The sequence below is a fragment of the Carettochelys insculpta genome, chromosome 32, assembly GCF_033958435.1.
Source record: "Carettochelys insculpta isolate YL-2023 chromosome 32, ASM3395843v1, whole genome shotgun sequence".
Lineage (NCBI taxonomy): Eukaryota > Metazoa > Chordata > Testudines > Carettochelyidae > Carettochelys > Carettochelys insculpta.
In genome coordinates this window covers 10,745,179-10,815,679 of record NC_134168.1, presented here as the reverse complement: position 1 = coordinate 10,815,679, position 70,501 = coordinate 10,745,179, and the positions used below count along the sequence as shown (strand labels likewise).

The following is a 70,501-nucleotide window of genomic DNA, read 5'->3' as shown; positions in this document are numbered from 1 at the left end:
TCATAACTAACCAACAAAAAGAACTGACAAAATCTCTGTTAGGCTAGAAGGTGCCACAAGACTTCTTGCTGCACTGGAATGTGTTACCTAGAGAGTGTTTAAGTCCCAGCTTGACAAGTCCTGGCTGGGATGACTTAGTTGGGGATGATCCTACGTTGGGCAGGGGGCTGGACTCAATGACCTCCTGAGGTCCCTTCCAGCTCTGTGGCTCTCTGGGGAGAAGGGCTGAGGCCAGCTCCAGTCCCAGATACAACCCCAGGCCTGGTCCATGTCATAGCCCCAGCCAGCTGGAGGGCTGATCCCCAGCTTCCCAGTGCTCTGTGGGGGGATAGTTCGGAGCAGTTCCATGTCCCGGGGAGTAGGGAGAGCTGTGGGAGGAAGGGATGCCATGGGGGACACCCCAACTCACCTCTCAGCTGGGTTCGTGCCCCCCACACGTTGGCTGTTGCCAGGGTTTGCCCCCATTGCACCTCCTCTCCCCCACTAGAGCTGGAGCCAGGGCTAGTCAGCATCCTACCCCCTAACTTCACCACCACCCCAGGGCCAGACCCAGAGAGGTGCCCAGCCCAAGAGCCCACAGCACTCCTCCCACTCAGACCTGGGTTGAGCCCCAGTGGTTCCCCACCTGAAACTGTGGCCAGGCTTCCTGGAGCCAGAGCCCAGCCTGCCGCTCAGCAAAGGGCTGGGCCCAGCTCTATGGCCCAGCAATGGTCCCATGACCCCCCCCCCCCACCCATGGCAGAGCTGGGGCTGGGGCCAGCGCCGCTGAAACTGTGTCTCAGGTCATCCCAACCTCTGCAGCCTAGTGCAGGAGACGTCGCAGCTTGGGCTGAAAGCCAGCTGGTTCTCAGCTCAGGCTGCACAGGAGACTCCTTCTTTCTCTGTGTCACTGCTCTAAATGCAGCCTGACGTGGGACAATGCACCACATCCCCCGTTGTGTGGCTCCATCAGCATCCTGGGCAGGAGGGAGGAGCTGTAGCTGGTCTCCAAGAAGTAAAAGTTCATGAGTTACAAGCACATGTGAGTGTGACAGAGCAGATCAGCCACAAGCAGAACTGCACCGAGGCCAGTCCTGCCTGGGGTGACAATGTAGATCGTGGGAAACCAAAGAGGGGGAACAGCAGGTGGCTCCGGGAATTGTGCCTGCCTGGGATTTACCAAAAATACATAAAGCAAACTGGGCGAAGTGTTGAAGGCTGAGCCAAAGTTTCACTGCAGCAGCTTGTGATGGAGTGGGGGATACCTGTGTGTGTGTGAGTGGCTCACAGAGGGTGTGGGGCTCCTGCTGAGGGTAACCCTGACAACCAGGTAACACCTTTGTACTGTAGACAAAGGAGGAGGTGGAGCCTGAGGGGTTTGAATTGGAACTGGGAGTTGGAAGCAGTTAGTCTGGGCTGAGGGAGAGGGAGACTAAGGAGGGGGCCAGGCCCCAGCTCTGGGGGCCCCTCGGGGCCTCCTCTCCTCAACATGGATGGGACTGGCTGTCTCTGCCGGCTGCACTGACTCCTCTGTACGATGCTGTGTCCTGTCAGCTAATAAACCCGCTGTTTTCCTGCTGAGTGAGAGACTCTCCTGCCTGCGGACAGGGTGCAGAGCTTGGGGGACCCCAGAACCCCATCACACAGCTTTCCTCTCACGTGGGATTCCTTTCGGGTGCGGAGTCAGTTATGCACGTGTGGAAAGAATCAGTGGAAATGTTGTGTCTGCCTCCCAGGCTGTTGCCATCACACATGCGTGTTTGTGCTGTAACAGAGACACACGGTGCTGCGGCTTTGTTCTATCGTTTCACGTGTCACTTTTCAGAAACAATGAAGCTGGTTTTCGAATGCTACCAAGATATTTCCTGCCATCACATGTGACTAATGCACTCGTTTGGGCCCACTCCCCACCTGGAGTCAATGGCTGAGTCTCCATTGAAGCCAAAGGGCCAGATCTTCTACGGGTGTAAATTGGTGTGGGGCCAATTCATTGATTTACACCAGTTGCTGTTCTGAGCCTTTGTTTAATTCTCTTTGACTGGAAAACGAGCTGGCGAGCATGTGTTAACACTTCTTATTTTGTATATTACACCTGAATCTATTTTCTCAGGTTATTGACACAAGTCATCCAAAGTTGAGATTTTTAAAAATGCCAGAGGACTGAAGAGTTCAAACCCCAAGGCAGATCAGTGAGGTTTGAACATCATATGACCTGACTGTTAGGGACAAATCCAACCACGAATTTTAAAAAAAAACAAAAAGGAGAAAGTCACTGACCTGCACAGTATTGCCAACCTCACATGTCCTAAAATAATGATTTGGGCCTGTAAGTATTCAGGAGATTGTTTAAATATTATTAGTTAAAACATAGTGTGATCGTCTCCTTAAAATTCTCAGTTTGTTTCCAAAAGGAAGGGGCTCGTGTAGACCCAGCCATAAGGTCTCAATAAACTGGAACTGCAGCTGGCAAGGGATGTGAAGGGTAAGAAGAAGGGCTTTTACAGGCATGTTAAAATAAGAGGGTTATCAGGGAAGGTGTGGGGCTGTTAACAGGTGAAAGAGGTAACCTAGTGACAGATGATGTAAGAAAAGCTGAAGTACTCAAAGATTTTTTTTTTTTTGCCTCAGTCTTCATGGACAAGGACAGTTCCGACCATACAGTGCTCGACAATGCAGAATGGGAAGGTGGAGGGCAGCCATCGGTGGGGAAGGAATGAGTTAAGAGCTACCTAGAAAAACTAGATGTATAGAAAACCACAGGTCTGGATTTAATGCACCCAAGGGTACTGAGGGACTTGGTTGATGTCATTGCCGAGCTTTTGGCCATTATCTTTGAAGACTTGGAGACTGGGAGAGAAGCCAGATGACTGAAAAAAGTCAAATGCAATGTCCATCTTTAAAAAAAGGAAAGAAGGACAATCCAGGGAAGTATAGACTGGTCAGCTTGATCTCAATCCCTGAGAAAATAATGGAGGGGATCATCAAGGACTCCATTTTGGAGCACTTGGAAGAAGGGAAGTGATCAAGAGTAGTCAACACGGATTCACCAAGGGCAAGTCATGCCTGATCAATCTGGTTGATTTCTATGATGAGGTAACAGGCTCTATGGACATGGGAAAGTCAGTGAATGTGATATACCTGGACTTCAGGAAAGCTTTTACCACAGTCTCCCACAACATTCTTGCCCATAGTTAAGGAAGTATGGATTGCATCCATGGACTATCAGATGGATAGAAAGCTGGCTTGATGGTCTGGCCCCGCAGTTAGTGGTCAGTGGTTCAACATCTGGATGGCAGTCGGTTTCAAGAGGACTGCCCCAAGACTTCATTCTGGAACCGGTGTTGTTCAACATCTTTGTTAATGACCTGGATGAAGGACTGGATTGCACCCTCAGCAAGTCTGCAGGCAACACAAAGCTAGGGGAAGAGGTAGATAAGTTGGAGGGGAGAGACAGTATCCAGAGTGACCTGGAAAAATTGCAGGATTGGGCTAAAAGAAATCTGGTGTGATTCAAAAAGGAGAAGGTAGAGTCCTGCACTTGGGATGGAAGAATCCAAAGCACAGTTATAGGCTGGGGACTGACTGGCTAAGCAGCTGTACAGCGGAGAGGGACCTGGGGGCTATGGTGGATGAAAGGCTTCCTCATATCCAGCCTTCTCTCTCTCTCAACCTCTGCTGCACTTGAAATCCCACAGTTGGAAAAATATCTGGAAAAATATTGGAATTTTCATGGGGAATGTCTCTTACTGAGACATGTTTTTTATGAAGAAATGTGTGTAAAATGTATTGCAGATCAATTGTATTAAAGTAGCAGAGTAACAGAAAGAAAGAAAGAAAGAAAGAAAGAAAACGGGGTGAAGCTCTTATCAAGGATGCAAATGGTCCTTTTCCCTCTCAGGCAGAAATTCAAAAAAAAAATAGAAAAAGAAAATTCCAAAATATTGAAACAGCAAAAGAGAAAAAAGTGTCCCTTTAAAGTCCTGAACTCTGTGCTCCTCGTTCAAAACGATATCACCAGCACCGCCACCATGTCAAAACTGATCCCCACTCTGACACCCTGAGAGCAGAAGGTGGGGGCCCAAAACATTCCAGTAACGTACTGCGCTTCTCTAGCTTTCTGCTTAACAGCCCTCCAAGGTCAGAGATTCCCTGACCCTGGGAGGTACCTGCCACCCCCCAAGTGAGAAAAAGCCCATTTAAAAACCCAGGAAGACAAACTTGGGATGCCTCCCCTGGGATAACACCAAGCTCTGAACCCCCTAATTAAAAGAGAGCATCAAAAAATTCAGCTACAACCTCATAGGTGACCTTTCAGTCTTTGCCATAATTATATGCAGACTCTTCTAGTGGACACAGGGACCAAATCATTGCCTTAAAAATGGTAATTTATTAACAAAACAAAAGATGAAATATGCAAACAAAGTGATAACACACACACCTGCTAGTTGTTATAAAGCAGCTTTAAAAAAGTGGGGAGATAAACACAGAAAAAATCACTTCTGTGGGATTGTGTTGAAAAGTTACAACATATGGGAGGTCGCAACAACCCACCTGAGAAGTCCCACACCAAGGCCAAAGTGAGTGATAACCTGACTAAACATTTCCTTTCACCTTTCATATCCGTGTGCCCAGACCTCACTCTGGCCTGGATATTTACTGGGTTCATTAATCCCTGCTCAGGCTTAAACATCTCCACCTTCCTCTCCCGGCCACACACAAAAGAGGAGCCCCCACTGCAGGTAACTGCTTCAAATCAAAAGATCCCTCTCTCTTCCCATGGGGTCACCTGGCAGCTGGCCAACAGAGAACCCCCCTCCCTGGTTTTACCCCATTACAAACGTTCACTCATGACAACTGGTTTCTGAAAGCAGCCACTTTACGAATCCCTTTCCGCAGGGACTGTTGGACTTCCTTGTTCCTGAGGCAGTAGATGACAGGGTTGATCAAGGGAGTCAGGACTACGTAGAAGACAGAGAATGTTTTGTGAAGGGCCTTGGGCGTGTTGGCTGTTGGAACCACATAGACACTGATCACGCACACATAGAAAACGGTCAGCACAATGAGGTGAGAGGAGCAGGTGGAAAAGGCCTTTTGCCTCCCGGTGGTGGACGGGATTCTCAGGATGGCGGCGATGGTACAACTGTAGAACGTCAGAGTCAGCAGCAAGGGAACAAGTGACCCTATGGCAGCAACAACAGATGTCAGCAGTTCCACAGTGCGGATGTCCTCACAGGACAGCTTTATGATGGGTGCATAATCACAAAAGAAATGGTCAATTTCTTTGGAACCACAGAATGGCATTTCCCACAAGAAAGTGTTTGCTATTATGGTGAACCCAGGGCTGATTATCCAGGACCCTGCCACGAGCTGGCCACACACCCGGCCGTTCATCAGAGCAGGGTAACGCAGGGGATGGCAAATCGCTAAATACCGGTCGTAAGACATGACTGCCAGCAGCACAATTTCTACAGTGGACAAGCAACCAAAGAAACACAATTGCACAATACAAGCCTTTACAGGAATGGGTGTGTCCCGAGTCAGGAGACTGGCCAGCAGCCTGGGCAGGAAGGAGGAGGTGTAAATAATCTCCAGGAAGGACAAGTTCCCTATGAAATAGTACATGGGGGTGTGAAGGTGCTGATCACACACGACCAGCGCAATGATGAGGCCATTCCCAGCCACAGTTGCAATGTAGGTCACTAGAAACAGCAGGAAGAGAAGGGGCTGCAGCTCAGGGCCATTCCCAAATCCCAAGAGGATGAATTCCACGATGACTGTTTGAGTTCTTCCTTCTGCTTTCTCCATAGTGTGTATCTGCAAAAAGAAAACCATGAAGTACTGATGGAGCGCGCACGGTCAGGCTGTGCTGTCAGCTGTACTGGCAGAAACCTCACATCACAACTTCTCTCCACTGAAACAACGAAGTTGTCGAGAGTCGAAGGAAGACACGTGCTGAGCTTCCAATATGGTCAGAACAAGAGCACAGGAACCCATTGAATTACACCCATCTACCTTCACTCTCCCTCAACCCCTGCTGCACTTGAAATCCCACAGTGGGGCCGGGATTCCGACACATCTTTCTGGTATCTCTGCCGCAGTGAGACTTGGAGAAGACAAAACTCAGAAATTGTTGGCTTGCAAACGAGCTATTCCGAGTTCAAACACGGGCATTGGAAATAGCTTCAATGTGGTCCTGTCATCTCTCCAAATGGAGAAGACGTATGAAAATCCCCCACTGGGCAGTGGAAGCTATTTTGAGTTACCCACTGGCCCTGCAGCCGGGAGGTTAAGTTCCCAGCTTGGGCAGATGAGCAAACGAGGGGTTGACAATAGCAGCGGTGAGAACAGGGCAGCACAAGCGACAGTGTGGGACAGGCACTGTGTCCCTATCTGAACTCTCAGATCGGCTTGGGCTTGGGCACGTCGCCTGTGCTGCCAAGGCTACGCTGCTATTTTTAGCTCAGGTGCTCAGTCTGCCTTTGGGTCTACTGGAGCTGGGAATTTCATGGCCCAGGTGAAGTACAAGTCGAACCTCTATCATCCCAAACTCTCTCTGTTGGAAAAATCCATAACCCGGCATGATTTTATGAAGCTGGATGACCCCTTGTTATGGTTGTAGCCAGGTTTCCTGTGGTCCCATCCATTTCCTTCCAGCCACCAGTCCTGGCTCTCGGTGCTCTGTGCGGTTATTTAGCTGCAGTTTACCCCTACGTGTCTTCTAGGAGCCCCGGAAGCAGAGGAAGTGTTGGTAACATGCTAGACAACATTGACCTGCCGTGGTCTGGCAAATTCTTTCATTCTGCACCGGACAGTTCCCAAAGGTGCCGGACAAGAAAGATTCAACCTGTATAGACATCCCCCCCTATGACATACACCAAAAGACTCAACAGCCTGTGGTTTGCATGAAAGTCTATCCAGCTGTCCTCTGTCATGTATATACGTTTGTGTTAGTTTGTCTGTCTGTGAGGGTGTCTGTCTGCCTGTTTGTCTGTGCGTCTGTCTCAGCTTCTTGCTCCTCTCACTTACAGCAGGATAAGTTGCACGAGCCTCCTCTCATGTACGTGAGCACAAGTGATGTTGACATCTAACCACATACGAAGAAATAAAGTGTGATAAAAATGAAAATTCCTCAAGAGAGAAATAAAATGAAAATAGACCCAGAGAAAACAGGAGGGAGCAATAAAAGGAGATAAAATAGAGAGACAGAGAGTGAGCGAGTGCGTTTGTGTGAGAGAGAGGCTGTTATGTCTCCAAATGCTATGAACAAGAAAATAGATATATGTTTAAAGAGACGTTGCCGAGCCGTGATGTTAATTCAAAGGTATCAGAGCCTGTAAATCTACAGTCTCCTGCTGGTTTTTCCCCTGTATCACTTGTTGATAAGTCCTTATCGCCTGCTATAGTCACTGACTTACAATGCACCTGATCCAGTTATGGCTTCCCCATGAACGGAACAGGATCACTGAGAGAAGTGCAAATAGAAATCTAGAAAAAACACGCACACGCACACACACACACACAGAGAAGTAAAACCATGGTGTTGGTGGAACAATTCTACAAGCAATCAAACACGTGGTGAATAATGGAGTGCACACACAGATCGCAAATAAATTGGATTGATTCATGGAGAATGGCTGGGATGGAAATCATTCTTGCCCGGAGCTGGGAATGGGTGAGAGGAAATGGATCACTTGGGTTGTGTCTACATGACAAAAATAACTTCAAAGTTGCTTTCTTTGTAACTTTGTAAGCTACTTTGAAGTAGACCATCTACACACACCCTACTTTGAAGCTGGAATGGAGTAAAGACTTGAAAGTTGGGCTCCCTACTTCAAAGTTAACTTCGTGTTAACTTTGTGTTACCATTTACACAATGATACCTTAATACAACAACATCTAGTTACAGACCTCTAATTCTTTATCTGTGTACACCAAAAAGGAGACCTTAATGTGGGTGTATCTTACCCTACTTGCATCTCTCAATACCTGCGTAGCCAAGCCAGGATCGGTCACTCAATTCCACAGAAAGACGAATACGAGGTTGGGCGTCCCCAGTTGCGGACCTCGGGAGACAATCACCTGACCCGACCAGCAGGTAACTTTGAAGTCACGGAAAATGTGTGTAGACGCTCTGCTGGCTAGTTCAATGTAATCCCCAACTTCAAAGTTTACTTTGAAGTTAGTTCCTAGTGTAGATGAACCCTTGAAGATCACCTGTTCTATTCATTCCTTCTGGGGCACCGACCATTGGCCACTGTCAGAAGAAAGGACACTGGAGTATATGGAACTTGGGTCTGATCCTCTGTGTTCTAAACTGGAGATCCGTGTGTTCCTCCTTATTCTGCATGGTTTGCTATGAACTACTGAACTTTTTCTCCTTCCCCTGGGGTTGGACAAGCAGTGATGTTCTTTCAGACTTGGCACATGCTGGAGCAGGTCTTCATCTTTTCCAAATCTGATTACTTCATTGTCACTGTGCTGTGTTACCTTTTCCATCCATCATCTAGTGCCAGCTGCACCCTCGTCCTCACCCTTCCTTCAGATATTCTGAGCTACGATTATAACCTTTGCCATCTATTTTCCAGTTATTCCTCCCATTGCTAGTCCTCACTGACCACAGGAAATGGAGCCCTGCGCTCCTACTGCCTGGCTGGGCTTTATTGCTCATCTTGGGTGATGTTGTTGTCGTTCCCTTGCATGGAAAAGAACTGCTTCCACACTGAAAATAACAAGAGTCCAAAGAATTCCTGATCCCTAAGACGAAGCAATAGAAGAAAGGGAAAGTCTCATCTGAATGGAAATTAATGCAGAGGGACCTTTTGATCTCAAAGGAAATCGCTGTTCATGGGATAAGTATTGCAGAGGGAGCCGTGTTAGTCTGTAGCTTTGAGAAGAACAACAAGTCAGAGATTTTGGAGCAGAAGCTTTCGTGGGCAAAGACCCATTTCATTACATGCCACAGAACAGGTCTTAGCCCAGGAAAGCTCATGCTCCAAAATCTGTGTTAGTCTATAAGGTGCCACAAGACATCATGTTGCTGACGGAATGTATGAGCTGAGCAGAGCTCCTGGAACAACAGAAAACAAGGACCACTGGCAGGTCTATTTTACAAAAAGAGGAAAACTGAAATACTCACAAGGAGAAACCAATTGGGAGATAAATCTCCCAGTTCAGTCTGAATTCTTTGGTGCCAAACGGAGGCTAAGAAGACCCCTGAGCTGCCACAGGACCAAAATTCCAGTCCTCTTTTGTGTTCGCTCAGGCAGGGACACGCCCAGCTGCAGTTACACACAGAGTCTCTGAGCAGCTCTGGTGGTAACCAAGAAAGGAAAAGCTCCAGCTCCCTGCCTAGGAACTGCGACTGCCCTGCCCGGCCCTGCTCAAAGCACCGACCCAGAGGAGCTTGTAACCGGCTTTGCCTCTCCCTCTGCGTGCAGAGGATTAGCCCCAGGTGTGTGACCAGGCTGGGCTTCTGCCCTCGATATTCCATGTAGAGACACACGGCTTAGGTTAAACTACACCCACATTCATTTGCTACTGATGGTTGATTGTCTGGCCTAGCAAAGAGATTGAAGCAGGTTAACGGGCAAACCCACCAAGAGGCACAGTGAGCGTAAGGCCCCAGTTAGATGGATTACGGATTAGCAGGTTCTCACCCTGGCTGCTGATACCAGGAAACTGGCAGAATGGCCAGGCACGAGCTGCAGCTGATTTGCGGTTTGGGTTTCTCAGGTGCCCACAGACAGGCTGAGATCCCTTTAGTCGGGTTCAGCCCTTCCCCCCAGTTTAGCCTTATTTCTCAGCTCTTTCCAGGAGTTCTCTTGTGTGGGCCACGAAGAGGAAGTGAGGAGCTGAGTCCCTCCCTTTTATAGCTTCAGCGCAGGGCAGGAACGCTTTGTTTCCAGTCTTGGGTCTCAGACCAGCGGGTGGAAAAATACCGATTTCCTAACACGGCGCCCAGAGTTCTGGGATCTCATCACCTGCCCCTGTAGATTCACAGCTGCTGTTATTTACAGGCTCTGTGGGGAGTTGCCGGGAAGGCTCACCCGGGGGGTAGGAGCTTCTCCTAACGCCCATCGTGTTCCCTAAAGCTGTGGGGGCTGCCCCAGCATCTGAGTGTGGGTCTGTGGGGTCCAGGGCTGATCTGTACCACTGGGCCCAACATCACTGTGTCCTGAAGACCTCAGGGGACGGGTCAAGTCCCCATCTGGTCCCAGTCCCAATCCCAGAACCGGCTGTTAGGGGTAGAGGCTGGTGCTGGGCCGGCTCCCCACCACAGCCCCAGATACTGAGGGGGGCTTTGCCCCAGGAGCGATGCACTCAGGGACGGTGGGACTGGGCTCTGGGGAGGGGTGGATGGGTTGAGGCTGGTCCCCTACCAGTTCTGGGGCCATGGTACAATGGCCTGAGCCCCTGCTGTTGGGGGCTCTAGCTGCAGCCTGGCCTGTGGGTGTGGGAGGGGAACAGGATCCCTGTGCCTGGCCCAGGCACATGTGTCAAAGCTACCAAATTACTCTGCACTCTTTGCCAGCATTTAGATAGGGGGCAAAGACCCACTTTGTCAGATGTACATTGTGGAGATTCCAGAGGTCTAATTATACAGGTTCCTGGAAAAGAGGGAGTCTGGAGCTGATGAGGTGAATTCAGTTATAGGGAGGGTGTGGACCTCATCTTGAAGCTAATGTGGAGGTGTGAACATCAAGGGAGGAGAATCTGTTTTTGTGGTTGACCAGCCACTTCCCATCTCTCTTCAATTCTTTGTTCACGGTGTCAAATTTGCAGATGAATTGGAGCTCGGCAGTTGCTCTTTGGAGTCTGTTTTGAAGTTTTTTTGTTGTTGGACTGTGACTTCTAAATCTGTGACTGAGTGTTCAGGGAGACTGAAGTGTGCTCCGGCAGGTTTGTGTGTGCTACTCGTACTGACGTCTGATCTGTGTCCATTTATTCTTTTATGTTGAGACTGTCCAGTTTGGCCAATGGATATGGCAGAGGGGCATTGCTGGCACATAATGGCCTATATTACATGAGTAGATGCGCAGATGAATGAGCACCTGACGGTGTGGTTGATGTGTTGGGTCCTGTGATGGTGTCGGGGTTGGAGATATGGAGGCAGAGGTGGCAGTGAGGTTTGTTGCAGGGACTGGTTCCAGATTTAGAGTTACTGTGGTGTGGTCGATAGTTGCCGGTGAGGATTTGTTCCAGGTTGGCAGGCTGTCGGTAGGCAAGGACTGGCCTGCCACCCAAGCTCTGTGAGAGACAAGGATCATCACTGGTGATGCGCTGGAAAGGTTTTAGCTGGGGTCTGTATGTGATGGCCAGTGATATTCTGTTATTTTCCTCTGCAAAAAAATAAAATAAAATAACAAACCACAGGCAGCATCCTGAGTATGTGTGTGCTGAATTTTTTGTGCTGTCCCAGCCTTACCGTCTGGTCACTCAGTGGGTGGGCTTCCCATGGTCTTTTTGGGCAGGCAGTACCTTCCCTTGCCTATATTACCTAGTGCCCACTTCCACCCTGGTCCCTGTCACTCACTTATCTGTTGCACGAGTGATCCCTGTGTCTTGCCTCGGCCTAACATTTCTCAAAAGCTGTGCTCTGCTCTGTTCAGCCCTCGTGTAGACCATTCAGAAGCACAGCATGGGACATTTGTTCCTGTAAAGAGACAGAAAGCCCAGGCTATGACTTTGACTGACATGGACCAACTCTTCCACTCTGAAAGGGCCGTGAGTTGGGTTGAGAAGAACAGTAGAATAATATCAGAGAGGTCGCCGTGTTAGTCTGTAGCCTTGAGAACAACAGGAAGTCTTGTGGCACTGTATACACTAACCCCATATTTTGGAGCGTAAGCTTTCGTGAGCAAAGACCCGCTTCGTCAGATGCGGTAGAATATTCAGTAGAATAATACAGTCATAGATTCCTAGAGCTGCACGAGAAATCAGGATGTCATCAAGTCCAGCCCCATCCTCCAAGCAGGGCCAAACCTGACTGACAAAATTCTTGCGCGTAAGTTAAGGAAGTATGGATTGGATACAGGGACTGTGAGGCAGATAGAAAGTTGGCCAGGTAGTTGGGCCCAAAAGGTAGTGATCAATGGCTCAATGTCTGGTTGGTGGTCGGTTTCTAGTGGATGGCCCCATGGATCAGTTCAGGGGCTGATAGTTTTCAACATTTTTACTAATTATCTGGAAGAGGGGATGGATTGCACCCTCAGGAAATTTGCAGGTGACACTTAGCTCGGGGAAGAGGGCAGGGTGAGTCCACATCTGGAGTATTGCATCCAGTTCTGGGCCCCACAGTACGGAAAGGATGTGGATACATTGGATCAGGTCCCGCAGAGAGCAACCAAAATGATGAGGGGACTGGAAGATGTGACCTGTGAGGAGAGGCTGAGGAATCTGGGTTTATTTAAGTTGCAGAAGAGAAGAGTGAGGGGGGATTTGGCAGTAGCCTCCAACTTCCTGAAGGGGGCTTGAAAGAAGATGGAGAGAGGCTGTTATCAGTAGTGAGATGGCAGAACAAGGGGCAAGAGTGGGAGATGCATGTTAGACATTAGGAAAACTATTTCACCAGGAGGTGGGGAACCACTGTGATGTATTGCCTAGAAAGGTGTTGAAATCTCCGTCACTGGAGGTTTTTAAGTCCCAGCTTGACAAAGTCCTGGCTGGGATGATTTAATTTGGGTTGGTCCGAACAGGACTGGACTCGATGACCTCCTGATGTCCCTTACAGCCCTAGGAGTCTATGATTCTATGACTAAATCATCCCACCCAGGGCTTTGTCAGCCAGAACTTAAAGACCTGTAGGGATGGAGATTCTACCACCTCTCTTGGTAACGCATTCCAGGGCTTCACCAGCCTCCTAGGGAAATAGGTTGGTTTTTTTAGCTAATATTCAACCTAGGCCTCCAACATTGCAATTTGAGACCATAGCTTCATGTTCTGTCATCTGTCTCCACTGAAAACAGCCTCTCTCCATCCTCTTTATACTCCAACTTCAAGTATTTGAAGTGTGCTACCAATTCTCCCCTCAGTCTTCTCTTCTGGAGATTAAATAAGTCTAAATCCCACAGCATTGCCTCATAAATCATGTCTTCCAGCCCCATGATCATTTTGGTTGCCTTTTGCTGGACTCTCTGGAGTGTGTCCATATACGTTTTGTAAAGAGAGGGGACCCAGAATTAGACACAATATACTAGATGTGGCCTCACCAGTGCCAAATAAAGGGGAATAATCTGTTCCCTAGCTCTGCTGGCATTGTCCCTAATAAAGAGCCCAGTATGACATTAGCCTTCTTGTGTCTTTGTTTCTAAGCTCTCTCTGAAAGGAAGGTTCAGAATGTAAGGAACCCCCACATGAAGCCATCCCAAGTGCGTCTTCCTGGGTTAAGGAATTTTTTTTTTCCACTTAGGTGGTGGCAGCTACGGCCCAGGGACAGGAAATCTGGGACCTTGGTGTTTTTTTTTTAAAAGACCATTGCAGGAAAGTTATTCTGTAAGGTTTTGTGGGACCCCAATTTCTGCAATCGGAGTGTCAGAGTGGGGAGGCAGGCCTGACACATATACCAAAAAAGCTGCCCATGTCTAAGAAATGCATCCATTGTCTTGAAATGCTTTTGGAGCTAGCTGGCGTGCTATTCTGACATCCCTGAATACATTATTGCAGGAGGAGTACAGGGATGCCTTGACATAGGGCTTTATTTTGGCATGTGGCACCAGTCAGACAGAGCCACATGCCGATACAGCCTGTTTTCAGGTGAGGTTGTCATGTAGACACAGCCTGTGAGAATGAGCTTATCACCCATTTGGAAAAGAGCAGGAAGACAGGCAGAAGTGATGGACTCAGGCAGTATCAGGGTATTTTGCAGTGGCATTTGAGAAATTTTTACACCCAAAGCCTTTGACTTTCAAATGCATTTGGGAGCCACATTCACTTCTGATCCTTAAAACTCACACCCAATCGATATAATGGAACTTGTCCACTCTGAAAGGGCCGTGAGTTGGGTTTAGATGGACAGTTTGGTTAGGGACTTTTACACCCTTTCATAGTTACCTTTCAATATTAAGATTAAATATGGTGGCTCAGATAATATTTTCTCAGATCACTGAGGAATACAGTACACCATCTGCTCAGGATGCTCTCTACACAAGCACAAGAACAGATTTATACCAACACACCTCTAGAGCCCCGTCTGCGGCTATTCTACCTACTACCCAATATCCACAAACCTGGAAATCCTGGATGCGCCATCATCTCAGGCATTGGCACTCTCACTGAAGGACTGTCTGGTTATGTGGACTCTCTCCTCAGACCCTATGCGGCCAGCGCTCCCAGCTATCTCCGAGACACCACTGACTTCCTGAGAAAATTGCAATACATTGATGACCTACCAGAAAACACAATCCGAGCCACCATGGATGTAAAGGCTCTCTATACCAAAATCCCACACAAAGATGGAATAAATGCTGTCCGGAACAGTATCCCTGATGATGGTACAGCACATCTGATGGCTGAGGTCTGTCACTTTATCCTCACACACAACTATTTCAGATTTGGCGGCGATATATACCTTCAAATCAGCGGCACAGCTATGGGTACCCGCATGGCCCCTCAACATGCCAATATTTTCATGGCTGACCCGGAACAGCGCTTCCTTAGCTCTCGTCCACTAACACCCCGTCTCTACTTATGCTACATTGATGACGTCTTCATCATCTGGACCCATGGGAAGGAGACTCTGGAGGAATTCGACTGGGACTTCAACAACTTTCACCGCAATATCAACCTGAGCCTGGAACAGTCTACACAGGAGATCCACTTCCTGGACAACACGGTGCTCATACACGATGGCCACATCAATACCACCCTGTACCGTAAACCCACTGACCGCTACACCTACCGTCATTCCTCCAGCTTCCATCCCAGACACACCACACGATCCATTGTCCACAGCCAAGCACTAAGATATAACCGCATTTGCTCCAACCCCTCCGACAGAGACAAACACCTGCAGGATCTCTACCAAGCATTCTTGACACTGCAATACCCACCTGAGGAAGTGAAAAAACAGATCAACAGAGCCAGACGTGTGCCACGAAGCCTCTTACTACAGGACAAGCCCAAGAGAGAAGCCCAAGAGCATTTCTAACACACCTACAGAACCAATGTGTGTAACTTCTCAGACAACCACGGCACCGACACACAAGTCACGCACAGCTTCAGGGCATCTCCAGCTTTCATCAGACCCCTCACTTGGCCCCCCAGCCCCAGGTTGGTGCCGCTCTACACACCAGTGACAGAAATGGCTTCCACAGCCAGGGCACAGATCCAGTCCCGGCACAGAGGTGCCCCTGCCCGGGTCGGCTGACGTGGCCCTTCTCCCTCCAGCAGGCAGGATCAGCCCCTGCCTCAGACCCAGGGCGAGATCAGCCCCCGCCTGAGCACCAGGGCAAGATCAGGTCCCATCTCCGCCATCAGGACACCCCAGAGACTGCGGGATTCCCTGCTACAGGACAGGCTGGGTGGGGAGGGGGGGCAGTGGGGAGTAGGATGAGCTGGCTGGGGGGCACCTAATTTATCCCTCTTCCTTGCAGCTCTCTGCTTGAGACCCGCTCCCCTGGCCCCTGGGAGCTTTCTCTTTTCTGAGTGAAAGGAGCCCAGGTCTGGCCGGCTCCCCCACAGCTCATGTTCTCTGCACCTTCCACCAGCCTTGTGCTCTTCTCCGCACCTGCTCCCCCTTCTCCACAGCCTTCTGCAAATGTGGGGCCAGCCCTGGGCACAAGCCCCACGGAGGCTGCTCAGCGCAGAGCAGAGGGAAGGAATTGCTGCTCCTGGCTGGCTCCCAACACCCGGCAGTGCCGCCCACAAGCAGGTTGGCGCTTCTGGCAACAGTCTCACCCTGTTGACTCCTCTGGAGCTTGTGCTCCGCTCTGAGCCCAGATCCCTTTCTGCAGGACTCCTCCCTAGACAGCCACTTCCCCGGCTGGGTGTGACAGGGATTGGGCCTTCCTCAGGGGAGCACTTTGCACTTGGCCTTATTCAGCTTCACCCTATTGACCTCAGGCCGATTCTCCAGTGTGCCCAGATCATTCTGAGTTACGACCCTGTTCTCCCTCCCAGCTTGGTATCACCTACAGACGTAAGCAGCGCACTCTCCACGCCCAGATCCACATCGCCGGAGATACTGAACAGAGCCTGTCCCAAAACAGACCCCTGCAGAGCCCCCCTTGTTCTGCCCTTCCAGCAGGACTGTGACCCATCAGTAACGACTCTCTGAGAACGGCTGTACAGCCAGTTATGCACCCACTTTACAGCAGCCCCATCTTCATTGCATTTGCCGAGTATATTAACAAGAAGACATGCCAGAACATATGCGAGACCATATCAAATGCCTTCCTAGAATCTAGGTACATCACATCCTCCCCTTCTCCATTGTCCACAGCCTTGTTATCCTGTCACAGAGAGCTAACCGATTGGTTGGACATGACTTGCACTTTTCTAATCCATGCTGGCTGTTCCCCAGCCCCTTATTGTCTTTCAGATGTTTGCAGGTAAATTCCTGAATTACTTGCTCTGGTTTCTTTCTTGGCACAGTGTCACTTCCAGTGTTCTTGATGTTGTTCCTCCCTCCTCACTGAGCAATGGGCCTACCCTGTGCTTGGTCTTCCTCTTGCTTCTAATACATTGCCGGTGGATCTGCTCGGACAGTCAAGCCCTTTTTGCCTCCTTCTGCAGCACACGACCTCAGTATCGGGACGCCCTCACACCTCTGCCTGTCAGCATCCCACATGGTATCATCAGGAGCAAGGGGTAGGAAGGAAAAGATTTGCACAAAATCTGACCTGGGAAGGACGTGGCTGGCAGAGGTGTACCAGCTGTTCTGGTCTGGCTTTGGGCTGAAGAACTGGGTCTGTCCCATGAAACCTCACCTAGTAAATTATTTTGTAAGTCTTTAAAGTGCTGTTTGACGGCTTTTCTATTCCTTTGGGGATTTCATCCCCCAGTGAATTATAAATCTGGGGAAACTGTTCTGCCTTTCATCTTTTTTATATTTACATATACACACACACACACACACACACATATATATATAAAAAACATGAAAAGTCCTGTGGCACCTCTTAGTCTATTAGGTGCCACAGGATGTTCTGTTTAGGAAGGTACAGACTAAGATACAAAAAACGTAGAAATTAGAAATTTTGGGCTAATATTGCAACAAAAGTTTCTTTCCCATTTTCCCTAGAGGAAAAGAACAAAAATATTGAGAGTCGCTGTGAGAAATTCAATAAAATGTTTATGAATTTCCCTTCACCAGGACCCCCACCACCCAATTTTGACTAACTCAGCTTTTCGTTCCCTAATTTCTCCAGTGGTGAGAAAAGCTGCTCTTCTGTACAGTTTTTCTCAAGGCTCCTTTCACCTCTTTGTTCCTCAGAGTGTAAATGATGGGGTTCAACACTGGAGAGATGATTGTGTTCAATAGGGAAATCAATAGGTTACTCTCTGTAGTGGAGCCAAAGTTGGGTACCAGGTAGGTGATGAGGGATGTTCCATAGAACACAGTGACCACAGTGAGGTGGGAGGAGCAGGCAGAGAAGGCTTTACGCCTTCCCTCTACCGATGGCAGCTTGAGGATGGTGGAGATAATGCGGACGTAGGACAGGAGTATCAACAGGAAAGGGCACAGGATGAACACAACTGTCACCATGGGACCTACAGCCTTAATCTGCGATGTGTCGGCACATGCTATTTTCAACACTGGTAGGATGTCACAGAAGAAGTGAGGGATGCGGTTGGAGCCACAGAAGGGCAGGCTGAAGAGCCACGTGTTCAGAGGAACTTCCACCAAGATGCTAATAGCCCATGCAGCCCCCGCAAGCAGAGCACAGACCTGGCCGCTCATGATGGTTGTGTAGTGCAGGGGGTGACATATGGCCACATAACGGTCATAGGCCATGGCTGCGAGGAGGCAGCAGTCCGTGACGCCCATGATGGCGAAAACGTACACCCCCGCTGCACAAGCTGCAATGGAGATGGTCTTTTCCTCCACCAGGAGGTGAGCCAGCAGCTGAGGGACCACGCTGCTGGTGAAGCAGATTTCCGATGCAGACAGGTTCACCAGGAAGAAATACATGGGGGTGTGGAGGGAGGGGTTCAGCTTTATCAGTAGGATAACCAGCAAGTTCCCCATCAGGGTGAGCAGGTAGATGACCAGAAGCACCACAAACAGAAGGATTTGCAGCTCGTTAAGGTACGAGAACCCCACCAGGATGAACACATCAGAGATGGTCTGATTCCCTGCAGGGTCGCCCTCAGAAGAGGTCATCTGCAGGGGGACAAAGAGACCGGGTCTGAGACATATCAGAAATGTAACTGAAAATTAAAACATTTGTCCTGGTTTCCTTCCTGTTGGGACCCTTCTGACTATCACCTACTGAAATTTCTCTGTAAATAACAGCGACTGACCCGGCCTTGCTCAGGGCTTTAAGCAGAGTCAGGAACATTTGGTTCATGTGCTCAAGGGGTTGACTGTCTGGCTCTGGCTCTTTGAAGTCAGGTTTCTCTGGGCTCCTCACTGTCACTGGGTTGAGATGTTCACTGTCTTCTTCTGTCCATGTGAAGGTGAGTTTCCCAGAGTTCTTCATTTTCATCTGATGGAAGAGCCGCTTGTCTCTGTCTCTGGGTTTCCAGTCCACGTTGTCTGTTTCTTGCATTTCCAACAGCTCTCGATGGGGCCGTTCTGTGCGAATGGGATGGAGCTGGACCTGATGGGGGTCTAATTCCCTCAGTGAATGTGGCGCTGTGTAAGTTGTGTCACTTCCAGTGGGAAAGTGCATTTCCTGCTCTGCGACTCTGCTGTCTCGCTGGTCTGAAAGGCGTGGTGAGAAGGAACGGTGTGGTAGGTTGGGCTCATTGTTGTGGATCACCCTGGTGCAGCCCAGGTGTGAAGGTAACGGCTGTGTGTTCGAGGTACTCTTGCATGGCCACCACCAGCCCTTGGGGGGCTCCCCGTGGGCTGTGTGAGATATGTCAGTGTGGGGTGGAGGCGGGTGTCTGAAGGCAGTGGGGGAAGGAGTGTTGGGGCTTGAGACGCTGGAAGGGTTGGGGTGGGTGGTGGAGAACAGGGAGGAGGAGCTGGGAGGTTTTGGGACTATGGTAGGGGGCAGAGGGTGCTGCAGTGAGGGCAGGGGGCTGTGGGGGAGACCTCTAAAGAGGATGGAGAGAGGCTGTTCTCAGTAGTGATGGATGGGAGAACAAGGAGCAAGGGTCTTAAGTTACAGTGGGGGAAGTCTAGGTTGGATATAAGGAAAAATTATTTCACCAGGGGGTGGTGCAGCACTGGAACATTTTACCGAGAGAGGTGGTGGAACCTCCATGCCTGGACATTTTTATGTCGCGGCTTGACAAAGTCCTGGCTGGGATGATTTAGTTGGGGTTGATCCTGCTTCAGGCAGGGGGCTGGACTCAATGACTTCCTGGGTTCCCTTTTAGCCCTGGCATTCTACGATTTACTCACCACTGAGAATAAGGTCTGGGGAGATTCTTGTCATTGAAAGCTCAATGATAATTTCAGTGCTCTTCAGGTCACCCACACAGCCCCTTTAGAAACAGGAGACCATGCAATAAATTAACAAAGCACACATTGTGTAACGAAAGGGCTCAGATAAATTTAGCTATGAGAGACCACCTCTCAATTAGTGGGCTTCTGTGATGGAGTGGAGGGAGTGCATGTGAGACTCAGGCTGGATGTGTGTGTGTGACAGGCAGAGTAGCTCCCGGGGGCTAAGGATGACCCCCTGGGGCTGTAACCTAAGCTGGCAGGTAACACCTCTGACCTGAACAAAGAGCAGGGGGAAGAGCAACAGAGAGGGAGCTGTGCTGGTCCATATATTATCAAAACAAAAAAGCCGTCAAGTAGCACTTTAAAGACTAATAAAATAATGTATTAGATGAGCTTTCGTGGGACAGACACATGTCTGTTGGGGAGAAAACAGACAAAAAAACGCTCCAGATCCACAAACCGGTTAATCAACATTTTAATGGAGTGGGACATTCTGTTACTGAGTTTGCGTGTTACTGAAGAAAAATTTTTGCACCACTCTTGAAAGGGAGACAGCCAAGCTGTCTTTTACATTCAAATTCAGCACATTAACACGTGGTTTGAACCCGAATGGGAATTTTCTGAGTCACTATAGGGGCTGGTCTGCGTACTTGGCTTAATCTAATTCTTGACCTTCCCCTCCCACCCCCACCCCTCTACTCTCTGATTTGCTCACCTTGATCATTTTTTTCTGATTTGTCCTCCTTGATGACTGTTTTTCGGTCTTTGTGCCTGAAATATTGAGTCTGCTCTGGTCTGACTCTGGTCTGAAGAAGTGAGTCTGTCCCACGAAAGCTCACCTAATAAATTACTTTGTTAGACTTTAAAGTGCTGCTTGACTGCTTTTTTGTTTTTAAAGAGCAGGGAGGAGCCGAGCTGGGTTTGAATCGGAGGCAGCAGGTCGAAGCTGGGGGAGAGAGAGTTGGGAGGCAGCCAGCCTGGGTGAAGGGGGAGCTACTCCCCAGATGGGGCACCCTCGGGCTCCTCTCCCCAGGATGGGTTGGAATGACTGTCTCTGCCTGCTGTACTGACCCCTCTGTGCTGAGCTGGGCTCTGTCTCCTCATAAACTTCCTGTTCTACCTCCTTAGTGAGAGCAATTAAGGGTCCTGTGGCACCTTATAGACTAACAGAAAAGTTCTGAGCATGAGCTTTCATGAGCACAGACTCACTTCATCCGATGCTGGTGTGCATCTGATGAAGTGAGTCTGTGCTCACGAAAGCTCATGCTCAAAGCTTTTCTGTTAGTCTATAAAGTGCCATAGGACCCTTTGTTGCTGTTACACATCCAGACTAACACGGCTACCCCTCCGATACTTGACTCCTGAGTGAGAGTCACTCCTGCCTGCAGAGGGGATGCAGAGCTTGGGAACCCCTGAACACCATCACAGCTTCACCTCCAGAACATGTGCCAGGGTTATATTCAAAGTGGACATTCTCATGAGAAGAGATCAGATGGAGCCCACCCAGACAACTGTGCTCAAATTCATAAACAGCACACACCTTACGAAAGAACAGTTACACTCAGAGTCAGTTGATAATGATGATGAGAAGGAGGAGGAGGAGGAGGAAGGCTGGGGAGCAGAGTGGAGAAAAGACAAGAGATGTGAGAAGAAAAAATTCCAACAACACAACAACAAAAAGAATCAGGCGTGGGGGGGAGGGGGAGGTGTGGGGCTCATCTGTCACTCTGCTGGGCACTGTGGAATGAGGGGAGCAGAACTTCACGTAGTGCCAATGACCCCCACGCCCTGAAATCCTGCACTTGGCCTCACCCAAGAGAGCTACATTAGCTCAATTCTGAAGGAGAGATTCAGACAGACAGACACTCAGGTTCTCCACACACATATGGAAAATTCAGATGAAGGAACCAGTGAGGTGATTTGGCTCCCGTTGCAGAGTGGGGCACAACACTGAGGGTTGCAGTGGGAGGACGGCTGGGGGCTGAAGGCTCCTTTTCCCTACCTTGTTCAGGATGGGCAGTTCCCTCTCCCAGCTGCTGCTGGTGCTGGACGTGCTGAAGGAAACAGGTGTGTTTATTACATTCACTGGCTTCTGGGACCAAGTCCCTCAGGCCAAATTTCTTGCCGTATTCCCCAGAGGAAAACAACACTGCCTCAGGCTGCAACTAACAAAAGTCACTGAGAGAATCGGTTTGTAGGAAGTTGTATCATCGTCATCCTCATCTTCACCTGTATTTTCTAAATTAAAATCATTCTGAGATTTGCTCTCCTGGTAAATTATTTGACCTGCTTTGCCTACAAGGAGGGCTGATTTGTCCCAGGAAGACACCCCAGAGTCAGGACAGGGACAACCCCCAGGGCTCACGGCTGCAGGTTCCTGATGCTCAGACTCTTGTTTCACAGCCATGATGAGAGCTCAGGACCTGTGACTCCAACTCCCGCCTGCTCTAACCATTACACCCCACTATTCTGCCAGAGATGAGAACAGAACCAGGAGTCCTCACTCCCAGAGCCACTGCCCAGACCACAGGGTAAGATTCCCACTGACCCCAGAGGTAGCCATGGCCACCCCTGCTATGGCCCTGGCCTTGGACGGGGTAGAGCAATGGAGGCCCACGTCCCTCCTGCCACCAGACGCTGGAGAGAGAGGGAATCGGTGGCTTAAAGCCCCACTGTGCGCCCCTGAGTCTGGGGAGAGTGACTGAGGCAGAGATTGTCCAAGTGACCTAGGTGGTTTGGGCACCTGTTATTAACAGGAAATGGAAGCAGGTGCTCAAATCCCCTGGGCAGCTCTGAGCTGGCACCTGAGATGTGTGCGGAGCTGCTGCCGCTCTTGGGGCCGGGTGGGGATCTGGGCTCAGATTCTCCTGACTCCTGCGGCTCCATCCCGCGAGCTGGGCGGAAGGACTCAGACGGGGCAGCGAGTGGTCCGGTGGCACCTGAGAGACTGACAGCGACGAACTCAGTGGGCAGAACCCGTTTCCCAGCTGAGACGAGCCCCACGGGGGTTTTGCTCCAAAAGCTGCTCACGTGTGTGTGCGCAGGGCTGATTTCCTAGGGGCGGGGGCAGCGCTCATGCCCCAAACCACCCCCCACCAGAACTCACGCCCCAGACCACCCCCCCAATCCTTACCGGAACTCACGCCCCAAACTGTCCCTCCCGCTGCCCAAACCACACGCCTCTGTCCCCACCAGAACTCACACCCAAAACCCTCCACCCCACTCGCACATGGCTTCACTCCCCACAGCCCCACTCTAAATTAATGTGCCCCCAGTGTCTGTGTGTGTGTGTGTGTGTGTGTGCACGCACATGGGTATGTGTGCAAATGTTTGTGTCTTTATGTAGGTACATATGTGTTTATGTCTATATCTGTCTGTGTGTGTGTATGTTTCTATGTGTGTGTGTCTGTGTGTGTGTATGTATGTGTGTCTGTCTGTGTAAGTGTGTGTGTGTGTCTGTGTAAGTTTGTGTCTGTCTGTGTGTGTCTGTTTGTGAAAGTACGTGTGTGTGTCTGTGTAAGTACATGTCTGTCTGTCTGTGTGTGTCCGTCTGTGTAAGTAAGTGTGTGTGTCTGTGTGTGTGTGTGTGGCTGTCTGTGTGTGTACGTGTGTGTGTCTGTACAGTGCAGGCTCCGCCCCTCTCTGCCTCAGTCACTCTCCCCAGACTCAGGGGCGCACAGTGGGACTTAAAGCCACCGGTTCCCTCCGTCTCCGGTGTGTGGTGGTAGGGGGGACGTGGAGCTTCATTGCTCTACCCCGTCCAAGGCCAGGGCCGTAGCAGGGGTGGCCCTGGCTGCCCCTGGGGTCAGTGGGAATCTGGCCCTGTGTTCTGGGCAGTGGGTCGGAGCAGTGAGGACTCCTGGGGCCTGGAACTCGGTCCCAACCCCCCCACCCCCACCTGCTTTCACCGCCCCGCCCCCCGTAACTCCCGGAGCCGCCGGTTCATCCGAGGTCAAAGAGCTGCGCCAGGCTCCGGGGTGGGGTGGTCATGTGGGGGAGGGGGAGGGGCACTGGGTTTGGCTTTGCTCAGCCCCGCCCCCCACCGGGCCCCGCCCCCACAGCCGTGCTGGGAGCACAGGGGCGCGTGTGTGTGTGTGTGTGTCTGTGGGGGGGTGTGTCTGTGTGTCGGGGTGTGTGTGTGTGTCTCTGCATGTGTGTGTGGGTGTGTGTCTCTGTGTAGCGGTGTGTGTGTCTGTGTCTCTGCGTGTGTGCGTGGGTGTGTGTCTCTGTGTGTGTGTGTGTGTGTGTGTCTCTGCACACCGCAGGCTCCCCCAGGGGCAGACCCCTCCTGCTCGGGGAGGGCAGGGCAGGGCAGGGCAGAGCAGAGCGCTGGGTTCTCCTGCAGGCTCCCTGCCTCCCGGGGGCAGCGCCGCCTGGCGCCAGCTCCGCCGCTCGGCTGGTGCCGCCTGGTCCCTCCAGACTCCCTCTCCCAGCGCTGGGTTTCCCTCCCTGGGACGCAGGCGCAGGCGGCAGTTCTGCCCCCCACCTCCCAGCCCCACTGGCCGGGCTGGGCCGGGGCTGGGTCCTTCCCCCCGGCCAGGCTGCGCCCACCCGCCTGCTCCTTCCAGCCCCTCCGCGTCCGCAGGCGCCAGCTCCGCTCTGGGCCGCACCGGCCTGGGCTCCTCAGCGCTGGGGCAGGTTTCCCTGGGTGTGGGCACAGCCCCCCGCCCCGCCCCGCCCCAGCCCCTCGCTCACAGGGCCGGGGCACCTTGGCCAGGCAGAGCTGGAGTCTCTGCGTCTCGCGGCAGGGACACGCTCCGGCCGCCCCCGGCAGTGGGACCTGGCTCCGGCCGGCTCAGCCACATCCTCCCCAGTGGGGGGAACCCCCGGGGGGCGTCTGCTTGGCCGAGCGGAGGAGATTCTCCCTCTGGCCAGCCCAGCCCAGCCCAGCCCAGCCCAGCTGTGTTCAGCACACACGGGCCGGGGAGCTTGATGATGCCTTAAAGGTGCTGGGCCCCAGTCCCTGATCCCAGGACCTGCGGCTGCGGCTGGGCTCGACAGTGCTCCGGGGGTTTGTTCAGCCCATTGGCAGCACTGACTGGGAGCAGGGAGTGCGACCCCCTGGGCAGCTGGGCAGAGAGGCCGGGCGTGCGGGAGGGAAATACGGCGATGGACGGGCAGAGGGGTGTGTGGGCATTGCCAGACACACACGACAGCTGGGCAGAGAGGCCGGGCGTGCGAGAGGGAAATACGGCGATGGACGGGCAGAGGGGTGTGTGGGCATTGCCAGACACACACGACAGCTGGGCAGAGAGGCCGGGCGTGCGGGAGGGAAATACGGTGATGGACGGGCAGAGGGGTGTGTGGGCATTGCCAGACACACACGACAGCTGGGCAGAGAGGCCGGGCGTGCGGGAGGGAAATACGGGGATGGACGGGCAGAGGGGTGTGTGAGCATTGCCAGACACACACGACAGCTGGGCAGAGAGGCCGGGCGTGCGGGAGGGAAATACGGAGGTGGACGGGCAGAGGGGTGTGTGGGCATTGCCAGACACACACGACAGCTGGGCAGAGAGGCCGGGCGTGTGGGAGGGACATATGGCGATGGACGGGCAGAGGGGTGTGTGGGCATTGCCAGACACACACGACAGCTGGGCAGAGAGGCCGGGCGTGCGAGAGGGAAATACGGCGATGGACGGGCAGAGGGGTGTGTGGGCACTGCCAGACACACACGACAGCTGGGCAGAGAGACCGGGCGTGCGGGAGGGAAATACGGCGATGGACGGGCAGAGGGGTGTGTGGGCATTGCCAGACACACACGACAGCTGGGCAGAGAGGTTCTCTGTGCCTTACATATTGAGTCTGTTCTGGTCTGGCTATGGATGGGCTGAAGAAGTGGGTCTGTCCCACGAAAGCTCATCGCCTAATAAATTATTTTTTTCGTCTTTAAAGTGCTGCTGGGCTGCTGTTTGGTTTTGACCGTACATAGACGAGCACGGCTCTCTTTGTTACTAGAAAGGAAGTGGAGGGGAAAGTCCCTCCCATCCAGGTGGGTGACCGGACATGGGAGGAAGAGTTTGGGGGAGGCCGAGCAATACTGAGTGAGTGGCTCGTGCTGGGGCGGGGGGACTGCTGTCATCTGGGGGAAGCTGGTCTGAATTCAGGAGTCAGCTCAGACCCCAGCCTGATGGGCCGGCAGCCCAGCCACAGGGGAAGGGGCTGGCTATGGACAGGCGGGTGAGAAGTTCTGGGAGATGCTGCCCTGCTGCACCGGTGATGGGGCAAAACTTTCTATTCCTCTCTCCTGCTGTGGGAACGTCCCCAGGGCTCAGTGTGGCGTTCCCCAGGCAGCCCCCTCGTTAGTTTAATTGGAGAAGGGAGGAGGGTGAAGCTTGAATTAGATAACGACATTCGAGAGCTGACTATAAATGCAGGCACAGAGATGGGAGAGCTGCATCTCTGGGCAGAAGGACGGAGCTATGGAGCACATGCAGATCTCAGCTACAGGGGTGTAGAGACAGAACCAGACTGGGTAAGTGAGAGAGATTCATGTCGGGCTGGACAGATAACAAGAGTCAAAAGCAAATTCACTGCCCAGATTTGATCTAATCCTTCGTGAGGTAAATCTTCCATCTCCTCCACTGAGACTTTGCCTGACTGGCGGCTGAGTGAAAAGCAGAAATGGCCGGATCTGGGCTCAGGGCTGATCTGGCACATTCACAAAGGGGCGAGGGAAGTTTGTGCCTTTGCTCTGTCGGCGCGAAGGGGACGGCGCACTCCTGGGACTGTCAGCTCAGCAGACTGGTTTCTCAGTTCGGAGATCAGCGCAGGTCTACGCCCTCGGGAACTTTGTTTTTTGTTATTTTTCTGCCGTTTCTGCGCCTCCTTTTCCTGTGGCTCAACTTCTCTCCTTTCTGGTGGTTTTTAGGCCTGTCCTTCACATTTCCTTTCACACCAATCTCCCAACCCTGGGGCACAAAGTGAGCCTCACGCGGCTAGAAAAGTGCTCCCGAATCTCCTTCTCTGCAGGTAAAACCCTGCAGCACAAAGGGTGTTTGGGCCGCGCCCCAAGAGCCATGTTTGCTCATTCCCAGGTTCATCACTCAGCTGGGGGAGAGGGGAACACGTCGCTGTGTCCAGAGTGACTCAGACCCACTGCAGGGCTGGGCGAAAAGAAGCTGATGAGGGTCAAGAAGGATAAGTGCAGCGTACAGGAGAATCCCAAGTGCTGTTGCAGGCTGGGGAGTGACTGGCTCAATAAGAGAGCGGCAGAAAAAGACCTGGGGGTGATAGGAGCAGAGGAGGAGCCGTGTGAGTCTACACACTGTCAAAACAAAATACCGGTCAAGCAGCACTTTAAAGACTAACAAAATAATGTATTAGGTGATGAGCTTTCGTGGGACAGACCCACTCTGGGGGTTACAGTGGAGGAGAGGCTGGATGTGAGTCAAGTTCGTGCCCTTGCAGCCAAAAAGGCGAACGGCATCTTGGGGTGTGTCAGGAGGAGCATTTCCAGCAGATCCAGAGAAGTTATTTTGCCCCTCTGCTCGGCACTGGTGAGGCCACACCTGGAGTCTCGTGTCCATTTCTGGGCTCCCCAGCGTAGAAAGGACGTGGATGGGTTGGAGAGGGTCCAGCGAAGGGCAACTGAAAATGGCTGCGGGGCTGGAGCACATGAACCACGATGAGATGCTGAGGGATTTGGGCTTATTTAGTTTGCAGAAGAGAAGAGTGAGGGCGGATTTGACAGCAGCCTTCATCTTCCTCACGGGGGCTTTAAAAAAGATGGAGAGAGGCTGTTCTCGGCAGTGGCAGATGACAGAACAAGGAGCAACGATCTGAAGTTGCAGAGGGGGAGGTGAAGGTTGGCTATTACGAAAGCTATTTCACCCGGGCGGTGGTGAAGCATTGGGCTGTGTTACCTCGAGAGCTGGTGGAATCTCCATCCCTAGAGGTTTTTAACTCCCAGCTTGATGATGATGATGATTTAATTGGCTGGGATGATTTAGTTGGGTTTGGACATGCTTTGGGCAGAGGGCTGGACTCAATCACCTCCTGAGGTCTCTTCCAGTCCTAGGATTGTATGAGTGACTTGGCCGAGCTCTTCCTTAACCTGCGCCTTGTTGTAACAAAACCAAACAGCAGAAATGTGACACTTTAAAGACTAACAAAATGATTATCAGGTGATGAGATTTTTGTTGGACAGACCCACTGCTTGAGCTCTGCCTTGTTGTGAAATGGTGACTCAGCTTCCCCAAGCTGACATTGTCAAAGGGAATTTGCAGGTGAGCTGGTGAGGACCAGGAATGTCTGTGCTGTGGGACGTTGAGTTCTGAGAGTTCTGAGTTGGAAAAAAGGAAAATGAATTATCACCATTTCCCACACAAATAAAACTCCGGGGTAGCAGGGTTTTGGCCTCTACCTCAAAGCCCAGCTTCACTTCTCCTTCCTCACTCTGCAACAGAGGTCAGAACATCTGTCGCCCAACAGGATCTAGGAGCAGGCGTCACACTCCCTTCCCAGGGGACTTCTGCTCCGAAATCAGTCTGACCCCATTGACAGTCTCTCTGCCGGGTTTTGCATTCAGAAGGAAATGCCTCGGGTAAAGCTGATTCCCCTTTTCAATCAGTGGTATTGTATTTTAATCAACCTGCTTTTGGTAGGATGGGCGGACTGGTACGGTCGTGTGGTCTGACCCGAATGACAAATCAAAACAGCTCTAATAATAATGTGGAGGGAGGAAGGGAAGTTAAGGGCAATTTTCTACCCTGTGCTGTGCAGGAGGTCAGATTAGAGAGGTTCTAATCAATCTCTCTGGTGCGAAACCCAATGAAATGTTGTTATCTCTCTGGTTTCTTGTACTCTCCCATCGCTCTGTCTCCTCCATCGGTTGTCTCTAGTTGTACTCGGAAACTGTTCAGCCTTCAGGGAAGGCAGGGTCTCCCAGTTCTGTGTTTGTGCAGTGCCTAGTGCAGAGGAGGTCTGGTTGCTAGCGTTGATGTGTCCTGTGGCTGCTTGGCTCCACCACAATAACACCAAAGATAAATACGAGTAATAAACAGTACAGGTATTGTTATTGTATCAAAGGTTTGTAACCCAGAAATATTCACCAAAGCCAAAAGACACCGGTGTGACCCCTTAAAGAGAGCAAGGGACTCCTGTGTTGTAAGTCAAGCATTTGATTGAGGCGTCGTCAACCCTTGAAAGAAGGGTGACCATAGCTACATGGGTCAGAGGTGGGCAAAATCCACATCCCTGACTAAGAGAACTATGCTGCAGAGCCCCAAAGAGTGGCCATCCTTGTGCTGACGAAAGAATGGTTCCCTCGACACATCACCTCTCACTTGGGGAGGTCGTATTTCTACACTCACAGAGAACTTTCTCCTGGCGTAGCTGGTGCCGTGCTGCTCGGGCCATGGCCAGGAACCTGCCCACTGCAGTTTCCATCGTGTAGACGTAGAGTCAGGCTTTGCAAAAGGCGGGGGATAAGCAGCTTAGCACAACGTGATTTTTTAATCACGACAGATCATTTCAACGGGTGTTTTTAAACCTTTTCAATTGTTACCACCTGAAGTGTTCAGTTTTGGAATGACCCTAGACATTGAGATTGGGAATCAAAGCAGCGTGACTGGTAAAACACCAGCTGTGAACGCCCCGTCAGTCTATGTGAAGGAAATGGCCTGAACTCAAACGAGGAAGTTCCCAAGTAGCATTTGTCCTACTTCACCAAGCTGTAAGTTTCAGTTATCAGTGGAAATAGTTTTTCATCGTTGTGCACGCATGTGGTGAAATGTACATTTATCATGTGGTGGGATTTCCTAATAAAAACACAAATTCTTGTATGGGGAGAGGTGGCTCCGTTGGAAGGTGGGGGTAGGGTCCACAGTGACCTAAAAGATTTGGAAGACTGGGCCAAAAGAAACCTGATGAGGTTCAGCATGGAGAAGTGCAGAGCCCTGCCCTTGGGATGGAAGAATCCCAAGCATTGTTACAGGCTGGGGACCGACTGGCTAAGTAGCAGTGCAGCAGAAAAGGACGTGGGGATTACAGTGGAAGAGAGGCTGGATGGGAGTCAACAGTGTGTCCTTGTAGCCAAGAAGGCTAACGGCACATTGGGATGCATTAGGAGGAGCATTTCCATCAGATCTAGAGAAGTTATTATTCCCCTTCATTTGGCACTGGTGAGGTTTTAAGAGGAGGGCGAGAGGCTGCTCTCAGTAGTGACAGATGGCAGAACAAGGAGCAATGGTCCCAAGTTACAAGGACGTGGGGGGAAGGTGGAGGTTGGATATGAGGAAAAACTCTTTCCCTGGGTTCTGGTGAAGCACTGGAATGTGTTACCCAGAGAGGTGGTGGAATCTCCATCCCTCGAGGTTTAAAGTCCTGGCTTGACAAAGCCATGACTAGGGTGATTTAATTAGGGTTGATCCTGCCTTGGGCAGGGGGCTGGATTCGCTGAGCTCCTGAGGTCCCCTCCAGCCCTGGGATTCCGTGATTCTATGATTCTAACCCAGGGGTTCTTGAAATGGGTGTTTGGGAGCCGTCAGCCCCCACACAAGCCCTGCTTTGCCTCCAGTATTTATGGCTGGTTCGTTATCTAAAAATGCCGGTAGTGGAGACGGGGGGAGGCAGGAGGAGGTTTGCTGTGGGAAAGGGGCTGCGAGTACCAACGCTGGAGAACGGATGTTCTTAGCCTCACAGTAAAAACCCTTAAAAGTGCAATCACCCAGCACTTGGCTGGGACACTGGCAGGATGTGAAGCCAAACCCCAGAAAGTGGCTTTGTTCTTCCTCTTCTCCTGCTACTGCTACTGATTTCCTGTCCCCCAAGTGGATGAGAGAGTAGCAGGCAGTGAAGTGAACAGCAAAGGTTGATCTTCTTTTTAGGACACTCATTTCAGTTTGGGTTTGATGGAAAATTGATATTGTGACCAAATGAACGTTTTCAAGACAGGTGACTCGACTTCCCATGGAAATTGTACGTCGTTGACAAACGGAAACACCATTTTGGCTTAAAATTGAAAATTTTCAGTTTTGGGAGTTTCTGTTCCCATGAAAAGGGAAAGTGTGGTATGAACACACCCCCTGAATGCCCCCATTCATGTTCCTACACGACTGTTTTCTAGTGTGCCCAAGACCACAAATCCCCCTGAGATTTCATCCCTTGGGGTCCTCTGAAAGCGCTGCCCAGCTCTGTTTGAATGGCTCAGGGACAGCTGGGTGAAGAGTGGGATACTAGGTTTGATTATTCAGAGAATCACAGAGTCAGAGAACCCTAGAGCTGGAAGGACCCTCAGGTGGTCATCAAGTCCAGCCCACTGCCCAAAGCAGGACCAACCCCAAGTAAATCATCCCAGCCGGGGCTTTTATTGGGATGCATTGACACAGACCCAGCAGTGGCTCATTTCATAGATCCCAGCCCAGTGGGGGGCAAACTGCAGTTGTCCGGCTGCACCCGGCCCATCAGGGTCATTCCCTGGGGGCTGTAAGAGCTTTAGCTGAGGTTGACCGTCCACACGCCTGGCTCCCAGATCTTCCACTGGCTGTGGTTGTTAGTTCTCAGCCAATGGGGGCTGCAGGAAGTAGCAGCCAGCACGACCCCGAGGCCCGAGCTGCCTCCCACAGCTCCCACTGGCTCAGGACGGCGAATTGTAGTCAGTGGGAGCTGCGGGGCCAGGCCTGTGCACATTCAGCAGCAGCAAAAGGCCTTGTGGCCCACCTATGGGTGTCCCTGAGGGGCTGGGTGCAGCCTGCTGGCCACAGGTTGTCCACCGCTGGTTTAGCCTGAAGTCCTGCGTGACACTGGCCTTAGAACCTCACCAGACCAATCCAGGCTGGAACGAGAGCAGGTGTGTGAGGGGGAAAACTCAACCTGGCTTTAAAAACGGCAGGTGATGGAGAACCCCCTGAGCCTCACTGTGAAAGACGTCCCCATTGCTCCGGGTTGGAACTTCTCTCGCTTCAGAATTCAGCTGTTGGACGGTGTCAGACGGGTTGAAACTCTCTCGTCCAGCAACTTCCCGCATCCGGCAGGACCATGGATGCTGCTGGGCCAGGGATCTCCAGCTGTGTGGGTTGCAGCAGAGCCCTGCTGCTGGCAAGGAGCCCCTGCTGGAATCCTACTCTGGGGAGCGTGGGGGGCAGCCATGGGGCGGGCAGCCAGGTCAGGGAGACCCACTGCTGGGAGCCTGGCTGGGGTTGGGGAGCCTTACTGTGGGGAGCCCAGCCCCAGCTGGGAGCCCTGCCATCAGCCCTGCAGCCTGGGACCTCAGCCAGGGCAAGGAGAACCCAGCAGCCCTGTGGGGGAGCCCTACAGGAGTGTTCCCCCCTCCAGGCAGCCTGGGGGCCAGACCTCCCCTGACCTCCCCTCGTCCACTATATCTCCTCGTTCGGGTGCTGGACGAGGGCGTCAGGCTTTGTTGGCTAGATCACAGAGCCCATTATTAGAGACCTGTTTCTCATGTAGGTATTTAAACTCATTTCCCCCACAACACTGAGGCTTTCAACCTCCGTGGGATGCAATCTAATAATAAAGATATCAAAGTTGAGAGGTGTGGTAAAAAAGATCTCTTGCAATGGATGTCTGACTTCTGTCTTTCTTTCTTTCTTTCTTTCTTCGCAGACCCCCGGGCTCACGATGGAGCAGGAGAACCACACCCGAGTGCGGGAGTTCATCCTTGTGGGATTCCCAACCATCCTGGAGCTGCAGGTGCTGCTCTTTGTGGTGTTCCTCACCATGTACCTGCTGACCCTCCTGCAGAACATGGTAATCATCACCCTGATCTGGACCAACCTCCACCTCCACAAGCCCATGTACTTCTTCCTCAGTCACCTCTCCTTCCTGGAGGCTTGGTACATCTCGGTCACCGTCCCAAAGCTGCTGCTGAATTTCCTGGTGGTGAATAAGAGCATCTCCTTCCTGGGCTGCATGGTCCAGCTCTACTTCTTGCTTGCCCTGGCGGGCACTGAATGTGCCCTCTTAGCTGTCATGGCCTATGACCGCTATGTGGCCATCTGTAACCCTCTTCGATACCCAACCATCATGAGCCACCGGCTGTGCCTGCAGCTGGCGGTGGGCTCCTGGCTGACCGGCTTCCTCATGTCCACACTGAACATCTTCTTCATCGCCCAGCTGTCGTACTGTGGCCCCAACGTCATCAACCACTTCTTCTGCGACATCTCCCCATTGCTCAACCTCTCCTGCTCTGACATGACAGTGGTAGAGATGGTGGACTTTGTCTTTGCCTTGGTCGTCCTCCTCATCCCCCTCTCCATCACTGTCACCTCCTACATCTGCATCATCGGCACCATCCTGCGCATCCCCACCACCCAGGGCAGAAGGAAGGCCTTCTCCACCTGCGCCTCCCACCTCACTGTGGTCATCATCTTCTTCTCAGCCGCCTTCTTCATGTACGCCCGGCCCCAGAGGATCCAGTCTTTCGACCTCAACAAGCTCGTGTCCGTGGTGTACACCATTGCCACCCCCATGTTGAACCCCTTCATTTACTGCCTGAGGAACCAGGAGGTGAAGGGGGCATTAAGAAGGATGCTGGGTGTCAAGAGTGCTGACCCCAAGGTCTCCAGCAGTGACCACTAGGCTACTGTAGATTCGTCAGATCCAGCGAGCACATTATCTATAAGTCATTGGAAGGTGTCAAGGGCATTGCATAGCCTGAAAGGGGGAACCTGAAACTCGTGCAACCCACCATGTGCACTCAAGGCTGGACCTCTCCTTGGCTGACTCATCCAGAGGTACTTGCCATTATCTCTAGGTTAAATCTGAGATGGAAATGAACTGGGTGTGTCCCAGTTTCTCCGAAAGTTGATCCATGCTTGGAATTTGGATGAGTTACAGCATTTAACTCATGGTGGTCCACGCCAAAGCACATTTCTCCATTTGGTTTGAGAACTGGGCCCCCCACACAGGCCCGTGCACTTTCAGAGGGGTGAATTACAACCATCTCTAACGTGTCCTTGATTTCTACAGCAGCTTTGGCTGAAGGAGCCGTTCAGTGGGGTTGGGCTCTGACTGGGTGAGCATAACTTGTGTTATGGAAGTGTTAATGGCCAAGGCTCATGGAGAGGATACCTCTCCTGCTCTGCCCTGGCCTTTCCCCTTGTAGCAGGCTCCTTCAGGCCACTCAGCATCTTCCCATTGGGCAGTAAGCTGAAGAACCTTGAATTCTTGGGAATAAAAGGCCTTTAGAGAATTACACTGCTACACCTTCGGCTTAAGGTCAGAGTGTGGATGGCTATGAGGTAATTAACTGCACCTCGGCACTCTTGGAAGGTGAACGGTCTGTCCCAGGATGCTTCCATTGTATTGGCCTGTGTAGCCTCCAGGACCATGACTTGCTCATCTACGCTGAAGGACCATCCTCTGGAGTGTTTATCACACCAGGCCTTCTGCTCTGGCGGAGCGTGCTGCAAGTTCTGTTGCAGGAAGGTTAAAGAGGCTCTAAAGGTATTTTGCAGATTGTGTACAAAATCCAAAATATCGGCTCCTGGCAGAGCGGTTCCTCATTGCAAAGGCCCAAAACCTCACAGCCTCCCTCGCAAGTTGAAGTCCAACCCCTTCTCCCCCATGCGGTGGGGGGGGGCGGGAGCAGGGAACTGGCCATGGGACGCTGCCACCGAGTCCCTGCCACAACATGGGGCAACTTAACTGTAGACCCCAAATTAAAAAACATACTAAGAGACTGAAAAAAGAGCCACCAGGGATTAACGCTCATGTAAAACAAGCCGTGAGGGATAAAAAGGCATCTTTCAAAAAGCGGAAGGCAAATCCTAGTGAGGTAAATAGAAAGGAACATAAACACTGCCAAGTTAAGTGTAAAAGTGAAATAAGAAAAGGCAAAAAAGATTTTGAGGAACAGCTCGCCCAAAACTCAAAAAGTAATAACACAATGTTTTTTAAATACATTAGAATCAGGAAGCCTGCTAAAAAACCAGTGGGTCCCCTAGATGATACAAATACAAAAGGAGCAATCAAGGATGCTGAAGCCATTGTGGACAGACTAAATGATTTCTCTGAGTCAGTCTTCACGGCTGAGGATGTTGGAGAGATTCCCAGACCTGCACCGTTTTTTGTGGGAAATAAAATTGAGGAACTGTCTGGCATTGAAGTGTTATTAGAGGAGGTTTTGGAACAAATGGATGATCTTAATATTAACAAATCACCGGGACAGGATGGCGTTCATCCAAGAGTTCTGAAAGAACTCAAATGCTAAATTGCAGAACTATTAACGCTAGTTTGTAACCTGTCCTTTGGATCAGCTTCCACGTTTAACGACTGGAAGACAGCTCATGTGACACCAATATTTAAAAAGGGCTCTGGAGGTGATCCTGGCAATTCTAGATCGTTAAGTCTAATGTCAGTTCTCGGCAAATTAGTTGAAACAATAGTAAAGAATAAAATTGTCAGACACCTAGAAGAACATAATTTGATGGGCAAAAGTCAACCTGGTTTCTGCAGAGGGAAATCACGTCTTACTCATGTGTTAGAGTTCTTGGAAGGGATTAACAAACATGCAGACAGGGGAGACCCAGTGGATGTAGCACACTTAGATTTCCAGAAAGCCTTTGACAAGGCTCTTGTGTAAATGAAGTTGTCCTGGGATAAGAGGGAAGGTCCTTTCCTGGACTGAGAACTGGTTAAAATCCAGGAAACAAAGGGTAGGTACGAATGGTGAATTTTGCGAATGGAGAGGGGTAACTAGTGGTGTCCCCCAAGGGTCAGTCCTAGGACCAATCCTGTTCAATTCACTCATAAATGGTCTGGAGAAGGGGGTGAGCAGTGAGGTGGCTCAGTGTGCAGAGGACACGAAATTGTTCAAGATAGTCAAGACAAAGGCCGACTGTGAAGACCTTCAAAAAGATCTCATCAAACTGAGTGATTGGGCAACAAAACGGCAAATGAAATTTTCTGTGGATAAGGGGAAGGTAACACACACTGCAAAAAATAACCCCAGCTGTACCCACAATACGATGGGGGCTAATTTAGCGATGACTAATCAGGGAAGAGATCTGGGAGTTATCGTGGACAGTTCCTTGAAAACATCCATGCAGTGTTCAGAGGCCGTCAAAAAGGCAAATAGGGTGTTAGGTATTATTAGAAAAGGGGTAGAAAATAAGACAAGGAGTATCTTACTGCCCCTACATACATCTATGGTCCGCCCACGTCTCGAATAGTGTGTTCAGAGGTGGTCTCCTCACCTCAAAAAAGATCTCCTGGCACTGGGAAAGGTTCAGAAAAGGGCAATTAAATGATTAGTGGTTTGAAACAGGTCCCATCTGAGGAGAGGCTAAAGAGACTGGAACTTTTCAGTTTAGGAAAGAGGAGTCTGAGTGGGGGACATGATAGAGGCCTATAAAATTAGGACAGGTGTGGAGAGGGTGAATAAGGAGAAGTTATTCACTTGTGCCCATAATACAAGAACTAGATAACACCAAATGGAATTAATGGGTAGCAGGTTTAAAACTAAGAAAAGAAAGTTCTTCTTCACTCAGGGCATAGTTAACCTGTGGAGCTCCTCGCCAGAGCAGACTGTGCAGGCTGGGACTGTAACAGAATTTAAGAAAGAGCGAGATAAATTCCTGGAGGTTAGGTCCATAAGAGGCTATCATTAGCCAAGGGGAGGAATGGTGTCCCTGGCCTCTGATTGTCAGAGGCTGGAGACAGATGGCAGGAGACAAATCGCTTGATCATTGTCTTCTGTCCCCCCCTCTGGGGCACCTGGCACTGGCCACGGTTGGCAGACAGGCTATTGGGCTGGATGGACCTTTGGTCTGACCCATTATGGTCGTTCTTATGTTCTTATCAATGAACCTGGACCTCCCCGATACTCTATAAAGGGACGTCTGCTGCTGCAGGTGTCTGGAGCTGTGGGGTGTGAGGGGCTCTGGGCAGTGATCAGGCACAAGGCTCCCAGCCCCCCAGGGACAGCCAGGGCCAGTCTGTTAGGGTCCGTCTGGCTCTCCCAAAGCGGAGGGAGACGAGACACCTGGAGCAGGGGCTCGGGGACGGGTGAGCCGCGTGGGGTAATTGTCTGCACTCCTGGCGTCGGCAGTAAGGGAAGTCAATGGGCAGGGAAAGCCGGGGTCCTGGCCAGTGGCTCCCAGCCCTCCTGCAAACCCTTCCCTCCGTCGCTGGCAGGGTGAGAGAGGTGGCAGGGGGCGTTCACAGCTCCTTGTCTGGCTCGGGCAGCACGGGGCTGGGCTGGTTGGGCTCTGTACAGGGTGGCGAGGCCAGGCCAGGCCAGGGCCTGCAAGGGGCTCGTCCCAACTCAGCCCCTCCAAGTCCGAGTGGGCATCTGCCAGGACGGTCCCCGTCTCGTTACTCTGCTGAACTTCCACAAGGCAGTGTGGTGTCTCCCCACGCCGGCCACCCAGCCCCATTCAGCACCAACTGCCCCTCCCCAGCCAAGTGGTGGAAATCAAATTGCTCCACCCCGCATTACAGTGCAGCCACCTCTGGGGTGGGACGTGACAGTTGCCTGACAGCGCACTGCAGCGCTGCCCCGGAGTCACTGCCCCAGTGCTGAAATGCAACCACTTCTGGGGTGGGGCAGAGGCGCTATATAACAGCACCCAGCAACGCCGCCGTGCGCTGCAGCATCAGGGTGAGAAAGACTCCATGGCTGGTGAATGGCAGGGTGGGGCCATTGCCTGAGGACAAGGGCTGAACCTCACCTCTGTTTTCCTCTCTCCGGATGGAATCTCCCAGCCGTAACCTCCCAGGGAGACAGATGGGGAAACAGGCCCAGACCTGGGGCAGGGCCTCAGCCAAGGTCGCCCAGCGAGTCACGGCAGGGCAGGGCTGGGCTGGAAGCCGCTGTCCTGTCACTCAGCCGCAGCCCTTACCCACAGTACGATCCATCGCACACAGGTCTGTGCTGGGCCGAGTTCCCAGGGCAGCCGGCAGGGTCTGGCCCCCTCTGCGTTCCCCACACCGGCAGCACGTAGCTCTCCCCCGCCCAGAGTCCCCGGCCGGCTCCGCTTCCTTGGGGCGAGGGGGCCGATGGAGGGGAGGACGATCCGGGCGCAGGAGAGCAGCAGCCCCTGCAAGGAGCCCGAGGGACAGAGGTGTCAGCTGGTCCCTCCCATCCACGGTCTCCTGGCCCCAGGTGTCTGAGGAGGGAGAAGAACCTGCCCCAGGTGCTAAGACGGAGGCTGATCCTGCCCTGGGGCTGAGGCGGGGACTGGGCCTGCCCCAGCGAATATTCACATCCCCAACGGCTCCTGGCCTGTCTCTCCGACAGCTGGGATGGACGTCTGAGCATCCGATTTCAACCCCATTGCTCAGCCCAGGCCACCTGACCCATTGGGCTGGTGTGGACGACAAGTGCCACTTCCCTGAGATGTGTATTCGACGCCTGAGCCTGGTGTCTAGCCCAGCAGCCTGCCTCTGTGTGTGTGTGTGTGTGTGTGTGTGTGTGTCACACCCCCTAGTGTGACTCTCAGCACTCAGACATTTCTAACACAGCTACAGAGCCAATGTGTGTAACTCCTCACACGACCACGGCACCGACACACAAGTCACACACAGCTTCAGGGCATCTCCAGCTTTCATCACACCCCTCACTTGGCCCCCCAGCCCCAGAGTCGGTGCCGCTCTACACACCGGTGACAGAAATGGCTTCCACAGCCAGGGCACAGCTCCAGTCCCGGCACAGAGGTGCCCCTGCCCGGCTGGGCTGGCGTGGCCCTTCTCCCCACAGCGGGCAGGATCAGCCCCTGCTCAGCCCCAGGGCAGGATCAGGACCCATCTCTGCCATCAGGACACCCCAGAGCCTGCAGGACTCCCTGCTACAGGACGGGCTGGGTGGGGAGAGGGGGGCAGTGGGGAGTGGGAGGGGCTGGGGGGCACCACAATTACCCCTCTTCCTTGCAGCTCTCTGCTTGAGACCCGCTCCCCTGGCCCCTGGGAGCTTTCTCTTTTCTGAGCGAAAGGAGCCCAGGTCTGGCCGGCTCCCCCACAGCTCATGTTCTCTGCACCTTCCACCAGCCTTGTGCTCTTCTCCGCACCTGCTCCCCCTTCTCCACAGCCTCCTGCAAATGTGGGGCCAGACCTGGGCACCAGCCGCACGGAGGCTGCTCAGCGCAGAGGGGGGGGAAGGAATTGCTGCTCCTGGCTGGCTCCCAACACCCGGCAGTGCCGCCCACAAGCAGGTTGGCGCTTCTGGCAACAGTCTCACCCTGTTGACTCCTTTGGAGCTTGTGCTCCGCTCTGAGCCCAGATCCCTTTCTGCAGGACTCCTCCCTCGACAGCCACTTCCCCGGCTGGGTGTGACACGGATTGGCCCTTCCTCAGGGGAGCACTTTGCACTTGGCCTTATTCAGCTTCACCATATTGACCTCAGGCCGTTTCTCCAGTGTGCCCAGATCATTCTGAGTTACGACCCTGTTCTCCCTCCCAGCTTGGTATCACCGACAGACGTAAGCAGCGCACTCTCCATGCCCAGATCCACATCGCCGAAGATACTGAGCAGAGCCTGTCCCCAAACAGACCCATGCAGAACCCCCCTTGTTGTGCCCTTCCAGCAGGGCTGTGAACCATCAATAACGACTCTCTGAGAACGGCTGAACAGCCAGTTATGCACCCACCTTACAGCAGCCCCATCTCAGTTGTATTTGCTGAGTATATTGATAAGATCATGCTAGACAATATCCAATGCCTTCCTAAAACACAGGTACACCACATCCACCCCTTCTCCCTTACCCACAAGGCTTGTTATCCTGTCACAGAAAGCTATCCGATTGGTTGGACATGATTTCTTCTCTACAAATCCAAGCCGGCTGTTACCCAGCCCCTTATTTTCTTCTAGATGTTTCCAGATTAATTCCTTAATGACTTGCTTCATTATCTTTCCTGGCACAGAAGTTAAACTGACTGGTGTGTAACTTCCTGGTTGTTCTTATTTCCCTTTGTAGAGATGGGCACTTTATTTGCCCTACTCCAGTCTCCTGGAATCTCTGCCAACTTCCAAGACTTTCAAAGGTGATAGCTAAAGGCTCAGATACCTCCCCTTTCAGCTCCGCCAGTATTCTAGGAGGCATTTCATCAGGTCCTCGTGACTTGCAGACATTGAACATTTCTAGGTCATTTTTAACTTTTTTTTTTTAATTTAATCTTCTAAACCTGCCCCCTCCCGACGAGCGTTCACCATGTCAGGCATTTCTCCATCGGACTTCTTGGTGAAGACCAAAACAATGAAGTCATTCAGCAGCTCTGCCATTTCCAAATTTCTTGATATTGTTCCTCCCTCCTCACTGAACAATGGGCCTACCCTGTGCTTGGTCTTCCTCTTGCTTCCAATATATTGCAGGTAGGCCTGGCAGTACAAATAGCCCCTTCTTGCCTCCTTCTGACCTCAGTATCAGGATACCCTAACACCTCGCCCTGTCACCATCCCGCATGGTATCGTCAGGAGCAAGGGGGTAGTAAGGAAAACTCCTTCTCATAGTCTGACCTGGGAAGGACACAGTTCACAGAGGTGAATCTTCAGTGAAATATCTCTCCTTGAATGCTCTATTTTCTTTTGAGATTTCCAATTTTCAAGTTTGAGAATCAGGACCAGACTTTCACTCAACGGAGTCCTTTGTTATTTTTTGTCTCAATGAATTATAAATCAGGGGAAACCGTTCTGCCTTTAGTATTTCTAAAAGACTTAGACATTTAAATTTTTGGGGTAATTTGGCAAAAACAGTTTCACTTCCCATTTTCCAGACAGCACAGTCTTTCAAAGGAACAAAAAAATTCAGAGTCTTTGTGAGAAATTCAATGAAATGTTCATGAATTTCCCTTCACTTGCGCCTCCCGCCTGCTCCAATTTTGAATAATTTGACTGCTCAGTCTCTAATTTCTCCAGTGGTGAGAAAAGCTGCTCTTCTGTACAGTTTTTCTCATGGCTCCTTTCACCTCTTTGTTCCTCAGAGTGTAAATTATGGGGTTCAACAGTGGAGAGACGATCGTGTTCAATAGGGAAATCAAGAGGTCACTCTTTGTAGTGGAGCCAGACTTAGGTACCAGGTAGGTGATAATGGCCATAACATAGGACACAGTCACCACCGTGAGGTGGGAGGAGCACGTGGAGAAGGCTTTACGCCTTCCCTCCGCCGATGGCAGCTTGAGGATGGTGGCGATAATGCGGACGTAGGACAGGAGTATCAACAGGAAAGGGCACAGGGTGAACATAACTGTCAGCATGGGACCTACAGCCTTAATCTGCGACGTGTCGGCACATGCCATATTCAGCAGTGGTGGGAAGTCACAGAAGAAGTGGGGGATGCGGTTGGAGCCACACAAGGGCAGGCTGAAGAACCACATGGTCATAGGAACATCCACCGAGACGCCAACAGCCCATGCAGCCCCCACGAGCAGAGCACATGCCCGGCCACTCATGATGGTTGTGTAGTGCAGGGGATGACATATGGCCACGTAGCGGTCGTAGGCCATGGCTGTGAGGAGGCAGCATTGTGTGAGGCCCATGATGGCATTGACGTACAACCCTGCTGCACAAGCTGCAATGGAGATGGTCTTTTCCTCCACCAGGAGGTGAGCCAGCAGCTGAGGGACCACACTGCTGGTGAGGCAGATTTCCACGAAAGACAGGTTCACCAGGAAGAAATACATGGGGGTGTGGAGAGAGGGGTTCAGCTTTATCAGCAGGATAACGAGCAGGTTCCCCATCAGGGTGAGCAGGTAGATGAACAAAAGTACCACAAACAAAAGGATCTGCAGCTTCTTCAGGTACGAGAACCCCACCAGGATGAACACATCGGAGATGGTCTGGTTCCCTCCAGCTTCGCTCTTGGAAGAGGTCATCTGTAGGGGGACAAAGAGACCCGGTCTGATGCACATCAGAAATGTGACTGCAAATTAAAACATTTATCCTGGTTTCCTTCCTGTTGGGACCCTTCTGACTAAAACCTGCTGAAATGTCTCTATAAATAACAGCGACTGACCCGGCCTTGCTCAGGGCTTTAAGCAGAGTCAGGGACATTTGGTTTGTGTGCTCAAGGGGTTGACTGTCTGGTTCTGGCTCTTTGAAGTCAGGTTTCTCTGGCCTCCTCATTGTCGTTCGAACGAGCTGTTCATTGTTCTCTTCCGTCTGATGGAAGAGCCACTTGTCTCTGTCTCTGTGTTTCCAGTCCATGTTGTGTTTGTTGCATTTCCAACAGCTCTCGATGGGGCCGTTCTGTGTGAATGGGATGGAGCTGGACCTGACGGGGGTCTAATTCCCTCAGTGAATGTGGCGCTGTGTAAGTTGTGTCACTTCCAGTGGGAAAGTGCGTTTCCTGCTCTGCGTCTCTGCTGTCTCGCTGGTCTGAAAGGCGTGGTGAGAAGGAATGGTGCGGTCGGCTTTGCCCATTGCTGTAGATCCCCCTGGTGCAGCCCAGGGCTGAAGGTAACGACTATGTGTTTGAGGTACTCTTGTATGGCCACCCCCAACCCACGGGCTGTGTAAGATATGTCAGTGGAGGTGGAGGCAGGTGGCTGAATCATAGAATCATAGAAGAGTAGGACTGGAAGGTACCTCGAGAGGCCTTCGAGTCCAGCCCCCTGCCCTCATGGTAGGACCAAGCACTTTCTAGACCATCCCTGAAAGCCATCTGTCTAACCTCTTCTTAAATATCTCCAGTGATGGAGATTCTACCACCTCCCTTGGCAATTCGTTCCAGAGTTTGATCACCCTGACAGTTAGGAACTTTTTCCTCATGTCCAACCTGAACCTCCCCTGCTGCAATTTCAGTCCATTGCCTCTTGTTCTATCCTCAGAGGGAAGGAAGAACAAGTTCCCGTCCTCTGCCTTATGACACCCTTTAAGATACCTGAAAACTGCTACCATGTCACCCTTCAATCTTCTCTTTTCCAAACTAAACAAGCCCTAAACAAGGCTGTGGGGGAGGGAGCCTTGGGGAGCAGGAGGTGGGAGGGGAAGAGGTGGGTGGTGGAGGAGGAGGGGGAGCTGGGAGGGTTGGGAGGCCAGCGCAGGCGGCAGAGGGTGCTGCAGTGACGGCAGGGGGCTGTGGAGGAGGCCTCGTTGTGCGTGGTGGTGAAGAGCAGGAGATGGGGGTGCAGAAGTCAGAGGAGCTGCAGGGACACAGGGCAGGGGCTGGGAGGTGCTGGGTGGTTGTACATCAGGGAGATGATAATTGACAGGGAAGGGCCTATGACAGCAGGGATGGGACAGGGCAGAGGGTTTGGGGGGTGGGAGGGTCTGGGGTGAGGGCAGGAGCTGGAGGTGCAGATGTCACAGCAGAGTTTGCTGTGGGGGGGCCTCAGGGCAAAGGTGGAGGGGGATGGAATGAGGGGAGGGGGCTCAGGACAGAGGGTTGGGGGGGCGTTAGGGCCGGTGTTTGGATGGGGGGTCCTTGCCAGGGTGTGATGGAGTATGTGCAGGGTGTGGGAGGGTAGGGGCAGATCAGGGCAGGGGGTGGAGGGTGCCAGACAGAGGGTGCGGTGTGGGGGTCAGTGCAGAGTCTGGGGGTGAAAGCGTCACTGCAGCCGAGTTCCTGAATACGATTTCTCAGAGGAGGGCACATTCTCCTGTCACTCGTATGTTAATGATACGAATAATCACACCAGTGCCCGGATTCCCCTGCAGTGACACCTCACACCAGCAAACGGACACTCCGGAGCCAAAACACGCTGGAAACCGTTTTCCGATGGAGAAGCCCCCTGGAATCTGAAAACAGTGGGGGACTTTTGCCTTTTTGCCCTGCACAGCGTTATTCTTCCTTCAGTGTTAGTGAACGACCCAAATCATTCCTGCCTCCCTCACATCCAATTCTGCAATACATTGGTTGGTGTCGACATAAGAGACGAGACCCAGGGCCAGCTCCTTACATGGTGTAAATCGAAACAATGCCAGGGGTGTAAAAGGAGCTGAACTGAGGACAAGAAGTAATGGGCTTAAGCTGCACCAAGGGAGGTTTAGGCTGGACATTAGGAAAAAACTTCTCCACTTTCCAGATGGTTAAACGCTGGAATAAGTTACCTGAAGGGGCTGTGGAATCTCCATCTCTGGAGATGTTTCAGAGCAGGTTAGACAGACATGTACCAGGGATGTTCTGTCCAGTGCAGGGGACAAGACACAAGGACCTCTCAAGGCCCCTTCCAGTTCTGGAGTTCTATGGGTCAACAAGTTACATCAGTCGTGGGGTTTGTTCTGTGATGTTAACAAGGAAATATGCAAGAAAGATCCTGTGACACAGGAGACATTTCCTGCAGATGTTTTACTTCAGGCTCATTTGTTGACAAGAAACTTCATAATCGCAGGTGTGACCGTGAAGTGACAGAGGTGAATTAAAAATGAGACACAATAAAAGATTTTGCCTGCCTGAACTGCCTCACTATGGGGCTCTCACAGGACTGCAGCAAATAACAGTGAGCTCGTAAGTGGGAACCAGAGTGACAGAAGAGACACACTGAGTGGGAACGCCCAGAACTGGAGACTGTGTTCTTCTGACTGTCAATGACACACGCTCTCCAAGAGAACAAAGAGAGAACATGAAATCACAGGAGCAAAGGAAAGGGTGGGGCTGAGCTACGCCCAGTGCACATCACAGAACCTTTTCAAACAGCTGTGAGTGATATTTTCTAAACATACAGAAGCGGTGAGAATTCTTGTGTCTCTCTTAAGAGCTTCTTTGGGGAACCTCCACTGACAATACAAAGGACTTTCCTGCGCACTAAGTGCAGAGCTGGCTGGGAAATGGAATTTCCATCCCATGGGAAATGCCAGTGTGTGTTTTCACCCTGAATCAATATGAAACGTTGAAGGAGCAAAAACCCAAATTATAGTTCAGAAGAGCCCGTAGGAACTCAAATGTGCAACACAAAACGGCCATCAACATCCATAATTACTCATGGAAAACATCCATATTGATGAATTTCTTTTTCCAGAATGGATTTTGGTTTACGTCTATTTCTTGGTTGACATCTGGACAGGCTCTAAAGAAATGGAATTACTTCATTATTTGGGATTATTTAGTTTACAGAAGAGAAGAGCGAACTGGGGATTTGATAGCAGCCTTCAACTTCCTGAAGGGGGGCTCTAAAGAGAATGGAGAGAGGTTTTTCTCAGAAGTGACGGGCGGCAGAACAAGGAACGAGGGTCTTAAGTTACAGTGGGGGAAGTCTAGGTTGGATATTAGGAAAACTATTTCACGGGGGGCGGGGGGGCGTGAAATACTAGAATAAGTTACCAAGAGAGGTGGTGGAACCTCCATCCCTACAAGTTGTTAAATCCCAGGTTGACAAAGTCCTGGCTGGGATGATTTAGTTGGGGGTGATCCTGCTTTAGGCAGGGGGCTGGATTCAATGACTTCCTGAGGTCTCTTCCAGCCCTGGCATTCTATGATTTACTCACCACTGAGAATAAGGTCCAGGGAGATTCTTGTCATTGAAAGCTGAGTGGTAATTTCAGTGCTCTTCAGGTCACCCAGACAGTCCCTTTAGAAACAGGAGACCATGCAATAAATTAACAAAGTCCCATTGTGTAACGAAAGGGCTCAGATAAATTCAGCTATGAGAGACCACTTCTAAATTATTGGGCTTCACCTTTGAAGCATGTACTGTGGTCGTATTCAGGAGAGGATATTCTGATGAGAAGAGATCAGATGGAGCCCACCCAGCTGACTGCTCTCAGATTCATAACCAGCACACACCTTACAAAAGAAAACAAAAAACCAGTCCAGTAGCGCTTTAAAGACTAACAAAATAATTTATTCGTGCTCCTGGACTGCTTTTTTGTGTTGATGGGATGTAGACTAACACGGCCGTCTCTCTGTTACCGTTCAGCTTACAAAACAACAGTTACACTCACATTCAGTGGGTAATAACGGTGATGAGGAAGAGGAGGAAGGCTGGGGAGCAGAGTGGAGAAAAGACGAGAGCTGTGAGAAGAAAAAACACCAACATCACCACCACAAAAAGAGTCAGGCATGGGGGGGAGGGGGAGGTGTGGGGCTCATCTGTCACTCTGCTGGGCACTATGGAATGAGGGGACCAGAACTTCACCTAGTGCCTATGACCCCCACGCCCTGAAATCCAGCGCTTGGCCTCACCCAAGATAGCTACATTAGGTAAATTCTGAATGCAAATGCTCAATTCTGAATGACAGACAGACAGACAGACAGACAGACAGACAGACAGACAGACAGACACTCAGGTTCTCCACACACATATGTAGAAAATTCAGATGAAGGAACCAGTGAGGTGATTTGGCTCCCGTTGCAGAGTGGGGCACAACACTGAGGGTTGCAGTGGGAGGACGGCTGGGGGCTGAAGGCTCCTTTTCCCTACCTTGTTCAGGATGGGCAGTTCCATCTCCCAGCTGCTGCTGGTGCTGGAGGTGCTGAAGGAAACAGGTGTGTTTATTACATTCACTGTCTCCTGGGACCAAGTCCCTCAGGCCAAATTTCTTGCCGTATTCCCCAGAGGAAAACAACACTGCCTCAGGCTGCAACAAAAAAAAGTCACTCAGAGAATCGGTTCGTAGGAAGTTGTATCATCGTCATCCTCATCTTCACCTGTATTTTCTAAATTAAAATCATTCTGAGATTCGCTCTCCTGGTAAATTATTTGACCTGTTTTGCCTACAAGGAGGACTGATTTGTCCCAGGAAGACACCCCAGAGTTGGGCCTGGGACAACCCCCAGGGCTCATGGCTGCAGGTTCTTGATGCTCCGACTCTATTCTCAGAGCCATGATGAGATCCCCGGAGCTCTGACTCCCATTCCCACCTGCTCTAACCATTACACCCAACTCCTCTGCCACAGATGAAAACAGAACCCAGGAGTTCTCACTCCCAGAGCCACTGCCCAGACCACAGGGCCAGCTTCCCACTGAGCCAGAGGAAGCCAGGGCCACCCCTGCTAGGGCCCTGGCCTTGGACGGGGTAGAGGAATGAAGGCCCACGTCCCCCCTGCCACCATATACAGGAAGGGGACGGAACTGGTGGCCTTAAGCTCCACTCTGCGCCTGAGTCCGGGGAGAGTGACTGAGGCAGAGATTGTCCAAGTGACCTTGGTGGTTTGGGCACCTGTTATTAACAGGAAATGGAAGCGGGTGCTCAAATCCGCTAGGCAGCTCTGAGCTGGCACCTGAGATGTGTGCGGAGCTGCTGCCGCTCTCAAGGCCGGGAGGGGATCTGGGCTCAGATTCTCCTGACTCCTGCGGCTCCATCCTGCGAGCTGGGCGGAAGGACTCAGACGGGGCAGCGAGTGGTCCGGTGGCACCTGAGAGACTGGCAGCAACGAACTCAGTGGGCAGAACCCGTTTCCCAGCTGAGACGAGCCCCACGGGGGTTTTGCTCCAAAAGCTGCTCACGTGTGTGTGCGCAGGGCTGATTTCCTAGGGGCGGGGGCAGCGCTCACACCCAAACCGCCCCCCCCACAGGAACTCACACCCCAAACTGCCTCCCCCGCTCCCATGTGGTTTCACCCCCCTCCCCCGTAACTCCTCGAGCCGCCGGCGCAGCCGGGGGGAAGCACCACATCAGGCTCCAGGCTGGGGCCGGACACGTGGGGCAGGAGAGGGGCCATGGGTGTGGCTCCACGCAGCCCCGCCCCCTGCTGGCCCCAACCCCATGGCCGTGCTGGGAACACGGGGGGGGGTCTGTGTGTGTGTGTATAAGTGTGTGTGTGTGTGCGACTTCATGTGTGTGTGTGTGTACTGCATGCCCCGCCCCAGGGCAGAGCTCCCCCCCGCGCTGTGTGTGTGTATATATATATATATATATGTATAAAAGGAATGTGGCAGCAGGAGGGCAACGCTGCTGAAGGCTGGGAGGAATGTGTCTCCCAGAGATCATCTGCATGAGAATGCAAAGGGTGCATGTGTGAGACCTTTCAGGCAAAGCCTGACAGGTAGCAAGTCAGCCATGAGATTTTGTCTGTTGTAAACACATTGCTGTAAAATCACAATTTATGCCGACACTCAGTGTGGGAGTTGTGGGATCTCACATTCCTTACATCAGCAAATCACAATCCTCTACTCAATGGAGAAACATAATCCAGAAGAGTTATTTACTTCTTGAAATGGCACAAGAACTAGCCGATGGCCAAATGACATTCGTAAGGAGCAGATTTACAACAATCCTAGGGAAGTGTTTCTTCACACGGCACAAAGGCAACCTGTGGGACTCTTTGCTGGAGGATGTTGTGAAAAAAATCTCTCTCCCTCTCCTTTCCTCCTTGTCCTTGTTTCTCTTATAGATCCCAAACGTCTGTCAAGGCTCAGACAGCCTTGTAGAGCTCTGGTCTGGACACCTTCAATGGGTCCATGATGTCAACTGTCCCCCACTAAGCAATTTGCTCCAACACCCAGCTGCTAGGGCAAGACCAGGCCAGGCTCCAGAAAGAGCTGCTGCCAGGTTGTGGCACTCCAGGCGTGGCACAAGGAGAGGGGATAAGACAACAGCGTGCGCAGACTTGCCCCAGGTGGCTGGTCCCTGCCCAGGAGACACCTGTGTGGGGCTGGTCTGTCCCCTGGAACATCATTTGTACAGCTTGTCCTGCCACACAAGGGACGTCAGTGCCTCTGCATCCGCCCACTCTCGAGGCTGCTCTGGGGACCCTTGTTTGACATTCGAGAAGCACAAGAAGTCCTGTGGCACCTCATAGACTAACCTGGTTTACAGCATCAGATGCATGAAGCGGGTCTTTGCCCATGAAAGCTTTTGCTCCAAAATCTCTGTTAGTCAAAAGGTGCCACAGGACTTTGTGCTGTTCTCGAAGATACAGACTAACAGGTCAGATCAGACAGGGGCAAGTGGCCCATTGTCCGAGTCTAATGGGGAGATATTAACACCCAGGGCAGGGAAGCTGCTTTTGGCAGGGTCCGGCCACTCCCAGCCTCCCCCCACAACCCCGTGCTGCAGCTTGTTCTCCACCCCCCAGAGCTGGGGTGCTCCCCCAGCTAACTTTGGGATGGGGCCCAGTGCTGCGGCCTGGCCCTGGCCCCCATGTTGCCCCCTCTTCTGCACCGGAGCTGGGGCCTGGGCCAGGAAAGCCACAGAATGCAGCTGTAGCGCGGACGCTCCCTGGGTCTGTCAGCAGAAGGCCACTGGAGCGCAGCCCCAGCCCGTCTGTCTGATGTGTGAGCTGAGCAGATCTACGTGAACAACAGGGGTGAAAAGAACCAGGCTCAGGTCTGTTTTACAGACAGCAGACAATGCCATGTTCCCATGTCAGCCTTCCAGCCGGCTCTGCTCTCCGGACTGGGAATGCCAAGTCCACACACCACCTCAGAGGTGGGGACCTCGGTGTCCCTGGCAGGCGGGGGGGAGAAGGTGGAGGGGGGGCACTCCCTGTCCACAGGTCCCCACCAGGGGGAGGGAGGAGGGGCTGGGCGTTGCTGAGAATGGGGAAGGGGTTCAGGCTGGTCCGTGGGCAGTCAGGGCGGTGCTGCTTGGCCCTGGCATCTCCCCAGGGTGGGGGGAACCCCTGCTGCAGTTCCTGGGGAGAAATTCCGGGTGGGGCTGCCTTCTGCAGCCCACTTTAGCTCTTGGAGTGGAGGGGCCTTTACACAGGTCGTGGGCAGTCTGGATCCTTGGCGGAGTGGGGATAAAGCAGCCCATGATGCTGGTCCCAGGCCCAGATTGAACTGGCGTGTGGGTGGACAACCTCAGCCCCCCTTTGGGGATGTCAGGCCTCAGCCACAGGACTATGGTTGGTGGCACCTGTGGGTTCGGACGGGGCCGTGGTTCTCTGCCTGGGGCAAGGTGATCCGAGGTGGCTTTCCTGGCCCAGGCCCCAGCTCTGGTGCAGAAGAGGGGGCAACATGGGGTCCAGGGCCAGGCCGCAGAACTGGGCCCCATCCCAATGTTAGCTGGGGGAGCTCCCTAGCTCTGAGGGGTGGGGGAACCAGCTGCAGCACTGGGTTGTGGGGGTGGCCTCTGCCCCAGCTCTGGGCTAGGAGGCCGGGGAGGTCGTGAGAGCTGGGGCTGAGCCGTGGTGCTGGACACGGCCACAGAGTGATCCAAGAAAGTGGGGGTAGATGGGGGCGTGTTGGCCAGCTGCAGTCCCTGCTCTGGTGGGAAGTGAGGTGACGACGTGTGCGTTGACCTTGGCCAAAGGCCGTATCAGGGGGCCATGCGCCCAGCCCAGAGCTGATCTAGGGATCTGCCTCCAGCTCCAGGGGAGCCAGGGGGCCATGAGCGCAGGGCTGATCCCCACCATTGAATTCCCCTGAACTCCTTGGTGAGAAGAGTGTGACATTCTGGCCAGTCTCGGCTCTCAGGGGTGCTGCGGTGGCTGGAACAGGTACCCCCCACCCTCCATTGCAGTCCCTCCCCCTCCTGCAGATGGGGCTTGCTACCCCTGGAGCACCATGCAGCTGAGCTCAACCTCTCTCCACACAGCTGGGGCTGTAGTGAGTACCTGGGGTGGCCTGGGCTCTGCTGCCTCCCCAGAGATGGCTCCGCCCCCACCTCACCTCACTGGTGCTGGCTCTGGCCCCCCTGTAGTCTGAACTAGCAGAGGGGAGGGACCAATCCCAGCTGTGGGGATGAGGGACCGAGCAGCTGTGCGGCCGGTGCTGTGTTGGGGCTGCTTCCAACCTCAGGTCCACCCGCCGGTGGGTTTGTGGCAGTCTTGGCCCCAGTGACCCCACTGCACAGCGACAGCATCGGGTGTATTGTGGGAATCCCACTGAGAGGTGCAGTAATATGGCTGTTCCTGATCAAGCTTGGGCTCAAAGCTGGGCAGACACACTCAGCGGGTGTCGGGTAGGACAGGTCTTGGTGGAGGCCGAGACCCGCAGGAAGTGAATTAGTTACACAGGAGGGAGGTGCGGAGGGAGAGCGGAGCAGCCGGCTTGTTCCACAAAAGTACCTCTGCCAGCCCCTCCGGCAGCCACAAGCCCCACAGGCAAACCCCCAGATTCTCCAGCTGCTCCACCTCCGACCGACAGCCCCTGCTCGGGGGAGAGGTCATTGAAACCTGGGTCACCAGCTGCACCCAGCTTCTTCCGGCCCCAAAGGGTCCAGCCGCAGCCCCAGGTCAATCCAGGCTTGGCTCTCACCAACCAGCACGCTGGGCCTGGCCTTCAGCATCCACGTGTACAGGTGTGTTAACACCGACAGACCGACCTGGGCAGAGAGTGGGTGGACGTGGCGCATTCCAGACGTCCCCCACGGCCACTGATGCAGCCAGCCACGTCCTGTGCTGATGTCGTGAAAGTCTCTGAACACCCCCCACGGGGCGGGAGCCCAGGGGACACTGGCTTAGTTCCTGCAGACTGGAGAACTGGGCGCTGGAGCACTGGAACCGGAACCCAAACTGGGAGCGAGGTGGTCACCGCCAGGGCATCTGACGGCTTTCCACGGGGGGGGGAACGTCCTTTCTCCTTCCCACAGGCACTGGCGGCTCAGAGTCACCCAACCCCGGTGAGCCGCTGTGGGAAACTGCCCTCGGTGGCTGGTTTCCCCAGCACGGCCCAGTCCAGTCACATGGCAGCTGGGATGGACGTCTGGGCGTCCGATTTCAACCCCATTGCTCAGCCCAGGCCACCTGACCCCTTGGGCTGGTGTGGACGACAAGTCCCACTACCCAGAGATGTGTATTCGACGCCTGAGCCTGGTGTCTAGCCCAGCAGCCTGGTTCTGTGTTGTGTGTGTGTGTGTGTGTGTGTGTGCGCACCCCCTAGTGTGACTCTCAGCACTCAGACATTTCTAACACAGCTACAGAGCCAATGTGTGTAACTCCTCACACGACCACGGCACCGACACACAAGTCACACTCAGCTTCAGGGCATCTCCAGCTTTCATCAGACCCCTCACTTGGCCCCCCAGCCCCAGGGTCGGTGCCGCTCTACACACCGGTGACAGAAATGGCTTCCACAGCCAGGGCACAGCTCCAGTCCCGGCACAGAGGTGCCCCTGCCCGGCTGGGCTGGCGTGGCCCTTCTCCCCACGGCGGGCGGGGACTGCTCGGGCACCACTGAGCTCAGGGCCCCGGCGGCAGAACACCCCGGCTGCGATGTCGGCCCTGAGGTGCAGAGCCTCTGTGGGGACGGGAACCTGCTGCAGGGCCGGCTGAGTTCCACCAGCCCTGACCCACGGCGCCCTCTGCCCCACAGCCCCTGACTCTGCCCCAGGGCAGGATCAGCCCCTCCCTCAGCTCCAGGGCAGGATCAGCCCCCACCTCAGCACCACAATTACCCCTCTTCCTTGCAGCTCTCTGCTTGAGACCCGCTCCCCTGGCCCCTGGGAGCTTTCTCTTTTCTGAGCGAAAGGAGCCCAGGTCTGTCCGGCTCCCCCACAGCTCATGTTCTCTGCACCTTCCACCAGCCTTGGGCTCTTCTCCGCACCTGCTCCCCCTTCTGCACAGCCTCCTGCAAATGTGGGGCCAGCCCTGGGCACAACCCCACGGAGGCTGCTCAGCGCAGAGCGGGGGGAAGGAATTGCTGCTCCTGGCTGGCTCCCAACACCCGGCAGTGCCGCCCACAAGCAGGTTGGCGCTTCTGGCAACAGTCTCACCCTGTTGACTCCTCTGGAGCTTGTGCTCCGCTCTGAGCCCAGATCCCTTTCTGCAGGACTCCTCCCTCGACAGCCACTTCCCCGGCTGGGTGTGACACGGATTGGCCCTTCCTCAGGGGAGCACTTTGCACTTGGCCTTATTCAGCTTCAACCTATTCAGCTTCACCTCTGAGAACTCTCTGAGAACGGCTGTACAGCCAGTTATGCACCCACCTTACAGCAGCCCCATCTCAGGTGCATTTGCCGAGTATATTGATAAGATCATGCTCGACCATATCAAATGCCTTCCTAAACCACAGGTACACCACATCCTCCCCTTCTCCCTTGTCCACAAGCCTTGTTATCCTGTCACAGGAAGCTATCCTATTGGTTGGCCATGATTTCTTCTCTACAAATCCATGCTGGCTCTTACCTAACCTTATTTTCTTCTAGATGTTTCCAGATGAATTCCTGAATTACTTGCTCCATTATCTTTCCTGGCACAGAAGTTAAACTGACTGGTTTGTAACTTCCTGGGTTGTTCTTATTTCCCTTTGTAGAGATGGGCACTTTATTTGCCCTTTTCCAGTCTCCTGGAATCTCTCCCAAGACTTTCAAAGGTGAAAGCTCTGCCAGTATTCTAGGAGGCATTTCATCAGGTCCTCGTAACTTGCAGACATTGAACATTTCTAGGTCATTTTTACCTTTTTTTTGTTTTTATTTTGTCTTCTAAACCTGCCCCCTCCCGACGAGCTTTCACCATTTCAGGCATTTCTCCATCAGACTTCTTGGTGAAGACCAAAACAATGAAGTCATTCAGCAGCTCTGCCATTTCCAACTTTCTTGATATTGTTTCTCCCTCCTCACTGAATAATGGGCCTACCCTGTGCTTAGTCTTCCTCTTGCTTCTAATATATTGCTGGTAGGCCTGATGGTACAACTAGCCCCTCCTCGCCTCCTTCTGACCTCAGTATCAGGGCACCCTCACACCTCTCCCTGTCAGCATCCCACATGGTATCGTCAGGAGCAAGAGGGTAGTAAGGAAAACAGCTTCTCATGCTCTGACCTGGGAAGGACACAGTTCACAGAGGTGAACCTTGAATAAAACATCTCTCCTTGGACACTGTATTTTCCTTTGACATTTCCAATTTTCAGGTTTGAGAATCAGGACCAGACTTTCATGAAACCAAGTCCTTTGATATTTTTTTCAATGAATTATAAATCAGGGGAAACCGTTCTGCCTTTTGTATTTCAAAAATACTTAGACATTTTAAATGTTGGGGTAATTTGGCAACAAGAGTTTCACTTCCCATTTTCCAGACAGGGCAAAGTGTTTCAAAAGAACAAAAGAATTCAGAGTCATTGTGAGAAATTCAAAGAAATGTTTATGAATTTCCCTTCACTAGCGCCTCCCCCCACCCCTATTTTGACTAATTTGACTGCTCAGTCTCTAGTTTCTCCAGTGGTGAGAAAAGCTGCTCTTCTGTACAGTTTTTCTCAAGGCTCCTTTCACCTCTTTGTTCCTCAGAGTGTAAATTATGGGGTTCAGCACTGGAGAGACGATTGTGTTCAATAGGGAAATCAATAGGTCACTCTCTGTAGTGGAGCCAGTGTTGGGCACCAGGTAGGTGATGAGGGTCGTTCCATAGAACACAGTCACCACGGTGAGGTGGGAGGAGCAGGTGGAGAAGGCTTTACGACTTCCCTCCCCCGATGGCAGCTTGAGGATGGTGGAGATAATGCGGACGTAGGACAGGAGTGTCAACAGGAAAGGGCACAGGGTGAACAGAACTGTCACCATGGGACCAACAGTCTTAATCTGCGACGTGTCGGCACATGCCATATTCACCACTGGTGGGAAGTCGCAGAAGAAGTGTTGGATGCGGTTGGAGCCACAGAAGGGCAGGCTGAAGATCCACATTGTCAGAGGAACTTCCACCGAGATTGCAGTAGCCCATGAAGCCCCCACGAGCAGCGCACACACCTGGCCGCTCATGATGGTTGTGTAGTGCAGGGGGTGACATATGGCCACGTAGCGGTCGTAGGCCATGGCTGCGAGGAGGCAGCATTGTGTGAGGGCCATAATGGCATTGACGTACATCCCTGCTGCACAAGCTGCAATGGAGATGGTCTTTTCCTCCACCAGGAGGTGAGCCAGCAGCTGAGGGACCACACTGCTGGTGAAGCAGATTTCCGAGGCAGACAGGTTCACCAGGAAGAAATACATGGGGGTGTGGAGGGAGGGGCTCAGCTTTATCAACAGGATAACCAGCAGGTTCCCCATCAGGGTGAGCAGGTAGATGACCAGAAGCACCACAAACAGAAGGATTTGCAGCTCGTTAAGGTACGAGAACCCCACCAGGACGAACACATCGGAGATGGTCTGGTTCCCTCCAGGGTCGCTCTTAGAAGAGGTCATCTGTATGGGGACAAAGGGACCGGGTCTGAGACATATCAGAAATGTGACTGCAAATTAAACCATTTGTCCTGGTTTCCTTCCTGTTGGGACCCTTCTGACTAACACCTGCTGAAATTTCTCTATAAATAACAGCGACAGACCCGGCCTTGCTCAAGGCTTTAAGCAGAGTCAGGGACATTTGGTTCGTGTCCTCAAGGGGTTGACTGTCTGGTTCTGGCTCTTTGAAGTCAGGTTTCTCTGGGCTCCTCACTGTCACTGGGTTGAGATGTTCACTGTCTTCTCCTGTCCATATGAAGGTGAGTTTCCCGGAGTTCTTCATTTTCATCTGATGGAAGAGCCGCTTGTCTCTGTCTCTGTGTTTCCAGTCCGTGTTGTCTGTTCGTTGCATTTCCAACAGCTCTCGATGGGGCTGTTCTGTGTGAATGGGATGGAGCTAGACCTTACGGGGGTCTAATTCCCTCAGTGAATGTGGCGCGGTGTAAGTTGTGTCACTTCCAGTGGGAAAGTGCATTTCCTGCTCTGCGTCTCTGCTGTCTCGCTGGTCTGAAAGGCGTGGTGAGAAGGAATGGTGCGGTAGGTTGAGACCATTGTTGTGGATTACCCTGGTGCAGCCCAGGGGTGAAGGTAACGGCTGTGTGTTTGAGGTACTCTTGTATGGCCACTCCCAGGCCTTGGGGGTCTCCCCGTGGGCTGTGTGAGATATGTCAGTGTGGTGTGGAAGCGGGTGTCTGAAGGCAGTGGGGGAGGGAGTGTTGGGGCTTGGGATGCTGGAGGGTTTGGGGTGGGTTGTGGAGAACGGGGAGGAGGAGCTGGGAGGGTTCGGGACCAGGGCAGGGGGCAGAGGGTGCTGCAGGGAGGGCAGGGGGCTGTGGGGGAGACCTCTAAAGAGGATGGAGTGAGGCTGTTCTCAGTAGTGACAGATGGGAGAACAAGGAGCAAGGGTCTTAAGTTACAGTGGGGGAAGTCTAGGTTGGATATAAGGAAAAATTATTTCACCAGGGGGTGGTGCAGCACTGGAATGTTTTACCGAGAGAGGTGGTGGAACCTCCATCCCTAGACATTTTTAAGTCACGGCTTGACAAAGTCCTGGCTGGGATGATTTAGTTGGGGTTGATCCTGCTTTAGGCAGAGGGCTGGACTCAATGACTTCCTGGGTTCCCTTCCAGGCCTGGCATTCTACGATTTACTCACCACTGAGAATAAGGTCTGGGGAGATTCTTGTCATTGAAAGCTCAATGATAATTTCAGTGCTCTTCAGGTCACCCAGACAGTCCCTTTAGAAATAGGACACCATGCAATAAATTAACAAAGCACACTTGTATAACGAAAGGGCTCAGATAAATTTAGCTATGATAGACCACCTCTCAATTAGTGGGCTTCTGTGATGAAGTGCGGGGAGTGCATGTGAGACTCAGGCTGGATGTGTGTGTGTGACAGGCAGAGTAGCTCCCGGGGGCTAAGGATGACCCCCTGGGGCTCTAACCTAAGCTGGCAGGTAACACCTCTGACCTGAACAAAGAGCAGGGGGAAGAGTAACAGAGAGGGAGCCATGCTAGTCTATATACTATTAAAAAAAAAAAAGCCATCAAGTAGCACTTTAAAGACTAACAAAATAATTTATTAGATGAGCTTTTGTGGGACAGACATAAAAACGCTCCAGATCCACAAACCGGTTAGTCAACATTTTAATGGATTGCCATTCTGTTACTGAGTTTGCTTGTTACTGAAGAAAAATTTTTGCACCATGCTTGAAAGGGAAACAGCCGAGCTGTCTTTTACATTCAAATTTGGCACATTAACATGTGGTTTGAACCGGAATGGGAATTTTCTGAGTCACTATAGGGGCTGGTCTGCATACTTGGCTTCATCTAATTCTTGACCTTCCCGTCCCACCCCCACCCCTCTACTCTCTGATTTGCTCACCTTGATCATTTTTTACTGATTTGTCCTCCTTGATTACTGTTTTTCGTTCTCTGTGCCTGAAATATTGAGTCTGTTCTTATGGCTTTGGGCTAAAGAAGTGGGTCTGTCCCACGAAAGCTCACCTAATAAATTTTTTTATTAGTCTTTAAAGTGCCACTTGACTGCTTTTCTGTTTTTAAACAGCAGGGAGGAGCCGAGCTGGGTTTGAATCGGAGGCAGCAGTTCGAAGCTGGGGGAGAGAGAGTTGGAAGGCAGCCAGCCTGGCTGAAGGGGGAAGCTAATCCCCAGCTGGGGCACCCTCGGGCTCCTCTCCCCAGGATGGGTTGGAATGACTGTCTCTGCCGGCTGTACTGACCCCTCTGTGCTGAGCTGGGCTCTGTCTCCTCATAAACTTCCTGTTCTACCTCCAGAGTGAGAGCACTTAAGGGTCCTGTGGCATCTGATGTGCATCGGATGAAGTGAGTCTGTGCTCACGAAAGCTCATGCTCAAAAGTTTTCTGTTAGTCTATAAGGTGCCACAGGACCCTTTGTTGCTGTTACAGATCCAGACTAACACGGCTACCCCTCCGATACTTGACTCCTGAGTGAGAGTCACTCCTGCCTGCAGAGGGGGTGCACAGCTTGGGGACCCCTGAACACTGTCACAGCTTCACCTCCAGAACATGTGCCAGGGGTGTATTCAAAGTGGACATTCTCATGAGAAGAGATCAGATGGAGCCCACCCAGACAACTGTGCTCAAATTCATAAACAGCACACACCTTACGCAACAACAGTTACACTCAGAGTCAGTCGATAATGATGATGAGGAGGAGGAGGAGGAGGCAGGCTGGGGAGCAGAGTGGAGAAAAGATGAGAGATGTGAGAAGAAAAAATTCCAACAACACAACAACAAAAAGAATCAGGCGTGGGGAGGGGGAGGAGGTGTGGGGCTCATCTGTCACTCTGCTGGGCACTGTGGAATGAGGGGACCAGAACTTCACGTAGTGCCAATGACCCCCACGCCCTGAAATCCAGCGCTTGGACCCACCCCAGATAGCTACATTAGGTAAATTCTGAATGACAGATTCAGACAGACAGACAGACACTCAGGTTCTCCACACACATATATGGAAAATTCAGATGAAGGAACCAGTGAGGTGATTTGGCTCCCGTTGCAGAGTGGGGCACAACACTGAGGGTTGCAGTGGGAGGACGGCTGGGGGCTGAAGGCTCCTTTTACCTACCTTGTTCAGGATGGGCAGTTCCATCTCCCAGCTGCTGCTGGTGCTGGACGTGCTGAAGGAAACAGGTGTGTTTATTACATTCACTGGCTTCTGGGACCAAGTCCCTCTGGCCAAATTTCTTGCCGTATTCCCCAGAGGAAAACAACACTGCCTCAGGCTGCAACAAACAAAAGTCACTGAGAGAATCGGTTTGTAGGAAGTTGTATCATCGTCATCCTCATCTTCACCTGTATTTTCTAAATTAAAATCATTCTGAGATTTGCTCTCCTGGTAAATTATTTGACCCGTTTTGCCTACAAGGAGGACTGATTTGTCCCAGGAAGACACCCCAGAGCTGGGGCAGGGACAACCCCCAGGGCTCAAGGCTGCAGGTTCATGATGCTCAGACTCTTGTCTCAGAGCCATGCTGAGAGCCCAGGAGCTCTGACTCCCACTCCCATGTGCTCTAACCATTACACCGCACTCCTCCACCAGAGGTGAGACCAGAACCCAGGAGCCCTCACTCCCAGACCCACTGCCCAGACCACAGGGCCAGATACCCACTGACCCCAGGGGCAGCCAGGGCCACCCCTGCTAGGGCCCTGGTCTTGGACAGGGTAGAGCAATGAAGGCCCACGTTCCCCCTGCCACCACACGCCGGAGAGGGAGGGAACTGGTGGCTTTAAGCCCCACTGTGCGCCCCTGAGTCTGGGGAGAGTGACTGAGGCAGAGATTGTCCAAGTGACCTAGGTGGTTTGGGCACCTGTTATTAACAGGAAATGGAAGCAGGTGCTCAAATCCCCTGGGCAGCTCTGAGCTGGCACCTGAGATGTGTGCGGAGCTGCTGCCGCTCTCGGGGTTGGATGGGGATCTGGGCTCACGATTCTCCTGACTCCTGCGGCTCCATCCCGCGAGCTGGGCGGAAGGACTCAGACGGGGCAGCAAGTGGTCCAGTGGCACCCAAGAGACTGACAGCAACGAACTCAGTGGGCAGAACCCGTTTCCCAGCTGAGACGAGCCCCACGGGGGTTTTGCTCCAAAAGCTGCTCACGTGTGTGTGCGCAGGGCTGATTTCCTAGGGGCGGGGGCAGCGCTCATGCCCCAAACCCTCCCCGCCAGAACTCACGCCCCAAACTCCCCCCCCCACCGGAACTCACGCCCCAGACCACCCCCCCAATCCCCTCAAACCACACCCCTCTCCTCCTACCAGAACTCACGCCCAAAACCATCCACACCGCTTCCACATGGCTTCACCTTCCACAGCCCCAACCCCACTGTAAATTAATGTGCCCCCAGTGTGTGGGTGGGGGTGTGCACGCACATGGAAATGTGTGTGTCTTTATGTAGGTACATATGTGTTTATGTCTATATCTGTCTCTGGGTGTGTATGTCTGTATGTGTGTGTATGTATGTGTGTCTGTCTGTCTGTGGAAGTACGTGTGTGTGTCTGTGTAAGTTTGTGTTTCTGTCTGTGTGTCTGTCTGTGAAAGTACGTGTGTGTGTCTGTCTGTCTGTGTAAGTACGTGTGTGTGTCTGTGTGTGTGTGTCTGTACAGTGCAGGCTCCGCCCCCCTCTGCCTCAGTCACTCTCCCCAGACTCAGGGGCGCACAGTGGGGCTTAAAGCCACCGGTTCCCTCCCTCTCCAGTGTGTGGTGGCAGGGGGGACGTGGAGCTTCACTGCTCTACCCCGTCCAAGGCCAGGGCCTGAGCAGGGGTGGCCCTGGCTGCCCCTGGGGTCAGTGGGAATCTGGCCTTGTGGTCTGGTCAGTGGCTCTGGGCAGTGGGTCTGGGCAGTGAGGACTCCTGGGGCTGGAACTCGGTCCCAACCCCCCCACCCCCAGCTGCTTTCACCTCCCCGCCCCCCGTAACTCCCGGAGCTGCCGGTTCATCCGAGGGCGAAGAGCCGCGCCAGGCTCCGGGGTGGGGCGGTCATGTGGGGGCGGGGGAGGGGCAGCGGGTTTGGCTTTGCTCAGCCCTGCCCCCCACCGGGCCCCGCCCCCACGGCCGAGCCGGGAGCACAGGGGTGTGTGTCTGTGTGTGTGTGTCTGTGTGTGTCTGTGTGTGTGTGTCTCTGCACACCACACGCTCCCTCAGGGGAAGACCCCTACTGCTTGGGGAGGGCTGGGCAGGGCAGAGCAGAGCAGAGCAGAGCAGAGCAGAGCGCTGGGTTCTCCTGCAGGCTCCCTGCCTCCCGGGGGCAGCGCCGCCTGGCGCCAGCTCCGCCGCTCGGCTGGTGCCGCCTGGTCCCTCCAGACTCCCTCTCCCAGCGCTGGGTTTCCCTCCCTGGGACGCAGGCGCAGGCGGCAGTTCTGCCCCCCCACCCCCCAGCCCCACTGGCCGGGCTGGGCCGGGGCTGGGTCCTTCCCCCCGGCCAGGCTGCGCCCACCCGCCTGCTCCTTCCAGCCCCTCCGCGTCCGCAGGCGCCAGCTCCGCTCTGGGCCGCACCGGCCTGGGCTCCTCAGCGCTGGGGCAGGTTTCCCTGGGTGTGGGCACAGCCCCCCGCCCCGCCCCGCCCCAGCCCCTCGCTCACAGGGCCGGGGCACCTTGGCCAGGCAGAGCTGGAGTCTCTGCGTCTCGCGGCAGGGACACGCTCCGGCCGCCCCCGGCAGTGGGACCTGGCTCCGGCCGGCTCAGCCACATGCTGCCCAGTGGGGGGAACCCCCGGGGGGCGTCTGCTTGGCCGAGCGGAGGAGATTCTCCCTCTGGCCAGCCCAGCCCAGCCCAGCCCAGCTGTGTTCAGTGCACACGGGCCGGGGAGCCTGATGACGCCTTAAAGGTGCTGGGCCCCAGTCCCTGATCCCAGGACCTGCGGCTGCGGCTGGGCTCGACAGTGCTCCGGGGGTTTGTTCAGCCCATTGGCAGCACTGACTGGGAGCAGGGAGTGCGACCCCCTGGGCAGCTGGGCAGAGAGGCCGGGCGTGCGGGAGGGAAATACAGCGATGGACGGGCAGAGGGGTGTGTGGGCATTGCCAGACACACACGACAGCTGGGCAGAGAGGCCGGGCGTGCGGGAGGGAAATACGGCGATGGACGGGCAGAGGGGTGTGTGGGCATTGCCAGACACACACGACAGCTGGGCAGAGAGGCCGGGCGTGCGGGAGGGAAATACGGCGATGGACGGGCAGAGGGGTGTGTGGGCATTGCCAGACACACACGACAGCTGGGCAGAGAGGTTCTCTGTGCCTTACATATTGAGTCTGTTCTGGTCTGGCTATGGATGGGCTGAAGAAGTGGGTCTGTCCCACGAAAGCTCATTGCCTAATAAATTATTTTTTTCGTCTTTAAAGTGCTCCTGGGCTGCTGTTTGGTTTTGACAGTACATCAACTAGCACGGCTCTCTCTGTTACTAGAAAGGAAGTGGAGGGGAAAGTCCCTCCCATCCAGGTGGGTGACCGGACATGGGAGGAAGAGTTGGGGGAGGCCGAGCAATACTGAGTGAGTGGCTCGTGCCAGGGCGGGGGAAATGCTGTCACCTGGGGGAAGCTGGTCTGAATTCAGGAGTCAGCTCAGACCCCAGCCTGATGGGCCGGCAGCCCATCCACAGGGGAAGGGGTTGGCTATGGACAGGCGGGTGAGAAGTTCTCGGAGATGCTGACCTGCTGTACCGGTGATGGGGCAAAACTTTCTGTCCCTCTCTCCTGCTTTGGGAACGTCCCCAGGGCTCAGTGTGGCGTTCCCCAGGCAGCCCCCTCGTTAGTTTAATTGGAGAAGGGGGAGGGTGAAGCTCGAGTTAGATAACGACATTCGAGAGCTGACTATAAATGCAGGCAGAGAGATGGGAGAGCTGCATCTCTGGGCAGAAGGACGGAGCTATGGAGCACATGCAGATCTCAGCTACAGGGGTGTAGAGACAGAACCAGCCTGGGTAAGTGAGAGAGATTCATGTCAGGCTGGGCAGATAACACGAGTCAAAAGCAAATTCACTGCCCAGATTTGATCTAATCCTTCGTGAGGTAAATCTTCCCTCTCCTCCACTGAGACTTTGCCTGACTCGCGGCTGAGTGAAAAGCAGAAATGGCCGGATCTGGGCTCAGGGCTGATCTGGCACATTCACAAAGGGGCGAGGGAAGTTTGTGCCTCTGCTCTGTCGGCGCGAAGGGGACGGCACACTCCTGGGACAGTCAGCTCAGCAGACTGGTTTCTCAGTTCGGAGATCAGCGCAGGTCTACGCCCTCGGGAACTTTGTTTTTTGTTATTTTTCTGCCGTTTCTGCGCCTCCTTTTCCTGTGGCTCAACTTCTCTCCTTTCTGGTGGTTTTTAGGCCTGTCCTTCACATTTCCTTTCACACCAATCTCCCAACCCTGGGGCACAAAGTGAGCCTCAGCCGGCTAGAAAAGTGCTCCCGAATCTCCTTCTGTGCAGGTAAAACCCTGCAGCACAAAGGGTGTTTGGGCCGCGCCCCAAGAGCCATGTTTGCTCATTCCCAGGTTCATCACTCAGCTGGGGGAGAGGGGAACACGTCGCTGTGTCCAGAGTGACTCAGACCCACTGCAGGGCTGGGCGAAAAGAAGCTGATGAGGGTCAAGAAGGATAAGTGCAGCGTGCAGGAGAATCCCAAGTGCTGTTGCAGGCTGGGGAGTGACTGGCTAAATAAGAGTGCGGCAGAAAAAGACCTGGGGGTGATAGGAGCAGAGAAGGAGCCGTGTGAGTCTACACACTGTCAAAACAAAATACCGGTCAAGCAGCACTTTAAAGACTCACAAAATAATGTATTAGGTGATGAGCTTTCGTGGGACAGACCCACTCTGGGGGTTACAGTGGATGAGAGGCTGGATGTGAGTCAAGTTCGTGCCCTTGCAGCCAAAAAGGCGAACGGCATTTTGGGTTGTGTCACGAGGAGCATTTCCAGCAGGTCCAGAGCAGTTATTTTGCCCCTCTGCTCGGCACTGGTGAGGCCACACCTGGAGTCTCGTGTCCATTTCTGGGCTCCCCAGTGTAGAAAGGACGTGGATGGGTTGGAGAGGGTCCAGCGAAGGGCAACTGAAAATGGCTGCGGGGCTGGAGCACATGAACCACGATGAGATGCTGAGGGATTTGGGCTTATTTAGTTTGCAGAAGAGAAGAGTGAGGGCGGATTTGACAGCAGCCTTCATCTTCCTCACGGGGGCTTTAAAAAAGATGGAGAGAGGCTGTTCTCGGCAGTGGCAGATGACAGAACAAGGAGCAACGATCTGAAGTTGCAGAGGGGGAGGTGAAGGTTGGCTATTACGAAAGCTATTTCACCCGGGCGGTGGTGAAGCACTGGGCTGTGTTACCTCGAGAGCTGGTGGAATCTCCATCCCTAGAGGTTTTTAACTCCCAGCTTGATGATGATGATGATTTAATTGGCTGGGATGATTTAGTTGGGTTTGGACATGCTTTGGGCAGAGGGCTGGACTCAATCACCTCCTGAGGTCTCTTCCAGTCCTAGGATTGTATGAGTGACTTGGCCGAGCTCTTCCTTAACCTGCGCCTTGTTGTAACAAAACCAAACAGCAGAAATGTGACACTTTAAAGACTAACAAAATGATTATCAGGTGATGAGATTTTTGTTGGACAGACCCACTGCTTGAGCTCTGCCTTGTTGTGAAATGGTGACTCAGCTTCCCCAAGCTGACATTGTCAAAGGGAATTTGCAGGTGAGCTGGTGAGGACCAGGAATGTCTGTGCTGTGGGACGTTGAGTTCTGATAGTTCTGAGTTGGAAAAAAGGAAAATGAATTATCACCATTTCCCACACAAGTAAAACTCCGGGGTAGCAGGGTTTTGGCCTCTACCTCAAAGCCCAGCTTCACTTCTCCTTCCTCACTCTGCAACAGAGGTCAGAACATCTGTCGCCCAACAGGATCTAGGAGCAGGCGTCACACTCCCTTCCCAGGGGACTTCTGCTCCGAAATCAGTCTGACCCCATTGACAGTCTCTCTGCCGGGTTTTGCATTCAGAAGGAAATGCCTCGGGTAAAGCTGATTCCCCTTTTCAATCAGTGGTATTGTATTTTAATCAACCTGCTTTTGGTAGGATGGGCAGACTGGTACGGTCGTGTGGTCTGACTCGAATGACAAATCAAAACAGCTCTAATAATAATGTGGAGGGAGGAAGGGAAGTTAAGGGCAATTTTCTACCCTGTGCTGTGCAGGAGGTCAGATTAGAGAGGTTCTAATCAATCTCTCTGGTGCGAAACCCAATGAAATGTTGTTATCTCTCTGGTTTCTTGTACTCTCCCATCGCTCTGTCTCCTCCATCGGTTGTCTCTAGTTGTACTCGGAAACTGTTCAGCCTTCAGGGAAGGCCGGGTCTCCCAGTTCTGTGTTTGTGCAGTGCCTAGCGCAGAGGAGGTCTGGTTGCTAGCGTTGATGTGTCCTGTGGCTGCTTGGCTCCACCACAATAACACCAAAGATAAATACGAGTAATAAACAGTACAGGTATTGTTATTGTATCAAAGGTTTGTAACCCAGAAATATTCACCAAAGCCAAAAGACACCGGTGTGACCCCTTAAAGAGAGCAAGGGACTCCTGTGTTGTAAGTCAAGCATTTGATTGAGGCGTCGTCAACCCTTGAAAGAAGGGTGACCATAGCTACATGGGTCAGAGGTGGGCAAAATCCACATCCCTGACTAAGAGAACTATGCTGCAGAGCCCCAAAGAGTGGCCATCCCTGTGCTGATGGAAGAATGGTTCCCTCGACACATCACCTCTCACTTGGGGAGGTCGTATTTCTACACTCACAGAGAACTTTCTCCTGGCGTAGCTGGTGCCGTGCTGCTCGGGCCATGGCCAGGAACCTGCCCACTGCAGTTTCCATCGTGTAGACGTAGAGTCAGGCTTTGCAAAAGGCGGGGGATAAGCAGCTTAGCACAACGTGATTTTTTAATCACGACAGATCATTTCAACGGGTGTTTTTAAACCTTTTCAATTGTTACCACCTGAAGTGTTCAGTTTTGGAATGACCCTAGACATTGAGATTGGGAATCAAAGCAGCGTGACTGGTAAAACACCAGCTGTGAACGCCCCGTCAGTCTATGTGAAGGAAATGGCCTGAACTCAAACGAGGAAGTTCCCAAGTAGCATTTGTCCTACTTCACCAAGCTGTAAGTTTCAGTTATCAGTGGAAATAGTTTTTCATCGTTGTGCACGCATGTGGTGAAATGTACATTTATCATGTGGTGGGATTTCCTAATAAAAACACAAATTCTTGTATGGGGAGAGGTGGCTCCGTTGGAAGGTGGGGGTAGGGTCCACAGTGACCTAAAAGATTTGGAAGACTGGGCCAAAAGAAACCTGATGAGGTTCAGCATGGAGAAGTGCAGAGCCCTGCCCTTGGGATGGAAGAATCCCAAGCATTGTTACAGGCTGGGGACCGACTGGCTAAGTAGCAGTGCAGCAGAAAAGGACGTGGGGATTACAGTGGAAGAGAGGCTGGATGGGAGTCAACAGTGTGTCCTTGTAGCCAAGAAGGCTAACGGCACATTGGGATGCATTAGGAGGAGCATTTCCATCAGATCTAGAGAAGTTATTATTCCCCTTCATTTGGCACTGGTGAGGTTTTAAGAGGAGGGCGAGAGGCTGCTCTCAGTAGTGACAGATGGCAGAACAAGGAGCAATGGTCCCAAGTTACAAGGACGTGGGGGGAAGGTGGAGGTTGGATATGAGGAAAAACTCTTTCCCTGGGTTCTGGTGAAGCACTGGAATGCGTTACCCAGAGAGGTGGTGGAATCTCCATCCCCTGAGGTTTAAAGTCCTGGCTTGACAAAGCCAGGACTAGGGTGATTCAATTAGGGTTGATCCTGCCTTGGGCAGGGGGCTGGACTCGCTGAGCTCCTGAGGTCCCTTCCAGCCCTGGGATTCCGTGATTCTATGATTCTAACCCAGGGGTTCTTGAAATGGGTGGTAGGGAGCCGTCAGCCCCGACACAAGCCCTGCTTTGCCTCCAGTATTTATGGCTGGTTCGTTATCTAAAAATGCCGGTAGTGGAGACGGGGGGAGGCAGGAGGAGGTTTGCTGTGGGAAAGGGGCTGCGAGTACCAACGCTGGAGAACGGATGTTCTTAGCCTCACAGTAAAAACCCTTAAAAGTGCAATCACCCAGCACTTGGCTGGGACACTGGCAGGATGTGAAGCCAAACCCCAGAAAGTGGCTTTGTTCTTCCTCTTCTCCTGCTACTGCTCCTGATTTCCTGTCCCCCAAGCGGATGTGAGAGTAGCAGGCAGTGAAGTGAACAGCAAAGGTTGATCTTCTTTTTAGGACACTCATTTCAGTTTGGGTTTGATGGAAAATTGATATTGTGACCAAATGAACGTTTTCAAGACAGGTGACTCGACTTCCCATGGAAATTGTACGTCGTTGACAAACAGAAACACCATTTTGGCTTAAAATTGAAAATTTCCAGTTTTGGGAGTTTCTGTTCCCATGAAAAGGGAAAGTGTGGTATGAACACACCCCCTGAATGCCCCCATTCATGTTCCTACACGACTGTTTTCTAGTGTGCCCAAGACCACAAATCCCCCTGAGATTTCATCCCTTGGGGTCCTCTGAAAGCGCTGCCCAGCTCTGTTTGAATGGCTCAGGGACAGCTGGGTGAAGAGTGGGATACTAGGTTTGATTATTCAGAGAATCACAGAGTCAGAGAACCCTAGAGCTGGAAGGACCCTCAGGTGGTCATCAAGTCCAGCCCACTGCCCAAAGCAGGACCAACCCCAAGTAAATCATCCCAGCCGGGGCTTTTATTGGGATGCATTGACACAGACCCAGCAGTGGCTCATTTCATAGATCCCAGCCCAGTGGGGGGCAAACTGCAGTTGTCCGGCTGCACCCGGCCCATCAGGGTCATTCCCTGGGGGCTGTGAGAGCTTTAGCTGAGGTTGACCGTCCACACGCCTGGCTCCCAGATCTTCCACTGGCTGTGGTTGTTAGTTCTCAGCCAATGGGGGCTGCAGGAAGTAGCAGCCAGCACGACCCCGAGGCCCGAGCTGCCTCCCACAGCTCCCACTGGCTCAGGACGGTGAATCGTAGTCAGTGGGAGCTGCGGGGCCAGGCCTGTGCACATTCAGCAGCAGCAAAAGGCCTTGTGGCCCACCTATGGGTGTCCCTGAGGGGCTGGGTGCAGCCTGCTGGCCACAGGTTGTCCACCGCTGGTTTAGCCTGAAGTCCTGCGTGACACTGGCCTTAGAACCTCACCAGACCAATCCAGGCTGGAACGAGAGCAGGTGTGTGAGGGGGAAAACTCAACCTGGCTTTAAAAATGGCAGGTGATGGAGCAGCCCCTGAGCCTCACTGTGAAAGACGTCCCCATTGCTCCGGGTTCGAACTTCTCTCGCTTCAGAATTCAGCTGTTGGATGGTGTCAGACGGGTTGAAACTCTCTCGTCCAGCAACTTCCCGCATCCGGCAGGACCATGGATGCTGCTGGGCCAGGGATCTCCAGCTGTGTGGGTCGCAGCAGAGCCCTGCTGCTGGCAAGGAGCCCCTGCTGGAATCCTACTCTGGGGAGCGTGGGGGGCAGCCATGGGGCGGGCAGCCAGGTCAGGGAGACCCACTGCTGGGAGCCTGGCTGGGGTTGGGGAGCCTTACTGTGGGGAGCCCAGCCCCAGCTGGGAGCCCTGCCATCAGCCCTGCAGCCCTGGGACCCCAGCCAGGGCAAGGAGAACCCAGCAGCCCTGTGGGGGAGCCCTACAGGAGTGTCCCCCCTCCAGGCAGCCTGGGGGCCAGACCTCCCCTGACCTCCCCTCGTCCACTATATCTCCTCGTTCGGGTGCTGGACGAGGGCGTCAGGCTTTGTTGGCTACATCACAGAGCCCATTATTAGAGACCTGTTTCTCATGTAGGTATTTAAACTCATTTCCCCCACAACATTGAGGCTTTCGGCCTCCGTGGGATGCAATCTAATAATAAAGATATCAAAGTTGAGAGGTGTGGTAAAAAAGATCTCTTGCAATGGATGTCTGACTTCTGTCTTTCTTTCTTTCTTTCTTTCTTCGCAGACCCCCGGGCTCACGATGGAGCAGGAGAACCACACCCGAGTGCGGGAGTTCATCCTTGTGGGATTCCCAACCATCCTGGAGCTGCAGGTGCTGCTCTTTGTGGTGTTCCTCACCATGTACCTGCTGACTCTCCTGCAGAACATGGTCATCATCGCCCTGATCTGGACCGACCTCCACCTCCACAAGCCCATGTACTTCTTCCTCAGTCACCTCTCCTTCCTGGAGGCTTGGTACATCTCGGTCACCGTCCCAAAGCTGCTGGTGAATCTCCTGATGGTGAATAAGAGCATCTCCTTCCTGGGCTGCATGGTCCAGCTCTACTTCTTCCTTGCCCTGGCGGGCACTGAATGTGCCCTCTTAGCTGTCATGGCCTATGACCGCTATGTGGCCATCTGTAACCCACTGCGATACTCAACCATCATGAGCCACCGGCTGTGCCTGCAGCTGGCGGTGGGCTCCTGGCTGACCAGCTTCCTCATGTCCACACTGAACGTCTTCTTCATCGCCCAGCTGTCGTACTGTGGCCCCAACGTCATCAACCACTTCTTCTGCGACATCTCCCCATTGCTCAACCTCTCCTGCTCTGACATGACAGTGGCAGAGATGGTGGACTTTGTCTTTGCCTTGGTCGTCCTCCTCATCCCCCTCTCCATCACTGTCACCTCCTACATCTGCATCATCGGCACCATCCTGCGCATCCCCACCGCCCAGGGCAGGAGGAAGGCCTTCTCCACCTGCGCCTCCCACCTCACTGTGGTCATCATCTTCTTCTCAGCCGCCTTCTTCATGTACGCCCGGCCCCAGAGGATCCACTCTTTCGACCTCAACAAGCTCGTGTCCGTGGTGTACACCATTGCCACCCCCATGTTGAACCCCTTCATTTACTGCCTGAGGAACCAGGAGGTGAAGGGGGCATTAAGAGGGATGCTGGGTGTCAAGAGTGCTGACCCCAAGGTCTCCAGCAGTGACCACTAGGCTACTGTAGATTCCTCAGATCCAGCGAGCACATTATCTATCAGCCATTGGAAGGTGTCAAGGGCATTGCACAGCCTGAAAGGGGGAACCTGAAACTCGTGCAACCCACCATGTGCAATGAAGGCTGGACCTCTCCTTGGCTGACTCATCCAGAGGTACTTGCCATTATCTCTAGATTAAATGTGAGATGAAAATGAACTGGGTGTGTCCCAGTTTCTCCGAAAGTTGATCCATGCTTGGAATTTGGATGAGTTACAGCATTTAATTCATGGTGGTCCACGCCAAAGCACATTTCTCCATTTGGTTTGAGAAAAGGGCCCCCCACACAGGCCCGTGCACTTTCAGAGGGGTAAATTACAACCATCTCTAATGTGTCCTTGATTTCTACAGCAGCTTTGGCTGAAGGAGCCATTTGGTGGGGTTGGCCTCTGACTGGGTGAGCATAACTTGTGTTATGGAAGTGTTAATGGCCAAGGCTCATGGAGAGGATTACCTCTCCTGCTCTGCCCTGGCCTTTCCCTTTGTAGCAGGCTTCTTCAGGCCACTCAGCATCTTCCCATTGGGCAGTAAGCTGAAGAACCTTGAATTCTTGGGAATAAAAGGCCTTTAGAGAATTACACTGCTACACCTTCGGCTTAAGGTCAGAGTGTGGATGGCTATGAGGTAATTAACTGCACCTCGGCACTCTTGGAAGGTGAACGGTCTGTCCCGGGATGCTTCCATTGTATTGGCCTGTGTAGCCTTCAGGACCATGACTTGCTCATCTACGCTGAAGGACCATCCTCTGGAGTGTTTATCACACCAGGCCTTCTGCTCTGGTGGAGCATGCTGCAAGTTCTGTTGCAGGAGGGTTAAAGAGGCTCTAAAGGTATTTTGCAGATTGTGTACAAAATCCAAAATATTAGCTCCTGGCAGAGCGGTTCCTCATTGCAAAGGCCCAAAACCTCACAGCCTCCCTTGCAAGTTGAAGCCCAACCCCTTCTCCCCCAGGTGGCGTGGGGGGTGGGGCGGGAGCAGGGAACTGCGCATGGGACGCTGCCACCGAGTCCCTGCCACAACATGGGGCAACTTAACTGTAGACCCCAAATTAAAAAACATACTAAGAGACTGAAAAAAGAGCCACCAGGGGTTAACGCTCATGTAAAACAAGCCGTGAGGGATAAAAAGGCATCTTTCAAAAAGCGGAAGGCAAATCCTAGTGAGGTAAATAGAAAGGAACATAAACACTGCCAAGTTAAGTGTAAAAGTGAAATAAGAAAAGGCAAAAAAGATTTTGAGGAACAGCTCGCCCAAAACTCAAAAAGTAATAACACAATGTTTTTTAAATACATTAGAATCAGGAAGCCTGCTAAAAAACCAGTGGGTCCCCTAGATGATACAAATACAAAAGGAGCAATCAAGGATGCTGAAGCCATTGTGGACAGACTAAATGATTTCTCTGAGTCAGTCTTCACGGCTGAGGATGTTGGAGAGATTCCCAGACCTGCACCGTTTTTTGTGGGAAATAAAATTGAGGAACTGTCTGGCATTGAAGTGTTATTAGAGGAGGTTTTGGAACAAATGGATGATCTTAATATTAACAAATCACCGGGACAGGATGGCGTTCATCCAAGAGTTCTGAAAGAACTCAAATGCTAAATTGCAGAACTATTAACGCTAGTTTGTAACCTGTCCTTTGGATCAGCTTCCACGTTTAACGACTGGAAAACAGCTCATGTGACACCAATATTTAAAAAGGGCTCTGGAGGTGATCCTGGCAATTCTAGATCATTAAGTCTAATGTCAGTTCTGGGCAAATTAGTTGAAACAATAGTAAAGAATAAAATTGTCAGACACCTAGAAGAACATAATTTGATGGGCAAAAGTCAACCTGGTTTCTGCAGAGGGAAATCACGTCTTACTCATGTGTTAGAGTTCTTGGAAGGGATTAACAAACATGCAGACAGGGGAGACCCAGTGGATGTAGCACACTTAGATTTCCAGAAAGCCTTTGACAAGGCTCTTGTGTAAATGAAGTTGTCCTGGGATAAGAGGGAAGGTCCTTTCCTGGACTGAGAACTGGTTAAAACCCAGGAAACAAAGG

General features: G+C 52.6%; 3 protein-coding genes across 3 annotated transcripts; 2 read left to right on the top strand and 1 right to left on the bottom strand.

Annotated features, from left to right (window-relative positions):
- Positions 1–17,332: 17,332 nt before the first annotated feature.
- LOC142004942 (olfactory receptor 10A4-like) lies at positions 17,333–31,411 on the bottom strand. Its single transcript, XM_074982620.1, has 2 exons — positions 31,394–31,411; positions 17,333–18,301 (listed from the first exon to the last, which is right to left on the bottom strand). The coding sequence occupies exons 1-2, from the start codon at positions 31,409–31,411 to the stop codon at positions 17,333–17,335; spliced, it is 987 nt and encodes a 328-aa protein (XP_074838721.1).
- A 702-nt stretch (positions 31,412–32,113) lies between these two features.
- LOC142004941 (olfactory receptor 6B1-like) lies at positions 32,114–33,073 on the top strand. The gene has a single exon (XM_074982619.1). It carries the CDS (start codon positions 32,114–32,116, stop codon positions 33,071–33,073), a length of 960 nt encoding a protein of 319 aa, XP_074838720.1.
- Positions 33,074–67,458: 34,385 nt separating this feature from the next.
- Positions 67,459–68,418, top strand: LOC142004940 (olfactory receptor 6B1-like). The gene has a single exon (XM_074982618.1). The coding sequence runs from the start codon at positions 67,459–67,461 to the stop codon at positions 68,416–68,418; it is 960 nt and encodes a 319-aa protein (XP_074838719.1).
- The last annotated feature ends 2,083 nt before the right edge of the window (positions 68,419–70,501 follow it).

Excerpts from the sequence above, each read along its gene's own strand:
- LOC142004941 (XM_074982619.1), top strand. The coding sequence starts at position 32,114 with ATGGAGCAGGAGAACCACACCCGAGTGCGGGAGTTCATCCTTGTGGGA.
- LOC142004940 (XM_074982618.1), top strand. The coding sequence starts at position 67,459 with ATGGAGCAGGAGAACCACACCCGAGTGCGGGAGTTCATCCTTGTGGGA.